This window comes from Tauraco erythrolophus, chromosome 1 (assembly GCF_009769465.1).
Source record: "Tauraco erythrolophus isolate bTauEry1 chromosome 1, bTauEry1.pri, whole genome shotgun sequence".
Taxonomy (NCBI): Eukaryota; Metazoa; Chordata; class Aves; order Musophagiformes; family Musophagidae; genus Tauraco; species Tauraco erythrolophus.
The window spans coordinates 8063526-8135614 of NC_141465.1; the positions used below are offsets into that span (position 1 = coordinate 8063526).

General features: G+C 43.9%; 1 protein-coding gene across 1 annotated transcript; it reads left to right on the top strand.

Annotated features, from left to right (window-relative positions):
- The first annotated feature begins 32908 nt into the window (after positions 1-32908).
- Positions 32909-60185, top strand: DPT (dermatopontin). Its single transcript, XM_086622524.1, has 4 exons — positions 32909-33207; positions 42758-42883; positions 53798-53905; positions 60119-60185. Exons 1-4 carry the CDS (start codon positions 32909-32911, stop codon positions 60183-60185), a joined length of 600 nt encoding a protein of 199 aa, XP_086478650.1.
- The last annotated feature ends 11904 nt before the right edge of the window (positions 60186-72089 follow it).

Here is a 72089-nt window from a genome sequence, read left to right on the forward strand (position 1 = left end):
ACCAAAAAAAATCACATTAAAAAAAAAAAGTTGTAAGTCCAAACATGAATGAAAAGATTTTCAAGACTGAACAAAAGGGAGATTTGGATTTTACTCTGAATTTCACTAGTTCCTCACTACGTGGCCATGCTCCTGATTTCAGTGCCGTGAGTAAGAGGCGTTACATAACTATGCAAAATGCCAGGGATGTGGGGGCAAGAATCCTGTCGGGGCTCAGGTATTAGACTGGGACTCTGAAAATATTGCCGTGATTTCCATCACAAATCCACTGAGTCACAGAAACGTCAGGGATTATTCACACTGTGGAAGGAGCCAAGGGAACACATATCTGGAAGGAGACCCTTCGTACGAGCCAGCTTCTGCTTCAGGCATGCAGAGAGCGCTTTCTGGTCTATCTGCAAACAGCCTACATGTCCTTTCAACTATAGCACACCACAAACAAATGTTTTCACACACACACACTCCCCATCCCAGATACCTGTGTACAAGGATTTCTTTGGAATCACCCCAAAATATTAAATTAGTTTGGCTCTCCTAGAGCTTTTTTATACTACACTGATGCAAAGAATTGGCAGCAGACTTATCCTTACGTTGGCCAACCAGACTGGAACTTCTTGAAAGTAGGCCCAGAGCTGAGGACACAGAGAGATGAGAGAGGAGGATCTCCATACATGGGGGGACCGCCACACAGGCTTGAACAAGCAGTCCTTTGCTGTGATTTCAGAGGGATAAAAATCTTCTCTTCAGAATGACAGCTTAGGGCTCAGCTGCTGCAACATTGTTTTTGGAATCAAATTACTAGAAAGGTCAAAATTATTAACATGTGCTTTAGGAAGAGGGAAAATACCAGGCAAAACCTTTAAGCTTCCACTGCTGAAAGATGCCCCCCGGACTAGCAGATGCTATTATTTGCTTCATGTCACTGTAGACAGAAGGGTGTCCTCTCACCAAGGGAGCAGAGAAGGAAGTCATTCTGCTTGGAGGTCTTTCAAAAATATGCATAGCCTCTTGTGACTTTGTAGAATTTAAAAGGCACAAAACAGTGCTAGAGTGAGTGAATGAACAGATTATGTCCCTTTTACCTGGCTAAGGGTTCTGCACTGTTGGGGATGGCTGTTCCAGTGTTGAAAACATACAGACTTATTCTTGCTCCCACAGCCAGCAGGAGAGAGCAAATACAGAGTTGGTGCTACACCCAAAGGACAAGACCTAAGAAGAGAATTCTGCTCAGGCCTCAATTACATAGTTTGGGCCATAAGCATAGCAATAATTACATTACACTTCTTCAACAAGAAGTGTTAATAAGTAAGAGAAAAAGAGCAGACAAAGGCTTCCACAATGTTTGAGCTCAGCTTTGTCTTTCCTGTTCACCTGTTCCTGTGCCCTTTTTAGAGCATTCAAATGAAAAGTTAAAACACCTATCAAGAAATAGTGTAGAGTTGTCGTCAGGAGCCTTATTCTGGATGCTTCACGCACCATTTGCTTTGAGCCGGGCCTCACTAAGCAAAAGCCCACCCTACATTCTCGAAAATATATCTAAGACAACACTGAATACAAGACAGGAACAATCTCTGCCCTAAACTTTTACAGGTTAACACGACAAACAGTGAACCTACAGGCTTCTCTTCCACTGATGCATTTAGCCATGTCCTCCCATGTAAGTAAGCTGCCTCTACATTTCACACCCCAGTGGTGCTCCCATATTTGTCATGTGTACTTCTGGATGGCTAATAGGATTCACCTTGCTATGACAGCGCCAATGTCTCTAAAGTAACCCAGCCCATGAAAAATCATCTTTCTAATGCTTGAGAATGTCATGTGTATTAGCTGCAGCCTTTCTGGTATGGATCCTCTAGAGTGGATTCAATTTCAAACATAGTCCTAGCAAGACGGACCATCCTAGGCTAGGAATTCATACCCCCTACAGTCTCTGCTCTTCAGAGAGGCAAACAACCACTGCTTTCCCCATAGGGTCCACCTTTAAGTCTATACATAATTTCTCCTTCCCAGAGCAGGGAGGTTCAATCTGGGAATTTGGAGGAAAAATGCTTTGGGCTGTCTCGCCTTGTATTTCCCTTTTGTATTTGTAGACCTTTTTGTGCTGCACTGCATGTTCACACCCAGTGTTCACCTTCACCTGCAACATTAAGTTCAGCTTTTCCACAGCATTTTTCCTTATCCATTTCCCCTTGACCCACAAAAACCTATCGCCTGAGTTTAATGAGCCATTCGTGTTGGCTCAGGCTCAGGCTGTTAGCCACTGTGTTCAAAACTGGTAGTCTTCCAGTGCTTTTCCATAACTTCCCTTGGGCTGCATATTCTTGGTCAGCTACTTACTCACTGCTTCTTCATCAGAAATAACACCTCACTAAGACAGTATATACCAGGTTTAAATCCACCTGCAATGCAGTCCAAAGAACAGGCCATATTTCTAGTATTTCCATGGAGACACCCAGACCAGCTTCCAGCTACCCAGAAGAAAATGTATTCCCAGGGTACTGCAGGGCTGAGGACCTGGGAGGTGATTGCAGAAGTCCTACAGCCTCACCTGAGTGAGCGCACCTTTTCAAAGGACACGCTCCGGTACAGCTTGGCACACTTGTGTTTTCCTGGCCCAGCTCAATCTGAGCCAAGGTCGCGCAACAGCAAAAACGTACCCGTGATGCGGTGCACTCTTGCGAGTGTTCGCCTTCGCCGCACGCTTGGCAGGCTCCTTCCTGCAGTTGCCACGTGATTGTTCTCGCCTTCATCGCAGACCACTGTGGCACAATCCGACTTCTTTTCCGTGTAGATTTGCTTGGCTTTTATTACTGCTTTGCATTGCACTGTGTTGGCTACAATACTGTCACTGCAATCAAGTATTTCGGTTCACAGCAGAATAAATGTTCAAAGGTATGAATAATTACCCTAATTTACCCTATTAACCCTCTTTATTAACCCTTTGTTAAAGGCTCTTGCAAGCAACCCCACTGGAGAACAGATGTCAGAAACAGAAAATATTAGGGAAGATGTTGCTCTGTGCTCAGGAAAGGCAATTCAGGAAGGTTGTCTAGAGGTCACATTTAGTTTGCCTTTAATGTTTTAGAAGGGGAGAGTGTTTTAAACTTCCAGAAGTGCCTCAGGACAGTGCCTCCTTGACTTCACTCTCTCCAGTGGAGACCCCTCACTCTTTAGACCTGGCCAGTTGTTTGGGCCAGAGAGAAATAGCTGCAGTCATGACCTTGCTCTCACCTTTCCCTGTTACCATAGATTTCTTTGACAGGTAGTACTTTTGGGGCGTGATGGCAGTGGAAGGATTGTGGTCACCTGACGATGAGGTTAGGACTTGTCTTTGTGCAGGAATATAACAGATATAGAGAAAACACGAGTCTTCTGCTCCTCTTTTCTCTCTGGGGACTCTGGCATCCAGCACCTCCATGCAGAATTTCCTCAAGGGATGGGAAGGGCTCAAAAATGAAAGAACTGGCTCCAGGCCAGCACTTGGTCCTTCACTTGTGCAGACAAACTCCTGAGATGCCCTATATGTGAAATGAACTGCAGACCTCTGCCTCCGAGGGAATTAGAGTTAATAGCTTAATGTTCTCACAGAAAAGAAAAAAAAAAAAAAAAGCCATGCAGGCATTTTGAGCAGCCTCACTGCTGGGCTGTGTATTTCTTTAATGCAGTTTCAGGAGAGATGGTTGTTAGGGAGAGGGAGTAGGATCCCATTTTGTACGCAGATTTCAGTGCTGAATTGAAGGTCTTACAGTCTCCTGACGCCGGGGTGACAGCAGCAGTATCTGGCCATTCCTTTTGCAGTGATCATCAGATGACCTTGAGATTTACCCAACTGGGGCAGTACAGTTTCTATAAATATCCCATTTTCCAGGATCGTGTTTTCAGCTGTATCAGAGACAATCCTAGTGAAGAATCAATTCAGTTGGGCTCACCCTCCCTTCCCTCTCACCCTTCCCCTCCCCCCCAGCCCTCCCTTACTCTGGGTTGTAAAAAAAGCCTCCGAGATTTCTCTTTCAGCACTGACCTTCCGAGCTATCTAATGATGAAGATAGGAAGAGGCTGCAACCAGACAGTGAAAAAAGAAAAGCCTTTTGCTAGCAAGGCAATGTGTGAGTAACACACACATTGTTGGACAGTGGCCAAATCACTCTAGTAACGGCTGTTAGTTCCCCTTACCAAGAAAATGATCAAATGAGAAAGAGAAGCTGCAGTCGTGTGTCAGAAATGCTGAGTCGCAACAGGAGAGTGCCGCAACCGATGGAAATTTACCCAGGAGCCAGTGACCTTCACATGCTCGGGATGAGGACCAAGGGCTTGCAGGGATATCCTGCCCTCACTCACGCGCTGCTGTACTACCTCCATGTCACCGCCCAGGCAGAGCACACCCTGAGAAAGGAGGCCAGGAGTTGAGCTCAGGAGCTGTGCAAGCTTCAGGACAGCGCGGGCTGTCAGGACAGCCTCCACGGCACGGAACAGGGTACCGCTTACACGGCATGCAAGGATGGCTGGCCCCACAGCACTGCTGAGACTATGGTGATTACTTGCCTCAGGTAGCTACTTGCTGCTCATCTGGCCCTGGCTCTGCCCCTGCTGCTTTGGACACACGGTCTTGAAATGAGATAGTTGTGTCCAGCTGACCATGCCTGGGGCTACCTCACCTGGAGACGGTGGGTAGCAAAGGTGACTTCACAGCTCCCTGCTTTTAGGGTTGATGGACTGTGCCTTGCGTCAAACTAGAGCTTTCCCAGGGGCTGCTTCAACATATGCCCTGTAGCCATTTTCACAATGTTTTGCATGCTTACTGTAAGCAGAGTGCAGGAATACTCTGGCTTCACCCTTGTCAGAGGGTCTGAGGTTTGGGATATCACCAGAACACCTCCTTTCCTCCTCAATGCCAAGTACCGGGACACAGTCGATGGCTTTGCCTGCAAGTTTGCAGCCTTTTCCTGAGAGATGATGGGGAGTGGGGGACGTTGTGCAATAATGCCAAAGACAAAGGATATAAGGCAGTAAATAAGAGTTGTAGCTGAAACCAGAGGACAACTACTTCCATTGAGCTGAAAGATTGAAAAAAAGGGAGAAAGAGGTAGCTGGTGATGCAATGACGGGGATGCTGGCTAGATGGTGCTAGCACATACTCCTGTGCTTTTGTCAGAGACTAATACAACATTATTACTGCTTTTCCTTTAGACAGAGGATTCATTTCCATTGCAAGAGCCAGAGAAACCTCTGTCTGTTGACGGTACTGCTAATAGAGAACTGGTAGTCCCCAGTGAAGTTCTCGTCCCTTTCAAAGATAAAGGGCTTCTGGAATATAAGAAAGATAATGCTCTCTTTGCAGAGAGGGGAATGATAAGCAGCCGACTGTCTCAATCCAGTACTGGATTGAGATTTGTGTTGGCAAAACGTGACATAAAATACAGTATCTGCCTCACATCATCCTTGAAATGATCCCTTCTCGCGCTGTGCTGCAGGGGCTCGTTCTTAATCCTCCAGACTCTACTGGCTTAGGCTCTCCTGGCTGTGCTAACAGAGCCGGCTCCAGTCTCCAAGGTGAACAGCAGGGCCCTTCGCCCTGAGAGGAGCCACATAGTGAGGTGGAGATCATGGCTCAAGCACGCTCGGTCTCATGATCCACACACTTTCCTTTTGTACGCTGTGCTTTTAGTTTGGCTGTGTCCTGCTTACGGCACAGCATCCACGCTGCCCTTCAGAAGATCCAAGTCCAGGTATGAGACATCCTGGGACTACTGTGGTGGGAAACCAAGGGGCTTCTGGGACACCTGCTGGTGGGCTGGTGCTTGACTTTGTCTGAAGTTCAGGCCTGCAGAAGGATTATACCCAAACCCCAGAGCTTGGATTAAACGTCTCCTAGCCCTCTTAGTGAACATCTGTGGTGAACGATACAACTTGAGGGTAAATTAGATCTTGAAAGTGGCTAAAACGTAAAACAAACTCCCTACGTAGCCAGGGCTTACAGAAAGCCCAGCTACCACTAGAGGGAACAGAAGGCCACAATGAATGACAAAATTATAAGATTGCTTTCTAAAATGAATGCCATCAACCAGAAAATGCTAGCAGACATTTTTCATTAAAACTGGAAAAATATACCTGAAATACAGATGTTTCCTAATCTGGTAAGAGGAGGAAGTGGAGACTGGAAATGGAGAGCAAGTAGGAATTTCGTATCTTCGCCTGTCCTCCAAGCCCCATCACCAACTACTCCTACAGGCAGAGGAATAAAAGGAGACACCTTACATCCAAGTCTCCCTGAAGCTCTTGACAGGAGGCCAGAGTCAGCAGAGAACTAGGCCAATGAAGGCTAATCAGTGTCGTGGAGCGGCACAATACCACAGTGCCAATGGGTTCCCACCAAGGTCTGGGCTCCCAGGAAATTAGGCAAAGCTACAGCCTACGACAGTGTATATTTGGAGGAGGAGAAGATACAATCTTTGTCACCTGTATCAAAAAGATCCCACAAGCATCCCAAACCCTGTCCTTGCAGTGGGCATAACATGTTGCACACGGAAGCAGAACCAGCTTTGTTTGCTGTCCTGGGCTCGCTCCTGGGTCCTCTGTGGACATGTAGCTCTGTTCTAGGCTGTGCTGTCCAGCCAGCCTTGCCATGCACAACAGTGGGAAAAGAGTCAATGTGACCAGCTAGAAAGCTGAAGTAAAATTTTGCTCAAGAGGTTAGAAATAACCTCAGCTTCAGCAGCCAGTTATCCAGCACTGAGAGAAACGGGAGCAAACACTGAGACTACACAGTACAAATCCCTCTGAGTCCTTGTCCATCCTTGGCATTAGCAAGGAAAGAGCTTCACCAGTTGCCGCTACTAACTGCTCCTTCACGCTGCCACAGGTACCCTTCCTCCTGTGCTGGGACAAGAGCAGGGTGCCTTGCTGGGTACTCTGATGCCAGGCACTTCACACCAGCCTTCCTGCTAGCTGATGGCGCAGAGCAGCCAGGACCCAAAACGGGTATGGGGGCAGAGCAGTCCTCACATAGTAGTTCTCTAAAGGTCAAGGTTGGCTGAACAGTGCTGTGAGGAGAAATTGTGCTCTTACTACCTCTAGTGTCAGTCATTTCAGCATATCTGTAAGTCTTCAGGGCTGTCTCTTTCCTGACTGGTGGGTTTATGGGTCTTTATTCTCCATTTCACTATGTCAAGATAACCGCACTGACTTCAACAGGTTCACTCCTGATTCACACTGCGATAATCACAAGGATTGTTATTGTTCCCGGGAATGAATGCTGAAGGTCTCTTTTGATCTGTGCAACAGCTACTGGAAAATCTGTAGTAGAAACTGTCCCATTACTGCTCTTCGTCCATATGACTCATCTTGATCCTGTTGTTATCTGCTACTAACGTAATTCTTAAGAAATACACTTTTTGGGCTTTAGACTGCCAGTTTTAGTTCCACCTCCTTCTTATGCGCAAGTTTTCCTCTAATTCCTGTTGGTGCTACCCTGCCTGGCACAGAGTGAACCACTTCCCCTCTCTCACGCAAGCAAATCCCATGCAGCCCTGTGCAGCGGGTACTGAACACCCGCTGGTCATACTGCAGTGAGAAACTCAGTTCAGATGCCCCCAACTGAACAAGACCTACAGCACAGCTTCAAAGCTAGCTAATGTATGTGGTTCTTTTGTGGTCCCTCTCTTCCCCTGGAGGAAAAGAAAAACCTTGGGTTAAATGTGGCTGTGGTCACCGTTGCTGCACAGCACAGAAGTTGATGGAATAGCACAGTGTCAATCCAGTCCAGTCCCCATGATGTCATTTTTCAAGTATGAGCTTGCCTTTACCCTTTCCTCCCGCTCTCGGAGCCGGTCCAGCTAGCCCTGTTGCCCACCGAGCACAGCAACAGTTCTGCTTTCAGCTTCTTACCCACAGATTCATTCACACATGTACACGCACACATGTATCGACATCTGCACTCATAGCCTTTCTTTCCTTCTCTCTCTTCATCTTTCATTGTCAGTCTCACAGAGGTACTGAGGCTGACTCACTCCAAAATCATATGGTTTGGCCTCCCCATGACCTACACGTCTGAGCAATCCTCCTAGGCCAACTTTATCTCATAGCTTGGCTGTGGGCAGGAATGATGTGTCAGGGAAGAAAGTAAAACTCCTTTATTATTGACAGGGAGGCCTTTGGGTCTCCTTTGACTCAATGCTGCTGGCGAGATGGGCTGATGCCACAAAACACAGTACGAGATGCAACTCAGAGATCGGAGAAATGTCAGCTTGCAATTTCAGGTCTTCTGTAAGGAGAGAGTGACCATACACCTCTATCTGGATCTCAAATCAGGCTTGAAATTCGAATCCTGAAAAAACAGCAGGGTAGCTGAATCCAAGATCTGCAGGTAGGCTTCTCCCTAGTCTTTTCAGAGGATTCCATGAGATCCCATGCTGTTCAAAGAAGAGCGTTAGTTATGGCCTCATCCCATACTGCTGTAGAGTCTCTTATCAAGTGTGTAGTTATGATCCCCCCTTGACCTGGTCACACTGGAAGACTGTTTCTAAACCAAAAGGTATTTTCACTGCAAGCTAAGCTAAGAAAAAAAGATCTTCCTATATAGCAGCCTATCAGCAGCTTAGAAAAATCTGGCCCATCCAGACTTCAGCCATTCACCATTTCTAGAGGGTCAAGTTTTGTAAAACTTTGGTCCCAAAGATGTCACTGGGAGCTTTGCTCTTGCATTCTGTGGGGCCAGGGTTTATTTTAAGGGCATTTCAACTCATCAGAAATCAAAAGTACTTTAAATACTCTGCACATAGGCCTTACCTTCTCATTCAGGGAAATGCTATCTCTGTGGGATGATCATGAGCTGACAAGACATCCACGCGCATATAAAATCACCATGTCAAGGCACTAATTTTCTGAAAATCTTTCCTTCCAAGAGCTACGCAAATTAAGCAGTTCACCTTCCCTTCCCTCTGGTAGGGCCGAATCAAGAGAGAAATTGCAAATGGGACTTGACAGTGTGTAATTCTTCAGAACAATTAGGTCCACAGCATGGGACAGGAGATGTGCACTTCACTCTTCCACACATTCACATCTTAACATCCACTTGAAAAGTTTGCCACTGCCCTACAAACAAGAAATGGTTGAAGCATTTAAAGTATGCAAAAGCCAAAAGGAAAATTAATCGTCTCATAAGCCAGCGCTGTAGCTCTTAAGCCAACCCTCTTTCCATGGAGCCAGTCTGATGCCAAGATGATATCGCCATACCTTTGGCAGGAAGTCACACTCGAAGAAAGGAGAAGTGAAACAGTGAAGCCACACATTACCTTAGCATAACCATACTTACGCAGGCAAGCCTGAGGGATGTGAGGAGCCTATGCCTTGCGGTATGGAGAGAAACTTGCCATATGCCCAAATCAAAATGAGTCACATCAAAATGGTCCACTTTAGTATCTGCACTGCAGATATTCATAGAATTTCATAGAATTTCATAGAATTTCTGGGTTGGAAAAGACCTTAGAGATCATCCAGTCCAACCATCCCTAATACCCCATTAAACCATGTCCCTAAGCAGTTTATCCACCCTTTTCTTAAACATATCCAGGGATCCCCATCTCAACCACCTCCCTGGGCAGCCTATTCCAGTGGCTGACAACCCTTTCAGAGAAGAAATTCTTTCTAACATCCAACCTGAACCTCCCCTGACTAAGCTTATACCCAAGCTTATTCATTGATAGTCCTTAATTTTGAAGGGGGAGATATATATATATAGGGAGTGAGATATATAAATAGTGAGATATATGAATAGCAGATATTCATTGATAGTCCTTAATTTCAAAGGGGGATATATATATAGGGAGTGAGATACATAAATAGGGAGAGATATATAAATATATATGGTATTTTACTAAATAAATAACTTTCTGCACTCCTATTACCTCATAAGTATACCTTTACCTACAATGAGATAAGAGTTGGGGCAAGTGTCTGAAAGCTCCAGTAAGGAGTGTTTCTGTTAGACAGCTTTCTTCTCATTTTGATGTTACAAAAACAAGGCTGGTGTGGGCTGCATGGTGACAGTCAGTGGACCTCAACGGGCTGTGAGATAGCTCAAGCATTGCTGACTGGTGATTAAGCATTAACAGATATCAGTCAAAAGTACAGCAATAGAGAATATCAGAGAGCAGCAAAACAAGATCCTGCTGCAAAGCTCCAGTGAGGTACAGAAACTGTTAGATCTACATGGTGAGCCCCTGTCCCTTCCTGCTCTTGGCAAACCCTGCCACCTCTGCAAAAGAGTTATTTTTTGCCAAAAAAAAAAAAACAACAACAGGAGCGAGGTTTAGACAAGGGGAAAAACAAATTGCCTTCTTGAGCCCAAAATGCACAATGCAAAAGACAACATCAGCCGGAAGAGTCCAGCAATCCATTACCATAAGCTTACATGAGCCACATTTTCCATGTTTCTAAAACACAACCGAAGTAGCTAACATCTCTTACGTGGCGGGAATCCAGAGAAAGAGGCAAGCCAAAGCAAGACTGGGCAGTTCTCCAGCAGAGTGGTTCAGCTTCAAAAGCTGAAGTGCACTTAAATCTTTAAGGGGGAACAAGAGGCCAACTTCAGATGCTGTTTCACCAACTGTACATGGATTTTCCCTCCAACCTGACAAGAAGTTTCTCTCTCCAGATTCATACTCCATCCTTAGACCATAGTTTAATACATATGAATGACTCCATTTAAGCAACTGGGATGAGTTTCATCATTCCATTAATTAGCAAGCTGACACTAGCCATTTCCAGTATATTCTCTGCTCCATATACAGGGCAAATTTCCCCCAACACAGTAACACACCTATTATTTAGCAGCATTCCAGGGCAGAAAGTAGGGAGAAGGCTGGATGGCCGGGCCCAAAGAGTGGTGGTAAATGGGGCTAAATCCGGCTGGAGGCCGGTCACCAGTGGGGTTCCCCAGGGCTCAGTGCTGGGTCCAGTTCTGTTCAACATCTTTGTCAATGACCTGGACGAGGGGATTGAATGTACCCTCAGTAAGTTTGCGGACAACACCAAGCTGGGAGGCTGTGTCGATCTGCTCGAGGGTAGGGAGGCCCTTCAGAGGGATTTGAACAGACTGGATCGTTGGGCTGAGGCCAATGGCATGAGCTTTAATAAGGCCAAGTGCAGAGTCCTTCACTTGGGGTATAAAAACCTCAAGCATCGCTATAGGCTCGGGGAAGAGTGGCTGGAGAGCTGCCTGGCGGAGAAGGACCTGGGGGTGTTGGTTGACTACCGGCTTGATGTGAGCCAGCAGTGTGCCCAGGTGGCCAAAAAGGCCAATGGGATACTGGCGTGTATCAAGAATAGTGTAACCAGCAGGAATAGGGAAGTGATCCTGCCCCTGTACTCGGCACTGGTGAGGCCGCACCTGGAATATTGTGTCCAGTTTTGGGCCCCTCGCTTTAAGAGAGATATTGAGCTCCTGGAGCGAGTCCAAAGAAGGGCGACTAAACTGGTCAAGGGGCTGGAAAATAAAACTTATGGGGAGCGGCTGAGGGAGTTGGGGCTGTTCAGCCTGGAGAAGAGGAGGCTGAGGGGAGACCTAATTACAGCCTACAAATACTTGAGAAGGGATGGTGGGGAGGTGGGGGAAGGGCTCTTTACATTAGTGATGGGTGATAGAACAAGAGGAAATGGGTATAAGCTTAGTCAGGGGAGATTCAGGTTGGATGTTAGAAAGTATTTCTTCTCTGAAAGGGTTGTCAGCCACTGGAATAGGCTGCCCAGGGAGGTGGTTGAGTCCCCATCCCTGGATGTGTTTAAGAATAGGGTGGATGATCTACTTAGGGATATGGTTTAATGGGGATTAGGGATGGTTGGACTCGATGATCTCTAAGGTCTTTTCCAACCTAGAAATCTATGAAATCTATGAAATCTATGAAATCTATGAGAATCGATTTTACAAATGAAGAGTGTTTTGGAAATTCTCAGTAAGGCAGAATGTGACCAGGATCTAGAAAGAAGTGTCACAGACATGTATGAATGAATAATTGCATGTCTACAATGAGGCTGTGACAGCCTCTACTCTGGTGGAAAATAGCACAGCAGAGAGGTCATTTCTTGTCCCACCTAAAAATTACCATTTCCACCAGCACCAGAGAATCTAACATGAGGCTGCTGATCCACTTGTACTTGTGGTGCAATGCTCTTGGTGTTGGCTAAATACCTTGCAAATCTCCCATCCATATTGTTACTCCAAACACTGATGCTTTTCTTGGGTAGAGTGAATTGAAACATGCTGCGATGTCGGATCAGCTGGTAGCCAGCTTATCACCATGGAGCTACTCCTTCTTATGGCTGTTTTACTTTGCCTTGTTCATATGGATAACTGGTGATGTAAAACAAGTGAGAAGAAAAACAGATCTTCAAAATGAAGAATTTTTCCTCTGAGCACACTCAGACAAAAGACATGGTTTCAGAGATGTTCTAGTGCTTTTAGGAGAGAGACACGGGTAGAAGTCATTTTAGGGAATATATATACAGCCAAGTAATCTCAGCTTTACTGATCTGTGCTGTGCATGTTGCATCGAGCAGGCTAAAGGGGAAATGGGTTATAAGCCTGCTTATATCAGCCCAGCAGCTACCCACAACACAGAACCACTGCCATGACTCTGCTCTGCTGGCAGCCTTAGTGAAGGGAGCAAGAACTGATTCAGCTTGGAGACTGAACTCCTACTTCTATCTAGGAGAGAATGCGAAGGAGTGGAAGCACTGGAAATGAGTAGAGGAGTGGAAAGGAAAAAAAAAATGTTCTTCTCTTACTGAAATTGGCAGACAGCTTCTCTGGTGTCCTCACATCGGCAAAGAGCCTCCCCTCCTCCTTAGCAGCTGCCCCTTGTTTCAGTGTATTAAAAACAAGATAACAAATCTATCCAGAAAAGGCATTTACAGAGTGCCTAAAATACAAAGAGTGCCCACACCAATAGAAATCAGAATTTTGAATTGGCTGTTCTTACTTCACAGAGTACATTGCCCAGAGCTTTTTGAAATAACCACATGCAGAAGTTATGTTATTTTTTGGAAAGAGTGAAAGCAACAAAAAAAACCCTCAAACTCTAAACAATTCCCTTTATCCAGCTGCACCATATGTGGTTGATTGTCTTTTTGGGGTACACTGCAGGGCAAACACTGAAGATGTCATCCAGGAAGCATTTGTTGTTTTTTTTTTTCAATGTAGGAATAACAGAAAGCAAATTTGTGTTAGGAATCTCTGTTGAAATACAGACCGGGCAAAGACAGCCCTCATCCCCACATATTACTGCAGATAGTCATACAACAGGTACTGAGTCCAGAAGGGCCCAGGGAACACCATTCTCCAAGTCTACACACACTGCAGGCTCCACAATATTCCCGAATGACCTATCTATACAGCTGTCATGGTTTGATGTGGAGGGGGTGGGGGTTCTGGTGGCAGGAGAGGGGTTTTGCTCCCTATGACCTCCTTGGTTTTGGAACCGGGTTAGGCTTAGTTCTGGCCACCGGATCAGACTGCCATCCCCCTCGGGGTTGAGCCAATAGGGCGCCTCTGCGAATTGCCCTATTTAAGTCAGGACAAAGGAACCAGAAAAGGTGCTTTGCCCAGGATCGAGCAGAGAAGGGAGGAGGGCACTGCCCCCGCTCCATGGCTCCTGGCCGGACGGCTGCCTGCGTCGGGCCGGCGCCGCCCACAGACAATGGCGGCGGCGGAGCCAGCCGGGGAACTCAGGGGCACCCCACTCCCGGGGTGCCCACTGGGCTGAGTTCACCTGGAGAGGACTGAGATCTGAGAGAAACAGCCGCATCGACAGCAGGTCAGTGAGGATGGAGCGGGAGGAGGTGTGCCGGAGCCGAGTTTCCCCTGCGGCTGATGGTGAGATAGCAGGCGGCCCCTCTGCAACCAGGACGGCCTCGGTGGAGCAGAGACCCACTCGCAGCCCGTGGGGAGAAGATGCCTGAGCCTGAGGATGGTCGTGTTGGGGTGCACGACAAGGCAGAGAGGCATCTGGAGTCTGCGTGACGACCCATGCTGGAGCGAGTGGCTACAGCTCCCTAAGTACCCGAGACTGTGGTAAAGCCCACACTGGAGCAATCTGTGGGGAGGATTGTTTCCAGTGGGCTGGACTCACGCTGGAGAAGTTTGTGGATTTTTCCTCGTGGGTAGGGGATCCATTGGAGCAGGGGAAAAGGGTGTAAGGACTCCTCCTCCTTTAAGAAAGAAGCAGCAGTAACAGCACGGAATGAACTGACCTGCACTCCCCCAGTCCCTGCCCCCTGTGCTGCTGGGGGGAGGAGGTAGAGCCAGGAGGAAAAGGAAAGGGGGGGGGGAAGGTGTGGATTTTAAGATCTGGTTTTGTTTCTTTCTGTCCTCTCAAGTAATCGGTTCTGTTTCCCTTTGTCCTTCTAAGTAATCATTAATAAACTGTTTTGCTTTGAGAAAGCCCTGTCTGTTTTGCCCAGGACCATGGTTGGTGGGTCCTCCCTCTGTTCTTGTCTCAATCCTCAGGCCCTTTGTTTTTTTTTTTTTTCTCTCCTCTCTACTTTACTGGAGAAGGAGAGACTGTGTGAGTTTTAGTTGCTGGATCAGCCTAAAACCACGACAACAGCAAAATACTAATGGCCTGTAACACAAAGTTAAATGCCAGCACTATAACAGGCCACAGGAAAAAAAGCAGGAGAGATGAGAGTTATTGCCAGTGTCCAAGGTCCTTGAAATAGCTGGGAGTTTGCTATGGAAGTTCCTAGCTCTTAAAGCATAAAAGAGAAGCAGGACTGGCAGTGTGAGTGCTGTACGGCATATGCACTCATGAAAGGAGTGGCTGGGGATCAGATCCAGATTCACAAATCTGGAACACAAACCCCACTTTTAAGGATAAGACCTGCTGAAAGAGAGGATAAGACAGTAGCAAAATGGTAGAAGGAAAAGAAGACAGGAGGAAGATGAGGCACAAAGGAAGGGAATGGCTAAAAACGGGAAGAAATGGTGGTGACCTGTTTTTTTTCACTTGCCAGTTTTGCTATAAACGCAGTGCATGGCTTTGATGACAAGCATACCTTACCAGGCTTTTCCTCAGTTTCCCACATCTGTAAAATAGACGCAACATTTCTGTATCTCATAGATACAAATGCCTCAAGAGCCTTAAATGGAAAGTGCTAGAAAGCTATAAAATATTACAGCGTAAAAAAGCATCAAATAGGCATAAAAAAGCCAACTCAGAAAATAATCATTGATATCTGTGGAAAAACGTCGTTCTGGGTGCCATAAAGAGCTAAGCTATCTATATGCTTAAAAGGTGACATGGCTGAGAAAAGCAGTGCCCTATCCTTATTACCACCGTGGTTCCCAGCAGAGCTTCCTACGGAAAGAACAGACAGTGAAAAAATAAAAGCTGATGTGATGGTGACAGTGATTGAGGAAGGAAGATCAGGATCCCCTTGTGTTGAGCACTGTGAACACCTAATGATACCTACTCGAGAGTCTCATATTTAGACTGTAATCAAGAGACAACAATGGACAGAGTGAGACGTACACACTGCAATGAAACTGCTTTTTCTAATTGGGTTTCATCTTGGTGGAACGATAAGTGATCCCATCATCCCAGCCTCATGTTTATGTGAATCTGGATCTGCCCGTTGCGTACGAACGCAGCCAGCAATTCTCTGCTGCAGAGGGCAGAGACTGTATCAGGCAATTCGTAGAGTAGGAACAACATGCAAATTATTTTCTCTGCAGTGGATGACAGCAAAGAAGGAATTTTTGGCAACATCCTTTCCAGGTTTTTCACTGTTCCCCAGGGAATCTCTGCTTAAGTGAAGGGCACTTACGAGGTACGCTATTTCCTTATTCCTGCAGCTTGGGCATTTTTTTGCCTGCAGCGCTGTTGGGATCTCAGCACGCAGCTTCAGACTTTGCCAGTCAGCTCACCGGAGTGCTGAGGAAAAGCGACGAAGACGATGCAGCAAAAATGCTGATTGTACTACGGTCCGGGAGAAGCGCTATTCATATTCAGCCCACAGCAAAGCCTGTTACAACGTCACGAGTCCTCCAGAGCAGCAAAAGCTGGACAGGGGAGAGAAGCCGCTCTCTCTGCTTTCCTTGCACAGCGTATTCTTGCGCCGTGCGTCACGCTCTCCTTCATCATCCTCCCCTTCATCACCCTCCGTCACTTCAGCACAGCTCGGGCAGGCTTTGAGATGTAGGTTTGCAGGGTTAGGAGCTAGCAAAGGCCTTTTCCAACATGATCCCAAGGCCACAAAAGCCAAGGAGTTTTCTGCTGTCAATTCACATGTTTGTGCTCTGAGTAAATTTGACATAAGAAATATGGGGTCCCCCGTGGTGTCAATATTAACAACAATTTTCAGAGTACAATAGCATTTTAAGTGGGGAAAAAAGAGATAAGGCTCTTGGAAGAAATAAAAGCAGCTGTAAATGTCAAATTCATTTAATATCAGGAAATCATCTGTCTAGAGAGACAGGCTCATAGTAGTTATTATAACTGCTGGGTAAGAAACAATTTTTCATTTTCTGCTGAACAGCTGGAAGCTTTTTTACCCATCTTCTTCCACAATAGGACAAGACAGAGACTCTGTGAAAAGATAGAGAGCAAGAAGCAAGGAACAGCTAGTTAATAGCTGGGGAATATGGGCGTTTGCTTGGGGTTGCAAGACACTGGTTGTCAAATCCATAGTAAGAGACAGTAACCTAAAGACTGAGCTTACAGCATCTGGCCAGAAAGGCCAAAAATGAGCAGAAGCCTAAACGGGAACATGAGGAGGCAAAGCAATTTGCTACAGGATACAGAACAGTCCAGTGGCAGAGCCAACCTGAGCTGTGACTTAACCCAGTGTGTCAGGATTCAACCCAGGAATCCAGGACTTACTAAACCAGCGCCACCCCCTGAACTGCTGATACGCTGAAGCTTAGGTTTAAATATAACAAAATATTGTTGAGAGGAAGATACTAAAAAGGTTTCAAGCAACTAGCTCAGTTCTTTTATTGGGTGCAAGGTTGCCAGGGCATCTGGAGAGTTGCAGCGCTACTGAGTTAGGGACAATGACAGTTCCCCAGGCAACTGGTCTAACCCATTGCTGACTCAAAAGAACACTGATGGCACTCTTTTTTGCTGCTGGGTTTTGCATCTTTCATAGAAAGAACCAGGTGGGAGCTGGCAAATGTGCCTAACACAGGCTGAGAAACAGTCTTTGACTTCCACTGCATGTGTGGCATGCATCTGCATCTGCGCTGCTAAGTATTCTGAGGGCACAGAGGCAGGATACTCCTAAACTGAAAAACAGACTGTTTTCAATATATCTCTTTGAAGGGGATAGTGATGAAGACAACTACAGAGCAGTCGAGTGCAGAAGTAGCAGAGTAACAGGAGCTTCAATTCCGTTATCAAGTTCCTTTGGTCACAAAGATACTACATTGCCATGCACTGTAACTTGTACTTCCTGTTTGCAGGAGGTGGTGCGTTCTCCATCCTTGGAGGCTTTCAAGACCAGACAAAGCTGTGAGCAGACTGCTCTGATCTTCAGCAAACCCTGGTTTGAACAAGAGCTTGAATCAGAAACCTGATTGGTTTCTGAATTGGTGCCTTCCAACCTGAACTATTCAGTGCTCATCGCCACATGAGGAAGGCAAGGTGTTGCTGCCCAGGGCTAGTAGAACAGTGACTTCTGGCCCTTATTCCCTTCAGCTGGTGCTGAAAATTTGATGGCTACAGAAGATAAACTCTTCCATTTCCCATGCTTCACCAGAAAGTGTCACTGGCTACAGCTACAGACGCAGCTTAACCTAGCGTGCAAAACTTAGCCACACATATCTCTAGTTAGCTTAAATCATCAGCTCCAGAACCAATGGGCGCTGACACTTTGCATTGTGCTTCATGGACACAAAATCTAGCCAGGCATTCAAGTAATGAGCAGAAATTTCTCTTAATCATGTCATATTCCCTTGAAGGCAGTCACAAAATACAAGCACAAACTATTCCACTACTGCCTGTCATGCCTGGTTTTCTAATGTCTCACACATAACTTTGCTTCCAGAAGTTTTTTCCAAGTTCTGCTGATTCTGTTTCATTTTTCCATGTCTATCTTTACATTTACTGGCAACTATTTTCTTGTCATTTATCTGTATAAAGCAAATAATAACACCAAAGTTATGCACTCTCAAGGCTACTCTTCCATAGACAGAACCACAGTGTTTTCTAATGATAGAACAGTTTGGGTTGGAACGGACCTTTAAAAGTCATCTAGCCCAACCCCCCTGCAATGACCAGGGACATCTTCATAGAATCATAGAATCACAGAATCATAGAATCATAGAATGGCATAGGCTGGAAGGGACCTCAGAGATCATCTAATCCAACCTCCCTGTCATGGGCAGCGACGCCTCTCAACTAGATCAGGCTACTCAAGGCTCCGTCCAACCTGGCCTTGAACACCTCCAGGGAGGGGGCATCCACAACGTCTCTGGGCAATTTATTGCAAAGTCTTACCACCCTGGTACTGAAGAATTTCTTCCTAAGATCTAATCTAAATCTGTTCTCCTTCAATTTAAACCCATTTCCCCTTGTCCTCAGTGGACACTCTTGTAAAAAGTCCCTCCCCAGCCTTCCTGTAGGTTCCCTTCAGGTATTGGAAGGCAGCTATTAGGTCCCCCTGAAGTCTTCTCTTTTCAAGGCTGAACAATCCCAGCTCCCGCAACCTGTCCTCGTAGCAGAGGTGCTCCAGCCCCTGGATCATCTTTGTGGCCCTCCTCTGAACACGCTCCAACAGATCTATGTCTCTCTTATGGTGGGGACACCAGAACTGGACGCAGTATTCAAGGTGGGGTCTCACAAGAGCAGAGTAAAGGGGGAGAATCACCTCTCTTGACCTGCTGACCACGCTTCTCTTGATACATCCCAGGATGCGGTTGGCCTTCTGGGCCGCATGAGCGCACTGCCGGCTCATGTTGAGCTTCTCATCTATAAACACCCCCAAATCCTTCTCTTCAGGGCTACTCTCAACCCACTCTGTGCCCAGTTTGTATTTGTGCCTAGGATAGGTCCGACCCAGGTGAAGGACCTTGCGTTTTGACTTGTTGAAGCTCATGCAGTTTGCACTGGCCCATTTCTCAAGCCTATCAAGGTCCCTCTGGATGGCATCTCTTCCCTCAAGTGAGTCCATGGCACCACACAACTTGGTGTCATCGGCATACTTACTGAGGGTGCACTCAGTGCCGTCATCCATGTCGCTGACAAAGATGTTGAACAGCACTGGACCCAGAACAGACCCCTGAGGGACACCACTTGACACTGGTCTCCATTTAGACATCACACCATTGACCACAACTCTTTGAATGTGATCATCCAGCCAGTTCTTTATCCACCAAGTGGTCCATCTGTCAAATCCGTGTCTCTCCATTTTAGAGACAAGGATGTCATGTGGGACAGTGTCAAACGCCTTGCACAAGTCCAGGAAAATGACATCTGTTGCTTTACTCACGTCAACCAGCGCTGTAGCTTTGTCATAGAAGGCCACTAAATTAGTCAGGCACGACTTGCCCCTAGTGAAGCCATGTTGGCTGTCACCAACCACGTGGTTATTTTTTATGTGCCTTAGTACAGCTACCAGGAGAATCTGTTCCATGATTTTACCTGGCACAGAGGTAAGGCTGACTGGTCTGTAGTTTCCCGGGTTGTCCTTGGTCCGTTTTTAAAGATGGGGATTATGTTTGCCCTTTTTCAATCTGTAGGAACCTCACCAGACTGCCAGGACCTCTCAAATATGATGGCTAGTGGCCTAGCAACTTCAGCAGCCAGTTCCTTCAGGACCCGTGGATGTATCTCATCAGGTCCCATGGACTTGTGCACTTTCAGGTTCTCTAGGTGTTCCCGGACCTGATCTACTCCTACCCTGGGTGGTTCTTCACTCTTCCAGACCCAGCCAACATCCTCTGTGATTTGGGTGGTGTGGTTCGAGTGGTTGCCAGTGAAGACTGAGGAAAAAAAGTTGTTGAATATTTCAGCCTTCTCCACGTCCTCAGTAACCAGGTCACCCTTATACTTCCGGAGAGGCCCTACATTTTCTCTCGTTTTTCTTTTTTCTCTCACATACCTACAAAATCCTTTTCTGTTATTTCTAATATCGCTGGCCAGATTTGTCTCTGTCAGGGCCTTAGCTTTTCTAACCTGGTCTCTGAGTACACAAGCAACTTTCTTCTACTCATCCCAGGTTACCAGTCGCTCCTTCCATGTTTTGTGCAATCCCCTTTTGTATTTGATTTTAGCCAGGAGTTCTTTGTTTATTCATTATAGGTCTCCTGGTGTTTTTGCCTGATTTCTTCCTTTTAAGGATGCAATACCTTTGAACTTGGAGGAGACGATCCTTGAAAGTCAACCAGCAATCTTGGGCTCCCAGTCCCTCCAGGGCTTTATCCCATAGCACACTACCAAGGAGGCTCCTGAAGTGGCGAAAGTCAGCTCTTCTGAAATCGAGGGTTTCAAGCTTGCTGAGCTTCCCCCTCTTAGCTGCCCTTAGGATCTCAAACTCCACCATCTCATGGTCACTGCAGCCAAGGCTACCCACGAGTTCAACATTACCTACCAGCCCTTCCCTATTGATGAGAATGAGGTCTAACATGGCACCTCTCCTCGTTGGTTCCTCTATCACTTGGATAAGGAAGTTATCGTTAATGCATTCCAGGAATCCCCTGGATTGCTTGTTCCCCACCATTTTGTTTTTCCAACTGATGTCGGGATGGTTAAAATCCCCCATGAGGACCAGGGCTTGTGAACGAGCAGCAACTCCTATCTGCCTGTGTAGGGCCTCATCCACTTGGTCCTCCTGATTGGGTGGTCTGTAGCACACTCCCACTGTAAAGTCTCCTTCCCTTCCTTTCACCCTGGCCCATAGGCACTCAGTTCCTTTTGTCATCACTTGCCAGGTGGAGCTCCATGCATTCTAGCTGTTCGTTGACACAGAGGGCAACACCTCCTCCTTGTTTCCCCTGCCTGTCCTTCCTGAACAGTTTATACCCCTCTAGTCTGACACACCAATTGCAGGAGTCATTCCACCATGTCTCTGTGATGCCGATCAGGTCATAGCCCTGCAGGCTCACAAGCATCTCCAGCTCCACTTGTTTACTGCCCAAGCTGCGGGCATTCATATGGAGACATTTGAGTTGGGTCCCTGATGAGGTACCTGGAGCCCCCTGAAGATGCTCAGATGTTTCCACAGTAACCAACCCCTCAACAACCCCTGTGCTCCATCTGCAACCTGGCATGACACCTTGATCCCTTGCTAATTCACAAGACTGCACGATCTTGCTAGTGCATTCCTCCCCCACAAGCACTGGCATGCTGCATTCTGGCTCCCTTCCAGTGATCCTGATTTCACCCCACCCCCTTTCATACCTAGTTTAAAGCTCTGTCTATGAGCCCTGCCAACTCCCTTCCCAAAACCCTTCTCCCTCTGTGGGACAGGCTATTACCATGCCTTTCTAACAGACCTGGCCTCTTGTAGATCCAGCCACTGTCAAAAACCCAAACCCCTGCCAGACACACCAGGCTTGGAGCCAGGTATTAATGTGCTGGTACTTCCTGCCTAATCCCTCATCATTGCCCACAGCTGGAGGGATAGAAGAGAATACGACCTGCGCTCCTGAGGGCCGTCTGAGGGATCTTCAACTAGATCGGATTGTACAGAGCCCCAACCAACCTGGCCTTCAATGTTTCCAGGGATGGGGCATCTACCACCTCTCTGGGGAACCTGTTCCAGTGTTTCACCACCCTCATCGTAAAAAAGTCCTTCCTCATAGGGTTAGGGTTAGGGTTAGGGATAGGGTTAGAGTTAGGGTTAGGGTTAGGGATAAGGTTAGGGTTAGGGTTAGTTTTTGGTTTAGGGGGTAGGGTTAGGGCTTAGGGTTAGGGCTTAGGGTTAGGGTTCGGGTTAGGGTTAGGGGTTAGGGTTAGGATTCGGGTTAGGGTTAGGGTTACGTCTGAATCTACCCTCTCTTAGTTTAAAACCATTACTTTTTATCTTATCACAATAGGCCCTACTAAAAATTTTGTCTTCATCCTTCTTATAAGCCCTCTTTAATCATTACAAGTCTTCTAGAAGGTCTCCCTGGAGTCTTCTTTTCCCCAGGCTGAAGAACTCCCATCTCTCTCAGCCTTTCCTCATAGAAGAGGCATCCCACTAATTTTTTTTGCCTCCTCTGGACCTACTCCAACAGGTCCATGTCATTCTTATGACGGGAACCTTAAAGCTGAACGTAGTACTGGAGATGGGGTATCACAAGAGCAGAGCAGAGGGGCAGAATCACTTCCCTCGACCTGCTGGCCACACTTCTTTTGATGCAGCCCAGGACACTGTTGGCTTTCTGGACTGTAAGTCATTGCCAGCTCATGTTCAGCTTTTCATCTATCAGTACCCCCAAGTCCTTCTCCGTAGGGCTGCTCTCAATCCCTTCATCCCTCAGCCTGTGTTGATACTGGAGATTGCCCCAACCCATGTGCAGGACCTTGCATTTGGCCTTAATAAACCTCATGAGTTTCACAGGGGCCCATGTCTCAAGATTTTCCAGGTCCCTTTGGATGGCATCCCATCCCTCAGGTGTGTCAACCACACCACTCATCTTGGTGTCATCTGTAAATTTGCTGAGGGTGCACTCAATCTCACCGTTTATGTCACTGATGAAGACACTAAACAGTATTTGTCCCAATATGGACCCCTGAGGGACACCAGTTGCCACCGATCTCCATGTGGACTTAAGAGTCTTTCACCACTACCCTTTGGATATGACTACACAACCAATTCTTCATCCACAGAACATTCCATCCATCAAATCCATATCTTTCCAGTTTAGAAAGAAGGACGTTGTGAGGGACCATGTCAAAGGCCTTACAGAAGTCCAGATAGATGACATCTGTAGATCTTCCCTTGTCCACTGATGTAGTCACTCCATCATGGAAGGCCGCTAGGTTGGTCAGGCAAGACTCAGCCTTGCTGAAACCATACTAGCTGTCTCCAATCATTTCCCTGTTCTCCACGTGCCTTAGCATAGCTTTTAGGAGGATCTGTTCCATGATCTTCCCCGACACAGAAGTAAGGCTGACAGGTCTACCCTTTTTAAAAATGAGTGCCATGTTTCCCTTTTCCAGTCACTTCACCTGACTGTCATGACATTTCAAATATCATGGAGAGTGCCTTGGCAACTACATCAGTCAATTCCCTTAAGACTGTGACGCATCTTATCAGGTCCCATAGACACATATATGTTCAGGCTCCTCAGGTGGACACAAATCTGATCTTCTCTGCTGATGATGAGCAGTTGTTGTAAACATGCTAAATGTGAGAAAAGAAACAGAGAGTCTGCTGCCCTGATAAAGCTGTTGGGAGCTCTCAATGTATTAAAATAACCTAGAACATAGCACAAATAAAAGAAAAGGATGCGTTATTCTGTGGATGTAGTTGACAAGTCATTAGAATTCAATGCTATTAGAAAAGGTAAAGGCATTAATAGCTATGTAGGCATTCTCCTGCTTCTTGGTGAACACAGCTACTTCTGGGATGTAGCACAGTGTCAGGCACACCAACAAAATACAAGAATGCATTTACAAAGACGGCCTGCCATGTGGATGGGCATAAGGCATGATAAGCTGTGTGGTGCAAAGCCAAATGTGCATGTTTGAAAACTGAGAGCAGGCTCAGGAACTACATAGTTTGAGCATGCAAAGACCAGATAACTGAAATCAAGTTTGAGGGGCTCTCAGTTACGCTTGTTCTGGTGATGGTGAGAAGCTACCTGCCCCAGCCCCACAGAGAAGCTCAACTAAGAAATGGGTAATTTGTAGCAATAGTGATTGTTGTAACCATGTGTAAGAATAAGGGGGGTGGGGAGGAAACACATCATGGATCAGAAATAATTATGGCAGCTGGAACTACCGCAAAAAAGTGCATGACTTTATTCTAAAGGACTAGAAGTACCAGCTTTTATGAACTTGGGAGTAAAAAACCTGTACAAAGATAGGAGGGTGCAGAATAGGTCAAGCAAATATAATTTTGGTTTTGTGCAAACTCAAGCAGAATGGTATCTGAGCCAGGGCAGTGTCAAACCTACCTGTCACATACATTGCAATAGTTCATCACTCAGTTGAACTGGAGGACTATCAGGATCTTTGTCATCTGACTACACTCTATTCATTTGAACAGACACAATGACTAGAGAGACTGGGTGTCAGACATTGTTGCACTCTCCATATTCCCATTTTTTGTCTGAAACGCAAGGTATTTCCCAGAGGAAGGCAACTTTCCTTTGAGCTGTCACTGTGCTGTCACCTCTGCACAGCAGGTGAGCAGGAGCTGCTCCTAATTAGCCAGAGTAGCTGCAAGGATGACCTCCAGCCACCCCCTGCTTACAAGATAATGAAGCGAGATTTGTAAATGCCATGTAACAAGGGCCTTGACAACAGCAGTTGCCAGGGACACTTGGAGAAAGTCTATAATCCCTTGACAAAGGTGAGGAACTTGTAGCATGAGGAGGCAGATCTGACCTAACTTTCATCTACGGGGCCGAGGTATCCCCAGCAGCAAAGATGATGAGTCTTAGACAGCAGCATGATCCAGGGGCCGCGTAAATGGGCCGGGACTCAGGTGGTTTTGTACTCTGTGGTGCTCACATAGCGGGAGGAGGAGTCTCAGGCAGAGGGAAAGGAGGAGAGAGACTGGGTAGCTGGATCTCATTTGGCACAGCCACAGAAAGCCACGTTTATTTTCCACCCCCGCAGATGCTGGGACTATCGGCTTGAGGGCTCTCTTTCTCACAGCCAGCAAAAACGGGGTGGCACGTGGGCAGGAAGGAGAGTGACGCAGCCCTGGGAGCTGGGAGGACACAAGGAGAACAAAGCGGCGTGAGACAAGAGAGCTGGATTACAACAGCAGGAGCGTGGGATTGTCTCAGTGTGAACGCTGAGGATCTACTGCTGGAGCAGGGCAATCTGTCCTGCAGTGACAGAGTTAATTTTAAATTGGCAGAGAGCTTCTCAGACTTTTTCACTTCCACCATCAAATCCCTGGGGCTGGCAGTTGCTAATTACAATAATGCGAGGTGACAGTCACGTGAGGAGCGGTGGATGGCTGAGCCAGGCTGAAAATCCAGAAGGTCAGATCGGAATGAATTATAGTGACAGGATGCAGAAGCCCCTTCCTCAAATTCTCTCTTTCTCTCCCCCTTTCTTCCTCCCACCATCTGCAGCACCGCAAAAGCAAAAAGTAAAGAAAAGATAAATCATTCTCATGACTAGAATGCAAATGGATGGAGGGTACCAGGAGCTGGGCCGGGAGCTGGGATTCAATGGCTATGCTGTCACTACAGCTATCCATGTTCACAAACCATATGGCCAAAAGGGACCAGCTAAGCATCTCTTTTCATTTCCCACATAACATGGGCTGGCAGACAGACAGCACCCCGTTTTAGTGACTGATAAAGCAAGATCATTCTGAACTCTTACGATTTTGACACAAAGAAGCCTGCACAAAGAAAGTACAAAACCAGTATAAAATACCATGAGCTCTGAGTGTTGCTACTCAGCATCCACGCTGGCCTGAACAATCATGCAGAGATAGAGTTCCTTTGCATGTAAAACTGAGGCACTCCTAAGTCACAGTCTCACCCCTTCTCCCCGTTATCTAGCTCAGAGAAAACTGGTTTTGGCTCAGTCCCATTCCCATGACCAGCAAGTGAATTACAGCTGCTGCCATTCTCACATCAAAGACCAATCCAGCCCTGACCTCAGATTTACCTCGTGGGACTCTGCAGAGTTATTACAAGTGATTAGTTCAGATTTTCCCCTCCAGCATTTCACAGCAATGTTATGATCTGTAGGTCACAGTATGCTAGAGAAAGCCACGTGAGAACTCTAACGATACCAAAATTCTGTGAAGGAGAAACCTGCTCACCATCCACAGCGGATGGTTTTCATGACAAGGATCACAGTTGACTGACCTCTTAATGCTGTTCAGTCGGATGGCTACAGTCACATCCCTGGGAAAGGGTGGCCCATATTAAGTCTCAGATCAGTAGTCCATGGATTTTTAAAATGCTACAGATGGCTGCTGTGGCCTTTTCTAAAAGGTCTCTCATGGATTAAACTGAAAGAAAAGGTAACTGCCATACGTGGAAAAAAGCTTTGTGTGAGACTTACAAAACAAACAAAATAGGACTTGCACTTCTTTTGTATCTCTTCTCATATTATTAAGAATACCTCAAAAATACTTTGATTGCTTTTTGTAACTTCTACTGCATTAGAATTTAACATTTTTCCTACCCACTTTATCACAACAGACTTTCTCAATGCTTCAAGAATCAGCTGAAGCTACACATTTTGAGGTCAAACTTAAAACAAGTTGAGAGAGAGAGAAGGTAATTTTTCATAGATCTTTTCAAAACTCCTTATGTGTTAGCTTTAGAACCAATTTCACTCAATCGTCCAACAAGCCCACTGGAGAAGAAATCTCTTTCTGAAGGAGTCATATAAAGTTTTAGAACATTTCTGCTCTCCAGCTATATCACATAGGAGCCACCAACTTCTAGACAGCACAGAGATAGCCAAACTTGAATTTAGACTAAATACGAAGCTATTACATTAAAAAATAAGAGGACATCTTCGATGAAAAGGAGGATTCAGTTACTCAGCTCATGTACAAAAAAGTCCTGGTAAAATGCTGCCTGCTAAATCTGTGAGGAGGTTCAGCACTGACTCAGCCTGAAGCACCTGGCTCACTCCTGAATCAATGCCACCTGAATTTCCTGTAGCCTCGAGGCTTTTTTCTTTTCTTTTGGCAGCTTCACCTTCAAACACTGCACCCTGCCTGACCAGGCTTAATACAGGACAGTAGCTAGAGACCTGTTACAGATTTAAGCATACCTGCTAAAAGAAATAGTGATAGCAACACCACCACCACCAGCAACAGTAAGAAAAGACCTTTTCAGCAGAGAGTACTGGGAAAACAACACCTAGCTTTTAGCAGTGACATGTAATTGGAAAAATACTATGACCTGTCCTGACATTTGAAACTGTAATTGCAAACACTCATCAAATTGGCTTTTCCTCATTGTAATGATCCTGGAAGAGTCACTGTAATTGCAACAGCTCTGTAATTTGCAACAACTTTAGGGGATGAATTTATTAGCACAAATGGTAAGAGTTACTAGAACAGGGCAACTTTTACAGCCTGATGTGCAGAGTGGGGAGGAGCAGCTATATCACTGCTCTGACAAAAGGCTGTATTACTATGATTAAACTATGCAGGAGGTGAAAGAGCAGGAATCATCCCACTTCTTCACTCCTAGTGGACCTGAGCAAAAAATGCATCATTTTCTGTTCATAAGCTGTACATGACTTCTTACTGTATGTATGTAATAGTCAAGTTACACAGTTCCTCATGCCCAGATTTGAGGAATGGCTGTATCAGAACTGGTCGAATATCCCCTAGTAAATCTATTGGAAATTATTTCTGGGGAGAGATCTGTGAAAGGCAGTAATGATGGCAACAGGCTCCTGGGTTATTTAACAGCAGAATATTCTGTGTAGACATTCCAGGATGTCTGCACAAACCCTGCAGTTGATAAGGATGTCTGCCCTTGCACAATTTAGCTCTTCTCCTCTCTCCAACTTTTGCCTGCTCAAAGCTTTGTGTGAGCAGGGCAAAGTTTGTCACAAAGGTTTGTGACTGTCACTTTTGTACCCAGTTTTTGGGGGTAATCTGATCTAGGAATAATGATCAATCTATGAAACAGTTGTTCACTGATTACTTGAAAACTACATTTTCAAAATGTTAGATTTCAGAGTTGCAGATGGAAAAGATTTAGCATGGCATCTAGCCAATTTCCCAGACCAGGAAAAATTGTTTTACTTATTTCTTTACTAGTGTTTCAGTGCAGCTTCCTTACCCTTTCCTCAGAGACTTTATGACTTAAGTTTTGCATTTCCTGTTTGCTTCTATTACTTAACCCACGATTTAATACTACACATGCGAGCAGGAAGCTATTATAAAAGCAATCAAAAGGCTACAATAACCTTGGAAAAATAGCACTGCAGCTAACGCTTTTTTCTCCTCAGCAATATTTCAGGTAGTATCGTATCCAAATTTTCTATAGCTACTTCCAAAGAGAAAACAGCTCTGCAATATCTTCTAGTATCACAGGATCTTAAGTAGTAGCTTCCCTTTTACAAACAAAGAGCTACGCAAATTAGAAGTAGAACGAGCGTCTCTGTAGGGAAGTGGCAGGAAGAAGGGGTTGGGAAAAGGTGTGCTTTCCCAGGGCTAGAGTCTGATGCTGACAGTCTAGATGCCTGAGTTTAAAATGTGTTTCCAGCCCTGAGGTACTGGTGGACATTGGGCAGATCACTGGACCTATCAAGTAAAATAAGGGGGTTTTAACATTTTTTACTTTTCAAGAAAGTGATTGAACTTGATCAAAGTACTTTGGGAACATCAAGTGAAAGATGCTAGAAAAAATACCATTAACAGTAGGGAGCCTTGACAAATGAACTTCAGCCTTTTACATTAGTTTGAAAGAACGTAATAACTTTTGAGCTAAAAAGTTGACAAGGATATATATTTGCCCCTTGTGAAGCCTGGCTTTCTAGCAGCTTCATCCTTCTCCACGTTACCAAGGCTTTTGTAAACTCATTTCAAAAACATAATAAAAGCACCCCAAATCCTCACACTTTTATAAAAACTGACAGTGCAGGAAGCTTACGAAAAAAAAAAAGTCATGCTGCAAAGATGGCACGGAAAAGTAATCACTAACTGAATTCAATTTACAGCTCCCAGATGATGCAGCCTCCCTGACTCATCCAAGCCACTCGACTTTATCAGAACTGCCAGCATCACTCTGAGACAGTGTGTAATAAAACATGGAAAATGAGTTCAAAATGTGTGACCTCACTGATGCAATGAGCTGACATGAAAAACGCTTTCTTCTCACTGTGAAATGCCATGATGTGGTTGCATTAGCTTGGAAGCAGATACATTGCTGCTGCTACTGTCACCCCTTCTGCCATATCCATTTTGTGTACAGAGGACTTCAGGGCTCAGGGGATACACACTGTCTCCTTCACTAGCACAAAACGCAAAGCTTCACTTCTGGGTATAGTCCTGAGTAATATGGGATGGAATCACTCTTGTGCATCTAAAGGATGAAGTGCTGTGGGATAACACCCTTATATGCCCCTTCTGCCCTCATAGTAGGATAAAAAACTGGTTGCCCACGAGTCAGACCTTTGCAAACGCAGGAATTTCAGCAGCACAGCTACCCCAATAAAATCAGACGACACTATTTTCATACAACCTAGTTTTGTAGACACAGGTTGTCTAGTTGTACCTGTCACTGACCAAGTCTGAACCCTTGCTATTCTCATGGCAGCTCTAGTGTCTCTGTGTTTGCCAAATAATGAATAAAGCTCTTCTGTTCTTTCTCATATTTTAGTACAGAGTTTGCGTGCTAAAATAAAACCCATTAAGCTGACTACCGTTATTCAGTCAAATAGTAGTACCGCATCTGTGATTTGAGTGGAAAGCACTGCAATCTCGCTGTATTTCATGGCTGTAACGTGGTAAGAGAATACTGCAGCATTTCTCCGAATGGCTCCAGAGCACTAGTAACACCTGCAGCACTAAGTAATGCTGCACCTAGTGTCTGCAGCAGGAGAGAAACACTGAACAATCTGGTTGCAAAGGACATTGAGTTAACTTCCAACTTAGGCCAGGGAGGGGGAGTATCAAGAAAAATCACTTACATCCAGCATCACTGGGCAAGACAGAAATTAAATTCTTGTTTGGGGATTAAATGCAGCATTTCTAAGAACTGATAGGGAATAAAATTACCAGCCAATATAGATTCCACAGCAAGGAACTGATAACAAAAGGCTGGTCTTAGCACCTCGTATTTACTACTTCATTGACACTTTCTGCTTTTCCAAAGATTGCATGTGTGAGGCAGGCAGCTGACATTTTAAAAGTCAAATTAAAGGGTAATTTCAGAGAAGGATTGATTTTTAAATATCATTAAGTTTTCTCCTAGTGCAAACTCTAGCCGAAGACAAGCAAAGTCACCAAGCTGCAGACTAGATTGCAGCTTTTCTAGACAGTGACTTTTGCACTACTACGTTTGACTTAGTGGCCAGAACAGAATAAGGCATAGCAGTTAACATGCCAGTGACTCAGTGGAAACACAGCTAAAATTGTGACTCTCAGCACTGGCAACATCAGTGGAATTATCTGGGTTGGAGCAATGGTGAGAAATGTTTGCAAAGCAAGTCGCATGGAGCCTCAGCTTTGCTCCACGAACTAAGCAGCTGTGAACTGCAGAGCTGAACAAGCATAACTCAGAAACGAAATTCATGTATGCACACTATTCTCTTTTTTTAACCCCTACAGGAATTTTAAAATCACAGTTTCTCCCACTCACAAATATCACCCTTCTCCAAGGTGACTAAAAGCCATCATGTCCCTCCTGTAAGAAATTCTGCTCTCTTCTATTTTTATTCAGTATCAGAATGAAGCATGACATTTAATATTAAAAGTTCCCAGAATGCATTAGATCCAGAAACACAGAACTGTAGATTTTCAGGCAGTCCCTGCTCAGGACATCTGCTCTGCCATGACTGCTCCAGAGAATTGTAGTTCCACATCTCTCATGTTCACTATCTTCCCTGCACAGCTCTTTCCCCAAGCCAAACCACTTCTTGATCACAGTGCAGCATGGAAGTGACACCCTGTCCACCAACTGGGATCAGGAAGGGTTGACTGTGTGTAGGAAGTGTCAACAGACACCTCAAAGCTTCACACGCATGTCAAAGGTAGGCAAAGGAAGACTGTCCCCTACTCTCCATAGAGCCCTCCTTCTCCTTCTCATCCCCTCTTGCCCCTGATTTTGTGTGGGTTATGTGAGGATTTCCTTCCAAGGAATGATGCTTATAAAGGGTTATGTGAGGTGAGGATCATATACACATAAGAATGTGATGCTTCCTACTAAAACATTATCCAGAATGCCTCTCAGGCATACACAGCAGTGTGCAGTGCTCCCAGATGTTGACTATGTGTTTAAGGAAGTAAGAGGGAAAAAAACATTATTGAGTTAGCTGAAAATCTCATTTGAGATCATGCAGTTCAAGTCTGCACTCTGGTGCCCACTGGATAACTATGGGGGTTTTAATTTTAAATTTCCTCTCTCTTTAGACTTTGGCTACCAGTGTCCCCTACTGTTACCTAAGATCTAGAGGAGGACAGCTCCATAGCCTTCTTCCCATGGCATCTGAGGCTGCTACAGCTGGAGGTGAGGCACTGAGCTAGACCAGCAACTCTCAGCTGCCAGGTTCATGTGGATCTGCACTGACTGTGACCATGGACAACTGAGATATTGCTGCACTGTGCTCCTAGCAAGGACCTCAATCCCCGCTTGCAGTTTTGTCAAACAACGCTCTGCTACAAAAAAAAAAAAAAAAAAAAAGCCATTAGCTAAAGACACAAAAGCGCCTGGTTAATGAGGCTGAAGGCAGCTTTTGAGATCTGGGTCTAGTTAGTAAAGGCACCCACCTCCTGGGATGCTTATGGTCCTGCAAAACAATGACCAGGCATGTTGGGTTTGGAGATCCCTAGAGAAGAGCAAGTCCACTGTTACCCATCACAGATGTTCTTTATAACAGTATTAGCAACAGAATAAAAGCTCATACACTTTCTTCTTTTTTTTTTTTTTTTTTGAGGAGAGACTTGCAGCAAGAAACAGTCTCTGATTCTTTTGCAGTGATTTCACTGGAAGACAGAGGATCTGAACCAGGAGCTGTTCCAAGGGTCACACATTTCACTAGTAACATAGCATAGGCAACATACACATACGCAGTCTACGTTAGATTAACTTTGGACTGTCTTACTAAAACATGCTCAAGTCCCACAGTTTTCTACGGATCAAGTACAGTTAAGTAAAGAACACCATTCCACACTCTCCTGAATAGAGTGGGCTCCTGATAAAGAAATTACCTGAGGATGCAGCATATAAACACGTTTCCAAATGGCAAGTCAGGTTTTGAACTTACGTCACAGCAGTTCCTCAGCAGTAGCCTCACGTTTCTAGCACGATAAATGCAAGGTAGCTTAAAGGGCCTTGCTTAAAGATTTCAATAGGCTATGGTGACACATGAAGCTTATCTCACTGTAACTTGCTTATGTGCTTTATCCTCACTTTAAAACATCTGCCAAGCCCACAGTTTTACAGTCATAGCAAAATTAGTTCTGCACGGAAGAAGCCAATGCCCTGCTTCTCAGGGTGGGCTGTTTCCATGCCAAGCCAGAGTCTCAGTCATTCAGACTCCACCTCCCTTCCAACCAAACCAACCCAAAATGTCTAAAGGATTTTTTACAACAGGAGCAGTGAATTCCCCCACCTCACCCAATTTCCTTCTTTCTAGGGACTGGCAGAATCATGTCACACATATTTAGGGAATAGAGGGTGGGGAGACACAGACATGATCACATTTTGTTGTATGTTACTAATTATGGAAAACGGTAACTTCAAATAGAGTTTTACTTTCAAAGAAAGTAGTTTTCAAACTTAACTGCTGTCTTGAGGATAAAAGCGTGATGTCTATGACAGCTGCTCTATACAGTAGCTCTGCAGCAAGGGATCACAGATGGTTTGTGGCAGCGGGAAGACCCTACACTTAGGGCTTGCAGACTTAACTGTACTTGCAGAATTCCACCTTAAAAGTAATTGGACGTGTCTTTAACTCAGAGAAGGTTTGCTAAGCAATGACACATTGCACTTGGATCTGGAAGCATAACATCTGGAAGCCAAATGTTAGAGGCGATATAAAACGGCCAGCCCAACAAACCAGTGGGGCATTTCTAAGCCAGGATCATCCTCAGGATGGACCTCATCCTTCTCTGTGTATTCCTGCCTCTGGTGACCGTGGCATGGGGCCAGTACGGTGACTATTACTACGGCCCCTATAACTACGGAGATAATGATGAATGGGTCAACGTGTACCGCCAGGGTTTCAACTTCCAGTGCCCGCACGGGCAGGTGATCGTGGCTGTCAGGAGTGTTTTCAGCAAGAAGGAAGGCTCCGACAGACTGTGGAACTATGCCTGCATGCCGGCAGCCCAGAGCCTCGGTGAGCCGACAGAGTGCTGGTGGGAAGAGATCAACAGGGCAGGAACCGAATGGTAGGAGAACCCCAACCATCCCTGGAGGGCACAGCCCTGATACCCTCTGTGGAACGCGGGTGCTAATACTGCAGTCAGAGCGATGCAAACGCGTATTAATGCCATCATAACCAGCGGCCTCAGTGCCCTGAACAACTGCCCGAGACATTAATCACGATGCATGCCTGTGAGGTGATCAGCACCACGTTTGCCTTCTCTGTAGCAATTTCTTGCTGGAGGGTCTCTATGGGCTTTAGAAATGCTGTGTCGTGCGGTCACTCACTGGTAGTGAGTGACTGCAACGTGGTTTGGTCTCGCTATTGTTGCTTCACAGATGAGGAAATCGAGGCATGAACCTGCAGTGAGCAGAGGATAAAGTCCCTCTTGAAAGGCCACACACTGAATCGGTGACTAGACTGGGGAACAAATTGTAAAACTCCTCACTCCGACCTCCTGCTCTTACCACTAGAAAAAGAAATCCTCTCTGTATAGCACTGCCTTTTCTCTTTGTGTTTTTGTTGCTAAGCTTTTTGGCTTAGGCCCAGTCAAAGGCTGTTTTCTAGTCATGCTGATATTACAGGAGCCAAAAATCCACACTAACGAGCAATGATGGTGGCATATATATGCATGATAATTATAGCAGAAGATCATGTTAATTCCCTGATACTGTCAGTTTTGGTTAACTAAATGTTACATTTTCCATCAATCTTAGAGGCAAAGGTGATCACATTTTATAGCCTCAATAATTTCTGGAAATATGTATGGTGTTTCACGTTTAGGCAGCACATACACAGTATTTAAGTATCTTCTGATTTTTTCCTGAAACGTGAAACGCAGTTTTGGAAAACTCTTGAGTTTGAAATATTCTTTGGATAGAATGGAATGAATGCAAGAATATTTTCAAATACTTGAAATAGTTTTGCTCCAGAAATTGCAACATGTTTTTTGTAGATTCCATGTTATATGGGAACAGGTTAACAATGAAATGTGAAGCTTCTGCTTTTTAAATGATTCAAAATTTTGTTCTGAATTATTCATACTCTTTCACCATGTGATGCATTCCTATGGCTGATGCAACTGCTAAGGAAAAAAAGATTGACCCTATACTTAATTTGGAACAAGAACTGAAAAGAAAGGGGGAGGGCTGCAAAACAGGCAGAAGGAAGACACTGTGATAATACTGGATGGCTTCTTAATTTTTCATACATTGATGCAATTTCTACTTATTGCACAGTGATTTTGAATTAGACTTTGCTATTGTTCAAAAGAAAATTATTCTCTTTCTAAAAATCCCTGGCAGCAATTGCTCAAGTTCACTTCTCTCAAACAGGATACTGTGTAAGTCTATACAGAACATTTTCTTCTGCTATCTAACTATAGGGCCACATTCATCATCATGCTCCGAATGCTTAGCATGACTACCTCCACAGTGTATTATCTGACTCTCATTTCCTTCACATCTTAAAAAATATTTTCACTTTTTCCTCTTTCTTGCCTACCTTTTTTCCTATTGCCAACCCTATCTTTTCTCCAAATGTTTTTCTTTTCCAATCTCTCTTTAATGTGTTTAACTGTTTCACTCTCTTTCCTAGCTTTTCAAGTTATTTTAGTTATTTCTTCCCTAGCTCACCTTTCCAGTCCAACAGCCTTACATCTATTTGTGTTCTCTGCATAGACCTTCCTTCTTTCTTCTATATATTTTTTGGGGGCGGGGAGAATATACCAAAGTGATTAGGGAGCACATACTCCTTTGCCAAAGTGAACTTGTGCTCCTAATTACTTGGGCTATTTCCATACATCTTAGCTAGCTGTGCCTGGTTGTGGTTTACAGCTTTCTGCACCTAGGGCTGAGCAGTTGTGTCTACAGTGCTTCATGGAGAGAGGCTTGCTGTAAGCCAGCACGTCCCTCACTGTGCCCAGACGCTGCTGCCCAAGAATCCAGCAGGCTCATCCCAGACTGACGCGGAAGTGCGGGCCAGCAGGCAGACAGCCTGGAGTGTCTGAGTGCAAACTCAAACCTCAAATTAATGTCGTGGCACAGATGTAGCCTGTGGGGCCTTTGACAATCCTACATCTTCTCCCTTGGCAGCCTTACTTCTCATAGCTGCCTCTCTTTTCTACCCCTCTTCTGTGCCCAGCTCTGTGCTATTTGGAGCCATCCCCAGTTCTAAAGAGATTCACTCAGTAATCAAGTGGGACCACAAATATGAGTCATAATGTGTACCATTAGTCCCTGTTTGGCCACCTCTGTGTCCCTGCTGATCTCCTGATGAACCGATCTGTTGGTGAGCCATGCATCATCCTCACAGCACTCTGCTGAACTCACTAGTCCATTCCCCATCCTGGTAGGATGGACTGCAATATTCCTTTTTCAGCTCTGCCTCACAGGGTATTTTCTCTCATGTTGCACATCACATCTAGGGACATTCAATAACTTGTAACACCAATAACTACAAAGCTGCCAAGTTTTTCCTAAAATTTAAGCTCCATTCCCCCTGCTGTAATTGAGGCTTTTTATACTTTGCTCTACCTTCACTGAGTAATGAGAACAAGCACACCGCATTCTTTGTAAAATCTCTTTAACTTACTAAGAGGTAGCAGCTATGCCTTTCCCTCACCCACGCACTTTCACCCATGCTTTTCCTTTCAGGCTGAACACGTTTCTGTTCTTTTAGTTCTCCTTTGGAAGTTTTATATTTCCATACTCCTAAGCAAGCGCTGACCATACATACAGCTCTCCTCTGAATTCCCTCCAGTTTCTGTGCCATGTCCCAGAAACTCTAGTCTGGCAGAAACACCAAAAAATGACTTCTGACAAATGATGTTTATCAAATCACCATTCCTGACTCTTATGCAGCTGTACAACAGAGACAAACCCAAGAGAGGTTTCTTTAGAAAAGACAAAAAAAAAAACCCTACAAGAAAAGCTTTAGAGAGAAAATGAAGTGGAAATACAAAGCAGAGAGAAGAAATGGTCTCTAATTCATTATTTTCTTTGGCCGTTAGCACAGGAGGGGAAATGGCAGAAATGAATGTGAGGAACATAGGGATGAGAGAGTTGGGAGGGACTGGAGGGCAGGAGGGAACCACTGGCAGAGCTGGTTTAGGTAAGTTTGCTTCCTACACTAGCACTGGGTATTATAAGGACTTCTAGGATTAAACCCATAAGACTGCATCTTATAGATATGAAACAATTATTCAAGAGAAAGAGGGCGACGATACAGATCCACATGAGGCATCTAATCATGATGTCTAATTTATGACCTTTGCACCCTTCCAGAGTCAATGGAGAGAAATGGGTACTCTAAAAACTGCCCTCTGGGGCACCCCATCTCTCTCCAGAAGCAGTCTCATGAAGATCAACCACCTCTGACTGTTGCCTAGCATTACCCACAGGCATTTCAGAATTCACCCATCTACAAGTGCTTCACTTAATAAACACATCCCTGAAGTTAAGCATAAGTGTACGGGCACTTCTGAAGAGAGCATGTTCTTTTATTTTTTGCTCAATGGACATGAGAAACGTGCAAACATGTTATAAGACTCAGAGAAAATTTTGGCAAGACATTGGATAAGATGATCAGTGATGCCTTCTCAGCTTCATTAACCTGTGTATACATTTAAAGTTAAGTACCCGTACAAAGGCTCTGTTGAATCCGTCCCAACACCTTACTCCTGGCCCTACTGCCTCTGCAGAGGCTATCTGCTAACCAAGATGCTATTCAATACTGAGAGCAGAATTTGTTCCTGGATAATTTGGAAATACTCATGTCTGGAGCAGGGATAAGTCTTCAGGACATCCCCTGATCCTACACACTCCTCCTAATTATTATATGCTGTGACGTCTCAAGGAATTCTGCCTTTTCAGAGAGAATAAAGCTCTTGTTTTTAGCTCCATTTGTACTGGAGGAAGTTTGACCTTGGGTAAATATTTCACCACCTAAGAAAAGGTAAGGTCTGAGTGATTGCAAGTGAGGCTGTTCTTCACTGCTTCACTGAATACTTCAGAGTTGTCTCTACAGACCAGTCGTTGAACAAGGTACTTAAGAAAAACTACTTCTCTAGCCTAAAAGTGATTGTACCAAAGGACAGGGATCACACAAACAAAAGAACAAAAGCTTGCAAGTGAAAGACAAGCAACTCTTCCTTCCAGGAGAAAATGTTTGTTTTACACCACGTAGTACAGATGGAACCATGCCATATCCCCAGTATACTCCCAGTTACCCATAAGGCACAAGGCAGAAACATTTTGAGCAAAGTCGTATTTAATGCATGTTTGTTGCCTCTTTTCTTTGTTTAGACTTCTGAGAAAGTGTTTGGATGCAACTTGGAAAAAACAGATATCTAGATTCTTACTTGCTGCTCCCATTCTCACTCTCCTTTGCCTTCTCTTAAGTGCACAAACACACAGACACAAGCAGATCCTTCAAGCAGGCACACAACCCTACTTCCCACAAACTGGCTGCAAAGACAGACTCATGAGCAAAGGAAGTGTCTGCAGGAACCTCCTGTTCAGGCGCTGGCAGCACACCACGGTACATCTGCGAGGAACTGTTTTTGTTCTCAGTCTCTGACCAATCCCAAGTCTGAAATCTGAGGCCAAATTACCCAAACTCAATAATCAAGCTGCCCTTTCAAAATGTTCCCATTTGTGCTATCTACGCAAACAAGTTAATTTTCTTCAAAGCCCTAGGTTTATGCTAAAGGGATGGTGCTACAAGCTCTTAGCACAGCTGCAATGGACTGAGGCCAGTGGGAGCATCTGAGGAGAAGATGGGTGTTTCTGTAGATAGGGAGGCCTCATCAGCATGTCAGGAAGAAATCACAGAATCAACAAGAAGAAATCAATCAAATAACAGGGTGATTAGGGCCTTGCCTTCCACTTGGGTGAGGTGGAGAAAGTCAGTCATCTATGATCCCCAAATGAAAGAAAAAAAGAGCTGAAGATGACAGTGAGGTTGTCTTTGCTGTGTGGAAGCCCCAACAACACATCTCACCACTCAGCAACAGATAGTGGAGACTCCTTGTAGAAGTGGCTGTTGGAGACTGGTGCGGCCTAATCAAACATGGAAAAGTCGTTCTGTTCATCTGAGCGCCAGTGTTTCAAGTGTCCTGAGCCTGCCCTCAGCCACTTATCTCTCCGCACTCCTCTGTCACAGACTGGCCATTAAATTAGCTTTCATCATCTAACTAACCAACCTACACAGAGGAGGACACTCCACAAAAATAACTCAGGAAAGCAGGACAGGGCCTCCCCTCCACAGCCGTATCAGAAAGAAATTCAGTTTTGGATACCGAAAGTAGCAGGTTTCGGTGAAACAGCACTCGAGGAAAACAGTCTACCTAAGGTCTCATAAAAAAACACAGCTCCCACACTCTAACCACGGTCTTACTGGCTGCGTGAGGTTAGGCCATCTGTCTCCATACGCACTCCAGGGAGGACTGCAGATGAAAGGACGTGGCGTTACTTCTGTTGGGTCAGTTTGCCATGTCTGACATATCTCCATAGCAAACAGACGCATTTTGCTGTGACAGGCTCTAGAGAGATAGCTTTAAAGCAATTAACAATACAGGTTTTACAGCAGCCATCTGCTCTACAGCAAAACGGCAGGATTTTTTTGAAGTATGACACTATCAGGTTACCCTGTTATAGGACAAATGGCCCTTAACACAGCATGACTCAGTGACTACTGAGTCTGACACAGCACATTTCCAGAGAGCTTCAGGGAGAACTACCTGGTCAGTGTGGCAGGGGCTCAATGCAGGCTCTGACAGCACCACTTACTGCATCTTGACTTGGGCCTCCCTGAGCAGATTTGTAGTCAACGTGCTTCTCTTTGGGTTGTCATTCTCAAGACGGCATGCTGCTGAGGCTAATTCCTGATGGATCTGAGGGATAGAGCACCTCAGAGACAGGTTTACAACAGAGCAACAGCATTAGATGGGGCACAACACTCTGGGGCTTTGTCTAGCAAAGAGCAGAAATAAGACGCAGGCATAATTACGAAGTGTCACCACAATTGGTGTCATTGCTTGAAACAATTCTACTACTGCAAGAAATATTTGTCTTTAGTCTGGGAGGCAAATGTTGAGTTAATGAGTTTCACAGTTGGTCACTGAGACTATATCAATGTTTGCAAATTATGTGGCACAGCTGTGGATCTGTAGGGTGAAACAGTTCATGCCTGGGCTCAAAATCCACATATGCATTTTGAATGGGTTTGTTTCAAACCAGCTCTAGTTTGGTCTCACAGATAAATGCTCACTGGTGAACAGGAAAGCAGTCCTGACCAATAACATGGATGCACACTTTGGTTGCTTGTCATGACACAACTCAGCTGCACATCACTCATTAACGAGATCAGAAGAAGGTTCAGCAAAGGAGAGGCTTGCCACAACAACTGCAGCAGGACATAGAAAGTCTTAGCTAGCGTAACCCTGTTACTACACAAAACTCCACCTAAAATAAGGCTGTACAGTTTACTTCCTATGCAACACCGCAGTCATTTCCGACACATGTAAAAGAGGGAAGGGAAGGGCAACTTCCATTCAACAGCACCTGACCCTCACCACCACCAATCTTCCCACTCCTCCATCTACCAGACAGCTCATCTCCTCTTCTCCCAGTACCAGATTAAAAAGGCAAATCTTCATGTATCGCAACTCGAGCCAACTAGAAAAACAAAACAACCTATCCATTGCCAAGTTTAATCCCACACAGTCCCAGCTGGTTTCTCACGCTCTTCTGCATTCACCTAAGAGGTATCTTCCTCTCTTATTAGCAATGTCAGGATTTCATGAGAGAGAAGAACCCAGTGACAGTAATTCTGAATACTAAAGTGCTACTGAGTGGGTCTAGTGAAAAAGGCTTTCTTTTTACTTGGCCATAAATCAAAGCTTTGATTCACCATACTGGTTTGCAGGATTTGCTGTGACATGAGTAGTGAATTCAATAGAGAAGGAAGAAATCCTCACATATTAAGTGTTTTCGGATTAGTGCACAGAACATTTGACTAAAAAGGTGTGTGGGGAGGGGTTGTTTGCTTCTTTTCACTGAACCCAATATTGAGTGTGAATAACAGATTGCAGGACTTTGTGCATATGAGAGAGAAGTAGAGAGGGAGAAGTGAACATGAGCTTAAAAGTATATTTCAAATCTTACTTCAAATGTTTTTAAAATAAAATGGCAATTTAATTATAAGATATGACTTAGGTTCAGTTACACTCTCCATCTAAGAAATTATTCAGGCAACTCCAAATATATTTTTTTTAAAAATAAGCTTTTCATGAGAAGATCAACAATAACCAAATCTTCCTGAAGTTTGGTGCCCAAATACATATGTATGTAAACATGAAGGTGTTACATTAGCTAGATTTTTTTCAATCCACTAGAGAGAGAAGGCTCCATCAGTGACATCTCTCTCAAGATGAATCTTTCCACCAAAACTGGAGCGTATTAGTAGAAGCGTCAAGAAAATAAAAACTATTATAGGGGAAAGAACGAGAGAGAGGGCAGGACTTCTCAGACTGACTGTAAGCAGGTAAGGAGAGAAAAGGAGAAGGGAGAACCTTCTGCAAAGATAAGTATGGGCAGGAATATCAGATCCTGATCGGTGAGGATGGGAAATTGCAGGGAAATGCGAAGCCTCTGAGAGAAAATGCAAAGGAAAAGAAGGAACTAAATGCTCCTGTTATTGCACCTACGCAGAAGAGCTAGAAAATCTCCCAGGGGCACAAGGACCCTTCAGTGCAGTGGAAAGGCATGTAACTGGGAAGGGGTAGAAGAAGATGAAGAGGCACAGGTTTGGTTCTACTTTACACAGATTAATGCCGAAAAGTGTTCATCTTGCAACAGGTACAACCATTCCCTATACTTCTCTGTATCAACCTTTCTTCCATCAGGATAACACCAATCATCTGCAGCTATCCAATATGTTTACATAGCATCTTAGCCATATGTTCCCATGGCCTATGTGCCAAAAAACAGAGCAACTTCCTATCAAAGTCCTGCTGAAATCCTCTGAGTGTGAGCCAAACTGCCTTACTTGGTGTGGTACCATAGCAACTCAGAGTCCTCATCATTACTTAACTCTGAAGGTCCTTGGAAGAGTCTCACAAGACACAGCAAGTACATGTGGCCCCAGCAACGTGGGAGATGCGGGGATACAAACAAATGTAAATAATCTTGTCTGAACAACAGAAGATGGTGGAAGGGACATACAGAAGAGACCCCTGCTTCAAAGGAGAAAGCTGATAGTTAGGCAGAGGAATTCATCCCTGCACTGGTCAAATTTGATCTTTTTTTCAGCTTTTGCATACAAACACTAGAACCTCACGCTTTGCAAGCACTAACACCCGTACGCGAAAGTGAATGACTTTCCAAATACCAAACTCTGTTAGACAATGTGTTTCCCCTTCTGGGAACTCTAGGCTCATTAAAATAAACTATGAGGTCATTGAATGAAATTAGGGGAATTTTTTGGTATGTGTTAATCATAAAGTTACTTCTGAAAGTGTCTTTTGGATATATCTATGTATTTGATCTTATGGTATCACAAGGAAGGTTTGCTACAGCTCTAGGCTGCCATGTTTCCTTGATGAAGGAAAAAGAAAAGGAAATGGAAGAAACTGAATTCTTCTAATTTTCTCCAGTAGGGAAACAAGGAGGCTAGGAGGGTGCTTGAGAGAATGAGTGCTGAGTTAATAAGCTGTCAGTTTTCACGCTCCCCTTATCTTTAGTCTCCAAGAAGTAAGCTATTCAAACCGACTATCACTTGATTTACTTTGGGTATCAGTGTCCAGATGCTTGTAAGGTGTGAAGAAAGAGAAGCATATACTTGCAGGCTTAGATCATGTCTATTCTACCGGAAGGCAGTTTACATGTATGACAGCATTCCCGAGAACACAGAAAGCATGAAGCAGCAGATTTTTCTTTTGAAACTCCAGTCATAAAATTTATGCGAGTCTTACAGTTTCAGAACATCTGAGTCTGTTTTCCTCATGTGGTTATCAAATCATTTCATCACAAGCCTATAATGTTTTGAACTTAGAGTGCCTTCTTCTGAAGACAGGTAATTAAGAAAGAAATAAAATGAATTGCTGAACTCTTATAAAAGAGTTTCTAAGGCTTCTTTTTCTTAGAGAAGCAGTTGAAAAAATTACTCCAGTGAACTCCAAATGCTCAAATACCAACAGCCAAATACAAAAGTACTAACAGACTATTTTGAAGTCAGTCTTATGATTTGTAAACAGTTGGGAATGTCAACATCAGAACAATCTTCTTGCCTGATTAGCATACCGGAATGATTAAACACTTTAAAACAGTTTAAACAGTTTTAAGTGCAACACAAATGTTAAGATATTATTAGTTAACTACTGCTGCTTTCTTATACAAAATGGTTACTCAACACACAGCAAGTGTATACAATGCTTCTTAATACAAAGCCAAATGTTCAGCTTCTACCCTGAATCAAAACCTTTAATGCCGTTTTCAGAAATGCTTTAAACTATTTACCAGGGAATCTAATATCATGTTTTCCTTATGTGTTCTCCTCTTTCTCCTCTTTCTCAGGTACCAAACCTGCTCAAACAATGGGCTGGTGGCTGGTTTCCAGAGTCAGTATTTTCCATCTGTGCTTGACCGTGAATGGCAATTCTACTGCTGCCGCTACAGCCGGAGATGCCCATATTCGTGCTGGTGAGTTCAAGCACAAAGCCTCTTTCCCCCAACAGTCTCTATAAATGTCTTCGGCTACTTGGCCTGTCAAAAATTTTGCCTGAGAAAAAGTTAACTGTGGTTTATGGGGCTAAGGAAGTTATTTCCAGTCTGGTAACAGGATTCTTGAGGATCTATGACTAAAGGAAGAGAATGAGGGCACAGCTACGCTGAACAGCGTACTGGGTACCAGCAGCAGCCTAGCTAAGCTGGAAACCATAACAGAAGTCTCTGAAGTGGAACAACATTTCAAAGATGGTGACACAGCTCCCAGTATAAATCCTGCACATTTACAGAAGCAGGAGCATCTCTATGCTATGCAATTGTGCCACAATGACTTATGGGAGTGAACTTACCGCCAGTTACCTCAGAAAAAAAATCCTCTGGCCGACAACTTGCAATTTGTGCATTTGTAGTGCATACAACTTACTCCTTCTCTCAAGGCTGCTTGAAGATCAAAGTAAAAATTAGCTACTGATCATAGTCCAAACCTAAAAACAGGTGGCCTCACCTCAACACAGTATCACAACTGCTGCTGGCAACCTCACAGAGGCTATGGAAAAATGAGCCACACATCCTGAGTTTCCCTGTGTCCCCTAGGTGTGGCTTCTCTAAATTGAGACTGTGCAGAGAAAGCTCATATTGCTCCTGTCCGGTCTGTGTAACAGAACTCACGATTTTATGCTCCAGGTCTACGAATCCAGCTGTTCTCACTGATACAAAGAATAACCCGTTTGCACTTAAAAAAAAAAAAAAAAAAAAAGAAAAGAAAGAAGAAAATAGGGGTAAAAAGTCTGTGCTTGAATCTTTGTTTCCAGAACTCAGCTTTGAAGTGAACTGCCCGTTGAGATGAATACAAACTGTTTACACACCCTTTGGTCTTCCTTGTCTAGCTGGCTACTGGCCAAATACAACAGCAGTGCCTTGCTTTGCATCCTTCAGTCTCCTTGCAGCCAGGAGGAAAAGAAATGGGTTTTTTATTATTATTTTTAAATATTTTAAATTACAGGAACTCTGTAACAAACTCTTTGAACGTTCTCCTGCCTCCTTTCCAGCCTACACTGCCCACGGATGTTCACTGCTTGGGGGTTTATTTACATATCTGCCCAGGCTCTTCCCTCTGAGGGAAACTCTCTCTAACTTTTAAGCAGTTCTTCCAATTTCCTTTACTCCTCTAATATTGCTTGTATTTTGGGAGAGACAACAGAAATCTTCTCTGACCTCTTTTGTTGTTGACAGTTATGCTTCCCTCAGACATCGTCTTGACAACAGGGAACAGCTTTGGCTCTGCCTTGCAGATTGGCATTTAGATCAATGCAGATCCTAATGTAAATGTTTGGGGTTACTGATGTCTTGCGTTTCCATCCCAGCTGCACACAGTCCTATACTGCCCTTATATTTCCAACAGTGACAACACTCCATTTTTCATGCTTGGAAAAGAATGCCTTATGCAGTTCAGCTGCTACTGTTTTTCCATGCAGAAAAGGCAGCACTTCAAAGGCAGGTAAAGCATTTCTCCCTCTAAGATGGGTAGAAATCTCATGTGCTCATGTTCTTCTAGGAGAGGAGAGCTGCAAACCCTCTGGGAAGACCTGTCACCTGGCTTGTGAAAAATTTTTGGTGGATAGTTTGTGATTATGAGTTCATTATAAAACTTGTATACCAGGCCCAGTTATTCCATCTGGAGTCCAGTTTTTTCTGCTCAAGCGACCGGCCTATCTTGACACTTCTACATTCACTCTCACCCTGCACTCTTTGAAGTGTCTCTTTACAATATATTTCTTCAATTTCTTTCAAGCTCTCATGCTGCCTTTGGAGTTAGCAAGGTAGATACAAGCTCTTTCTACATACAGTTATCCAAATTAGGATGTTATGGTCTGGATGGACAGACAACTAGATGGGTAAAAAACTGGTGGTTTAACAGGCTCACTACAGGGGTTGAAGGTTGCCCAGGTGTCCATTATGATCAGAGCACTGTAACGAATGGCCCACCCTGGGACTCGTCCTGCTTAACATCTTTACCGATGACTTCAAGGAGGCAACAGAGCACACTCTTACCAAGTTTGCATATGACGCCAAACTGGGGGGAACAGCTGATACGCCTGAGCATAGGTGTACAGGACTGCTGTTCAGAGGGTTATAAAGAAAACCTTTTCCACTATGAGGACAGTGAGGCACTAGCGCAGGTTGCCTGGTGAGGCTATGCAGGCTCCATCCTTCAAGGTTCTCAAGACTTGACTAACAAAGCCCTGAGCAGCCTGGTCTGACCTCACGGCTGACCCTGCTTTGAGCAGAGGGCTGTACTAGAGACCTCTTGAGGTCCCTTTCCACCAGAGTTATCCTGTGATCCCAAATAGGAGGACTCTTCTGCTGCAGGACCCGCACCATGCAGCTAAACTCTCTCTCCTCACCAAACAGTGGTCTCCTGCCCATTGTCTGCTGGGAATGGTTTCTTTTCTGTTTTATTCTCTTTACCCTGCCTAGACAGCATCTGGGAGAGCGCTAGTTGTTATGCTAAGATATAAACAACATGAACTGCAATGTGGTAGCATGAAACTTCGTGCCTTTGACCCACTTTTACTACTACAGATGTGACTTGTCTGAATTGTCACACTTCAATGTACAGCCACTAAACTTCCCATTCCCTAAGCCCCGGAGATCTCACTCACAACTTTATTTCCATCGGCATTTCCAAGCTATTGTCACAAAACCTTATTCACACATCACACTTCTGGTCTGTATCTTGCACCCTGTTTGAGATGCATTTGACAGAGAGACTCTGTTTTCCAAACAAGCTGCAGTTGGAAGATTTCTGGGCTACCACAGGTAGGACCTCAAAATGTATATGCATATAAGACCCAATAAAAATATGTGTGCATATACTCTGTGATTATTTATTACAATTTCAGCCCCAAGCTATAATGGTATTTATTCTGTTCCAGAAACTAGCTGTTAATAAACTATCTGTGGAGAAATGGCTATTAACGTGCTGCTGCCTCCTATTTCTTGGTCGAAGCAGCTTAATTTCATGCAAAGGCATCTATTAGTATATGACTATGTGGAAAAGTAATACCAGGAAAATATGTAATGACTGTGGTGCCTCATGGATCATGCGTGACACACAGGAAAATTCATATTCAAAGACAGTCCACATTGTGGAATTTCTCAGCAGCCTTGAATTTTAATGTGCAATGAATCCTTCACTAGGAAATCAAACATGGGCAGAAAGGCATTTTTAAGAAAACTGACAATACTGAGGCATAACAAAACTCTTTGCCTTAAATTAACTCTCACTTGGCTATTTGATCCCTTCCTCTTCCAGTTGTGTCTCTACAGGGCTCTCTGGCAAATATAAAAGCAGTGAGACAGCTGATACTTATGCATGGATTCTCTTGGCTCTTCCTCTTCAGTACTACATTCCTCCCAAAGTGACCTGGTCTTCCCTACGATGAATAAAGACAGGTTTTCCCCCGTATATGACCCATGCAAACGGTTAGAATTTGACCTGGTTTTTACAGCTGGAACATTCCTTTGATTTTTGAGTCTTGCTCAAAAAACTTGCTGAAATACTAATACAATACTTGTTGAAATACTAATTTACGCCACCATCATGCTGACTGAAACTCACACTTAAACACTTTGCTTAACGTAAGAACATGGTTAAAGCCATATACATGTATAAGGACCTTGCTTGGTAGCATCCATATCCTTTCTCTTAGAGCCCAGCAGTTCTGTTTCACAGCTCGTTTTCTTACCATTAATCCCCAGTTTACCTGTACAGTAAGCCCACAGTGCAAATAAATATACTAATCTTTTACAGTTTCATAGTTCTGCACTTGCTATTTTTAATTTTTTTTTTACAAGTACTTCATTTCCTTCTTCAGCATGCCAAGTCTTCTCATGATTCTGCACATTTTTACCATACTGAAAATAATTAACATTCCTCACAGGAGGCAGAAAAGGTCCCATTATTTTACCTGGCTAGGGAATGCTACCACAGTAAAATAAACTGTGTGCCGATTCGAAGCACAAAGGAAGCAAATCCATCACAGATGCAGAGACAATGTTATTAAGTTGTCCCATTAGAGCTCAGATTTTTCTCTTTGCCAGGAAATTGAAAGCTTGACTCCATCCTCTCAAAAGCAAACACATGTCACAGAGCAGCCCCAAGTCTGCACAGACTGTTTATGGCTGTTTCCCCTCTCCAAACAACCAGCAGTGCACAACTGCCAGAAGGTCTGTCTGGAGCCGTGGCTGTTCTCTGTCACCGTGACATTGTCCAGGCAACAATTACATTTTCCAAGAGTTATGAGGCTTAAAGAACTTACTTGTTTTCTTGACTCAACCTGCCACCAATTTCATATTGAAACTGACGAGATCCTATCCAGGTTCTCAGAGATTATCAACAGCAGAGATATAAATCCAGGAGGTGAAGTCAGAATAGATGTGGTGGAAACATGCACGTCTGGGGAACTCAATTCCTCTCCCCCCTTTCCTTCTGGGGAAAAAAAAAAAAAAAAAAAAGGTATTTAACTGTGGGGTTTTTTATATCCCAGCAAATATAACCTTTCAGTTCAATCTCCAGGACCATCTTCCAGAGACGTTTTAGAAGAAACACATTTGCTTAACATTGGAAAGCTGGCTAATGTAATTTCAGACATGCCTTTCTTGAGGAACAGGCATAAGGTGCCCTGAGCTCTCTGCTGCTGGTGGTTTCTGTATTGCACTAGCTCATGCAGCCCTCCAAGAAGAACTGTGGTCCCACTGTGTCAGCCTCATGGATCCTCAGCCCTTTGAGAGTTTGTGGTTTTCACTACAACAGAGTGGAAATAGAAGAGCAGTGATGCGTCTAGATGAATCTACAATCTCAGAGCCTGGAGCCTGAACTCAATCCTGAAACACACACGACAAGGTCACATGAGAGAATGGCTCATCTCTAGAGCAGCTCCAGGACACCTCTAGTTCCCTGGCAGCCCAGCAATCTGGGATCTACACTGGGAGCATTGGCAGGAATTTCTGTAGGCAGTTTACTAAGACCTTCTTTGGCTTTTCAGCACAGTACGCGTTTTAAAAGGGGATGCCTGCTGTTTCCAGCTGGAGGAAGAATTGAAACTGATTAAAGAGCATACAGTTCCAATGTTCACTGAATGGAACATGCAGGCTCATGTCTCTTGAAACAAAATTCTCCTTTAGGAGAGCCATATTCCTGAAGCACTTGTAAATAACATCTGAAACAGTAAGTCTATTCAGAGGACACTCCTTGTCTTCTAAGGCCAGAAAGTTAATGTCAAAGCTTATGTTTTCCTCTTGAAATGGAACAGCTCCTTCTTTTGGCTGCGGCATTGTTAGAAGAATTCAGCAGCAAAGAGAAAAATGAAGGTTAAAGAGGAGCCATTCATCTTGTTAGCACTGTAGTTGCACACGAAGCGAAAAATGTAAGGTACTCCAAAACAATGTACTTCACTAGCAGGGAATAAGTATATTCAACAGTTGGAGCAGGAAACCATAAGCTCTATCACTGACTGTCTTTGATATTTTAAGAGACTCATTTCTTTTATCTGCTTGATATCTGAAGGCAAGGCATACCCACAGTCCCCATTCACTTCTCTAAGGGGCGGGCTGTGCAATACTAATCAGGCCATTGGTTTGACTCCATCTTCTTATCGGTAAAAAATTGATTCATGATAACTATTTCTGAAGTCAATTGTTAAAAGAGTGCTAGGGATCACTGTAGATTAATACAAAACATTCTTCTCATTGCTAAATGAGTAACTCTGTGTTTTCTATTAATCTCTAACATAGTAATTCTTCACCATGGAAAATAAACAACATTACTACTTTTAGACTAAAATAATAACAAGAGTAATCCTGTTAAAGATTTAATGCCTTTATTCAATATGTCTCTTGCCCTGAGCAAGATTTACAGGATTTCAGTAAAGTATATTAGAAAAATGTGGGGATGGGTGGGGTGATGCAAACCAGTCAGAAGATAAACCATCCCACATCAATTCTATTCCAGCTAAAAACCCCATTATGAAAACACCTTTTTCTGTCAGGTTTTCCTGCTCTCCCCTACACATGCCAAACCACTTACATTCCTTCTCACGAGCTTTTCTTCCTCAGTCTTTAGCACAGAATTACCTGATTTCTCCACTCTTGACAACGTCACTAGTGCTCCAAGCCTCTTGAGTCCAAACATACACCTGATACTAACCTGAAGTGGAATTGCAAACCCGAAGCAGAATTCCTCTGTTTTCTGTATTAACTCTTGCAAATAGATCATGTGGACTGAAAAGACTACCACTTGCGTATGGTCTCACATTACTATTTTCTCCCCTGTGAGTCCTTCCCCAAACTTAACACCTATGTGCACATCTATGGTCCCAGTAAGAGCACTCTGCTAGCCCCTACACAGACCCTCTGCCTCCTCAAGGTTCATTTGGCACCAAATTACTTAGTGCCTAGGTCCCACAATCTGTGTAACACAGGTCTTCTCATAGCTGCTTCGCAAGCCTCTCTTCTAGGGCTTTCCCTCATGTGACTTCTCAGGCACCACAAGCACCACAGCTTGGTCCTGGAGGCCTTAGATCACTTCAAACAGCAGCAGCAACTTTGTCCCAGCACTTGGCAATTCTCAGCTTCCCACTGTTCTCCTAGCCCAGCCTTCTTTGCTAAGAGGTCAGCGCCAGAAGCACTTAGAGGGCCCTCATGCAGGTTACTGTGGATGACTCATCCCTTGGGCATGGACTCCTTGGAAGTCCAGACTTCCGTGGGCAGGTGAACCCTCACCAACCAGGGCAAAAAGCATCTCTCACTTCTTTCATGACTCCTCTTGGGTATAAACCATACACCACCACACAAGGCTCACAAATGCTACCACGTTTGTAAATAAATTACCTGTCTGTAGGGCCCTGGTAGGTGGTTCACAGCTGATACGCTGTTGATATGTACTAGACAGTAAAACAATTAATATTTTCTGTTAAGCACTTGATAATAAGATTACACACCAAGCTACAATAAATGCTAAGGGAACCACTGTCCTGTGCCAGGCAGATCACTTTGAGAAGACCCCTAATGGCTGAGTTAAATGGCCTTTCTCCCCTCCAAGATGAGAAAACCAAGTGTTGACTATCATCTCTCAGTGCAGATACATTTTGTGTGACTTATCCCCAAGATTCCGAAAACTGGGATAACAGAGGAGGGCTGAGTAACACCAGAGAGCCCTGCTATACAGACAACCAATTGCATTTCCTTCTAAAGGATACAGCTCAATCCAGACAACCTTGAGATGCATGGACTTAAGGGAACAGTTTCATAAATGAGTACAGTAAACTTCAAAGAGAACTGAATTAGACAGACCACACAGATCCAAGTGAACTTGAGCATTACTGTCATAGCATTATTTATAATTTTTCTCTGCAGAACAAAAGGAGTCAGCAGGCATCTGTCTATGTAACAATGCAAACGTCAGCGCAGCTCAAGTAACCATATCATTTACTTTCAGTAATTGCATATATTTGCTTTTCGAACACTTCTTAGCAGAGGAGCCTTAAGAGGCTCAACGATAATGTGGAGAATTTAGTAGGGAGGGAGTGGGATATGACAGCAGGCAGAAAGAAAAGAGAGGGAAGCTAAACAAAGGCTCCCTACTGCATCCATTGACTTCAGAATAACACTGCCTGCTTCTGTGAAAGGTATGTGAGACCCTTCACAGTAATTCAGGACCCTGTCATCAGATTTAATTTTCAACTGAAAGGCTCATGAAACAAGTTCAAAGAACTGACTCTCAGTTCTGTCTCTGAGTAGAGCTGAAAGCAGCTTTTTAACCTTGCGTTTTGCACAGTCTTGTCTGCCCAGCGCATAGTGCTGGTCAAGATTACAGAACATTTTCCTTCCTGAATGCCAAACAGATGTTATGAAACACACTTGGTGGAACATATATAAACACACGCCTTAGTGTTTTCTCATAATAATAGCCCAAAAAAGCCCCAAAACCTTGAGTCGATGGGAGAATGCAAAATGAAATCCCAGTCCATAGCTGGTCTTCATGCCACATGTTTTAAAAACCTGCTGTGACTCAGGAATCTTTGAAGATGTGCTATCAGACACTCAGGCTATAAATTAGTAAACTAAGTATGGGATTCTCCTCTACCAGAGGAAGCAGCCACACTATTAAAACTTTCTTACCCTCTAAAACAGGGTGTCCACATTGTGCCTGTTAGGAATGGTACCTACCATGTGCTAACCCACAAATTGTATCTTTGAAGTATCTGCTGAGATTGTGCTAGATGGTCTGGGCTAAAACTGCTCCAGATTTTTCCACCAATTTATGCATCTAGACAATGGAGTTATAGTGTCCAGAAACATTCCCCGGTGTTGTTTAATTTACTAGCATAGATGTAGCCCCAGTTTCTCTTAGCCTCTGGCTACAGATCCAGAAATGCTCTACAGTTCCCAGATTCAGATCTATGGCTTCACTGATGGGAGAATCAGGCATGCAAAAAAGTCCTCCTCAAGGTCTTGATTTCTGTGTAAAGAAAATGGATAAAATACATACTAGATAGCAGAGGTCAGGCTTTGTGAAGTATACTCTAGCTCCCATTACAGCTCTGGGCATGGAGTGCAGGGCCCTGAAAGCAGCTTTTTCCAAACTGGAGGGCTTTCAGCAAGTTGGCTATACCGAGGGACCAGCTTATGCTCAGGCTAAGATTCTTTTATGGGGTCATAAAGATGTATTAGAGATTCAAGTCATAGACTGTCTAGGTAAAAAAGTATTCAAATCTGAGCTGTAAACTGACTGACACTGACAAATAAATATATATTTGGGAGCACAAGAGGAGATGTCCTGAAAGCAAAAACGATAACATCAGCCTTCAGTCAATGTAACAGGTAAATTGGGTTTGCCGTGGTTTGACACAAACATATTCAAGCGGTAATCTTTTTTCTAGGAAAAACCACCAGCTAACTGGTGAGCAGCCATGAGAAACAGCTTTTTGTAATATTTGTATTTATTCTCTTTGTCTGGGTCAAAGCCAGTTCCCTTAAAATCCACAGTGGTCTTGTTTTGGTCTTTGATGGGAGCTGGACTGAAAACTGTGGCTCTAATTTTCCCACTTGCAGGGCTTACTGATGACTCTACCTATTTATCCATCTTAACAACTGCCAGGGTACATGGTTTCTTCTATTTTTCCTAGTCTGCAGCAGCTGTCTGCATGACCTGTGAAATACTGCTCTTCATTTCTTATCAACAGCACAGCACTGTGAAGGCTCTGCAAATCCATGGGGCCTTGGTCAGAGCTCTGACAACAGACATGATGACCAGGACTGATCTTCTGCCTTCCAAAACCACTTGGGCACAGGTGTTCTGGTACTACAACTAGTAATTCACTTGATGATTGCCATAGCCAAAGGAAGTACGAAAACAACATATGTTCAAAGTTGACCGTTGAGACTTCAGGATCTTTTTAAGGCCATGCTTGAGTTTCACATACAGTCTCATTTTACATCTGTCAAGGAATAATGGTTTGTTGGGAATGATATTTCAACTGAATTATGTTTTTCTTTCATTTTCAAAAGCTGAAAATGACCTGGAATTAAGTCACATCTGCTTTACAAAGAAGATGTAAACAGCATAAGAATAGAGTAAACCAAGTGATCAAAAATACATTTAATATGGAGAGAGAGTGGTGGCAATTTCAGAGGATTTTTTGTTATAACAAATGGCTCTAGGAGAAAGCAGTCTAATATTCCAGAGTCCCTCAGTTTTCGGGTAAATTTCAGTTTCTGAGTACTCCAACAGTTACTGGTTTGGGCTGCAAATACTCCCAGAGCATTTCATTTTAAAAACTTAAAACCATCCCAATAATTATATTCCTAGTAAGTAAAATATTTAAGCTTGTGCTCAAATCTCAGTGATGTAAGAAGATGCAAACATGAAGATGAGACGTCAGCTGGGATGTGCTAGGATCACCTTCAAGCATCATCCAAGCACTGTTGCTGGGCTGAATGAAGTCAGAAAAATGGTTGTCAGGATTTCTGTAAAGGCATTTTAACCCTCTTAGCCTCACTAGCAGTTGAGCATTTCCACAGGGACAGCATCTCCCTTACAAGGAACCTGATTCTTCCCTGGGCCACTTCAGAGCAAAGCTGACACAACTCCACTAGCAACTCCCACATAAAATGCTGTAATACAGGGTGCCAGTTTTCCATTCCTGACTTCTAACATAATGTTTACACAAAGCACTGCTCAAAGTCCCAGCCCCTTCCTGCATCTGTTCAGTATCTGCAAAACCAAACACAGTATTACTTGCCTATTTCCCAGGGAAGCCGTAACCATAATTTGATTAATAAATGCAGAAGCACTTTGATATTCTTAGACAAAATACACTGTCCAGGCCAATATTTTTACATTCTAAACTAGGCAGAAAGTGGAAAGAACACAGAGGCATGGATTAATTGCTGCATTAGTTTAACATAACTCATAAATGGATAAATGTTTGTAGCTATTTGACTTGGCAACACTTAGAGCACTTCACAGCGGCCAACCAAACTGACTGACAAGAGGCCAGGGCAAATCCCTGCAATAAAGATATAAGTAGTAGACAAGCTTTACACTGTTGTTCCAGCTGCTTTTATCCCAGAGCTGCAGATGTATATACATACAATACTCCAACCTGCTCTTAACAGTTCTAAACTTACCAAAATTAATGCAAATAGCAACAGTAATTAGTTGTGTAGAACAGAAATGCAGTTTTTAGGTCAGACTGCATCTTGTGGTGCTGTTAAGAAACAAGAACTTTCAAAGAAACAAGAAAAATCTATTTGTGTTGCATTCAGTCAACTGGACTTTTCTGTAAGATGGTAAACTATTTTATCCTCTTTTTCCTTAATGTGAAGGTTAACAACAGAATATCCGGGACACTATGGAGAAGATATGGACATGATGATGTACACTTATGACCATTACATCCGTGGGGCAACCACAACTTTCTCTGCTGTGGACAGGTTTGCTTTTCATCTGTTTCACTAGCAATTGAAAAAAAAAAAAAAGTTTTCCTTTTCTATTTCCCCCAAACAGTGCATGGCTACCCATCATGTGCTGTGGTACTCAGCACCAGGCCAGTGCTTCTGAGGACCAAAGTTCCCTGTGCATATGGCTAACTGTCCAGGGTGGTGTATCAGCAAAGGGGCATCATCATGCATAAGGGGATCATCTGCCATGTCCATCCGAGTAGTTGAAAATATAGCAATGGTAGGCTTGGCTAAATCTGAACTCCACAAAGCTTAACAAATCCTCAGTATTGTTTCTAACCTACCTCTAGTCAGAGGACCTTTTATCTAAGTGAGTAAAAACTCAGCCTGGAACACCTTTGTCCTTTCAGGAGATGAAGCACTTATCCTGGCCCACTTTTCTTTGCAGAGAAGCAGGGAATCTGCCAGCAGGCAAAGATAAGATCATACAAACTGCAATCTAAATGCTGTAAACTGCTGAGTCTTTTGCAACACAATTCTAACAGATTTGAGGCCACATCAGGAATTAAGACAATGCAGTGATCCCTTCCCAGAAAATGAGTTTGCTACTTCTTCTCGATCAGTCCTGGTCATTACTTGATCAGGCCCCATGAGGTCCTACAGCTAATGAAGTTGTAGTTGGATCTTGATTCTTTCCTCTCAAGCTGACCTCTAAAACATGAACCATGATTTCTTTCCTGATGTGTTTTGTCACACTCCTCAGCCCAGTATATCAAAGCATTTGTTATCAAACAGCACAGACAGCAAGGCAAGGTGCACTGCACTGGCCCGTCATTGCCAAAACTGGCTACAAGAGAAGGGGGGAGAGGAGAGAGAAGGAGGAGTTTAAACACACCAACATTTCAAGCTGTCTCTAATTAAACACTCAAAGGAGCTGAGGTGTTTTTGTCACTACAACGCTCTCAGTTTGCTGGACTTCACTAGGGATCCCCTCAGCCAAAAGATTACCTAAAATAAGAAGACCTTTGCAGAAATGATAACACACTGTCAGATTGCTGCAGGTCCATAACTGTTATTTTCTGGCTAAAATTCATTACCCTGTTTATTAACAAATGGAAATCATGTCTGCAAATTATTCCTACAAGCAGAAGAGTAACTTTCACAGTTAATTCACTCAAAGGTATCTATCGCTTTGGAAAAAGAATTTACAAGGTTGCAAGGGACATCCCTGTTCTGGGTTTTTTCTCTTAAATATTCCCCAGTGCCAGTCTTAATCCTTGCTCCTCATGGCCATGGCAGAGAGTAGGGGAGATAATGCAGAGCGTGCTCCCTTGCAGCTGGATTCCAGCCTCCATTGAATGTAGACCAGGGTGAAGTCAGGAATCACAAGGACGAGCCTGGAAAACAGAGCAGTTGAGGTAACCAATGCCTCTGAGCAGATTTCTGTCTGTGACTGCTAAAGGCTTAACACAGACTTCAGAGCGGGGTGGCAGTGGGGGGACTGGCCAGAAGCAGAGGCAGCATCACGAGGATGTACATTGGGAGTACAGGTCCTCACAGGTTATGAGACCACAGTACCTGGAACAGATAGAAGCCACCAACACCTTTATCCTACCTCTGCTGTGACAGCAGAGATGAACCTGTAACAGTAGCAGGTGAGAACCATAGAGAAAACATTTTATGAATTGCAGTCTAGGAAACTTTTCTGTGCCAATGAACTTTCAGGTCATCAGCTTTCGGAATGACTAAAACCAACTTATGTTGCCCAGTGAAAGAGGTGAAAAAACCTCCTACTACACCAGTTCATAATTCAGATTCATGCAGTAACTCTCCTGAGTGGTATATTCACAAAAGTCAGCAAAGTTTGTCATCCTCAATGGTTCTTTGCAGGTAGATGAGGCAGCATAGGAGCCAAAAAGCTATTCCCAGTCCCAGCCTGCCAGCAGCATCACACCTGCAGCTTGTCTGTGTAAACATGCAGCAGATTTTGAGACTGCTTTTCATTTTCAAGAACATTAAACTTGTGTCCACACCAATTAGCCCATGACAGGCAACGTTCATGAGCTGATGAGAGGCACAAAAAGACCTTTTGAAGGTATTTTAGTTTAAGCTTTCCTAATCGCTTCAAACAGATCAGTATTTTTAGAGTTTTTGAATAAACTTGCAGAAATCATATCTTCCCTTCCTACTCCTTAAGACATTGCATCATTGGGGTCACTGCTGATGCACAGATATTTGAGAGAGCACGTGATGCCTCTGACAAAAGCTGTAGAAAGTTTAGAGAAGTGGTATCCCCACCTCCTCTTCTGTAATCACTCTCTGTGAGTTTCCATTCCTGTATATCAGGAATGAATGAAGGAGCCGCTCTTCGTCATCAGAGTTTTTCAGTGCTCATCTGTGCAGAACAGATTTTAGAAGTGGCTCATATTTACATTTTTCAGTCCCATTTTAAATGAGTCAAAAGGAGAAAACAACTGTCTATAAAGCAAAACAAAAGCAGCTGGAAAGAATTAGCAGAGGCTTGAAGTATCTCTGGGAGCACACTCGGGAGTGAGGTGATAACACTGATGCAGAGAGGATGACCAATGGACATAGGTAAGGGCACATTTCTGGGGAAAGGCAGTATCTTTTGTTAGACAGGCTGATACAGTCAGCTTTCAGAGATGGACATGTGGTATGTGAAGCAGGTTGTAAATAACTGAAATTGCCCACACAGACAAGCACATTGTAAACTTGTGGCAAAATAGCTTCCAAAATGCAAAAGAAAAAAAAATAGTATTTCAAAATAGCTTCAGCCTGAGCTCTGAAACACGCTACGCGATGATGGCATGGCTCCCTTGTGGAGTCTTCTTGCAGGGCTGTGGTCTGGTTGGACTGGTCCCTGGAGTCCAGAGAGCACCAGAGGAGCGTTCACAGCACAACCTGCAGAGAGTAGCTGGGACAGGGAGCTGGGGATTACCAGACGTGCTCAGTAGGTGCCACAGCTTGTCCTTTGCTGCACAGCATAAAAATAGCGCATGCAGACTGTCATAAGCTCATTTCTTTTGCAAAACTGTTCTTGGCTCCATTTATTTGGGTGATCTGAATAGCTGGTAATTTCTTAACTGCTCAGACATCATCACCAAAACATAGATCAACACCCAGACACCCCAGCAGTAAGTACGATACCTGGACAAGGTGGCTATCCACTGAGCTCAGCTGAGCTAAATTATAGGGTATTTTAGGTACCTAATAAGTTTCATATGACCAAAGAAAGAGGATTTTGTCAAACTCAATATGAATAGGAATTCACAAAATTTTCTAATTGAATTGGAAACTGATTATTCAGCAATATTTGGACATAAAAGGTATTTTCCTTGTATCATCAAAAATTCAAATATGACAGCACACAACAGCTGGAGAGTAAAAGTGACAATTAAATATTGACTCCCTAAGCCAAGGAAAATGCTTGAAATTAGTAATGTGGGGGGACCTATAAACTGAGGTTAAGGATATGCAAAGGCAAGTTCATATATATTCCAGAGTATTGCACAGAGGGCAATTCCTGACGGGATTTGCACTCCCACTGGAAAACTTGTAAGGGATCTACAAATTGAAGCAGGCTGATAACTACTGAACTAAACACACAGTACCAGTAGTACAAATTGCATCCTGAAAAGCTGGATGTATATGCTTAACTTCAAACATAAGTAATGCTAAAAAAGTTAAATTAAGACACTAAATGCATTAACCTATTCGCCATCAACCATGTGCACATATGCTAAAGCGTCTGGAAGTTCAAGCATAAATTACAGCTTCAGAAATAATTCTGTTCTAATATTCTGAAGCATTTTATTAATTCAGGTAACTAAAATACATTTATTTTAAAGACTCGACTCGAGTCAAGTTTACAATATCCCCTTTCTAGAAAAATGAGCTCAGCTTTTGAGCTCAAAGTCTCTCTGACAACAGATGCTAGTTTAGCAGACCTTAATTTTGACCCATATAATCCTGTTAATCCACATACAAGCCATCTTTTTTTTTTTTTTCTTTTCGTCTCTCTGGGAAGCTCAGTGACCAAAAGAGTAATAACTGTCTTTGAAGAGCATGCACATAGTCCAAAAGATGACTTCTTAAAATAAACCTACGAATGAATCTTGCATTTCATTAACCTTTGGTAACAGTCTTATGAGGCAATTACAATTAAAAACCATGTAGGAAAGGCCTAAAGAAAACCAAAAATAAATGCTATATAACTAGACACAGACTTGCTGATGAGTATGAGACAGACCCAGTTCCAAATGACAGCATAAACTGGTGAAGTAGTATAGCAAATTTCCAGCTAAAAAAAAACCTCAGATAGTGAAAGCTGAAATGAGACACTTTATACCTACACAGAGTTTAAGAGTCAAATTAATCTTATTCCAGGATAGAGTCACCCAGTCAATGAAACCATATAAGAGCAGTTAATACCAAAATCTGTGGTGTTGTGGACACACTGGAGGGAAGGGGTGCCATCCAGACGCACCTTGACAGGCTGGAGAGCTGAGCCTGTGAGAACCTAATGAAGTTCAACAAGGCCAAGTGCAAGGTCCTGCCCATGGGCCAGGGAAATCCCAAGCACAAGTACAGGCTGGGAGGAGAATGGATTGAGAGCAGCCCTGAGGAGAAGGACTTGGGAGTGCTGGTGGATGAGAAGCTCAACATGAGCCGGCAATGTGCGCTGGCAGCCCAGAAAGCCAAACGTATCCTGGGCTGCATCAAAAGAAGCATGGCCAGCAGGTCGAGGGAGGGGATTCTGCCCCTCTACTCTGCTCTCGTGAGACCCCACCTGGAATGCTGCATTCAGCTCTGGAGTCCCCAACACAAGAAGGACATGGAGCTACTGGAATGAGTCCAGAGGAGGGCCACAAAGATGATCCGAGGGCTGGAGCACCTCTGCTATGAAGACAGGCTGAGAGAGTTGGGGCTGTTCAGCCTGGAGAAGAGAAGGCTCCAGGGTGATCTGATTGCAGCTTTTCAGTACCTAAAGGGGGCCTACAGGAAAGCTGGAGAGGGACTTTTTACAAGGGCGTGTAGTGATAGGACAAGGGGCAATGGATTTAAACTGAAAGAGGGCAGATTTAGGTTAGATCTAAGAAAGAAATTCTTTACATTGAGGGTGGTGAGGTACTGGAACAGGTTGCCCAGAGAAGTTGTGGATGCCCCATCCCTGGAGGTGTTCAAGGCCAGGTTGGATGAGGCTTTGGGCAACCTGGTGTAGTGGAGGGTTTCCCTGCCCATGGCAGGGGGGTTGGAACTAGATGATCTTTGAGGTGCCTTCCAACCCTAACCATTCTATGATTCTATGATTCTATGACAATACTTCAGATCTAAACTCTTATTAGCCAGAATCAAACAGCATAAATTGAACACGTGCTCCACAGCAGGACAGTATTTGATTCTCTGAACTCATGCCTTTTTGTCAAGGGTAAATTTAATGCACAATAAGCTAAGGTGGAAATTTGCAGCCTGTTGCAGCTATTGGACACTAAATCATTGGCCTCCACTGTTGAATCCTGCTGCTCCAGCCATGCTTCCTACTAAAAATTGTTAGTAGGTATCACATCACTCTCCTGACAGACAATACAGACATCCAATTACTCACAAACCAGAAACAGCATAAACTTTCCTTACACTCACAAACATTACTCTGCCTCACATGTGACTTGTGAAGATCAAGGATGACAAGTGAATTTAATTCCTCTCACTATTGATTCCTTCACATCTTTAATAAAGGACACTAGTTAGAAGACCTAGTAGTGGAAAGAAGAAAAAAAAAAAAAATGAATTTTGCTCTGGGGATAACTCCCTGCCTAGAAATAGCTTGAAAATCACTCACATATTTCACTTCGTACATATTCCTGAGCAATACATCACATGATGATAACTTTGACAGAACCATCCTTTTCCTCTTGGTCACTGATTTAAAGTCGATTTAGGATTGATCCATCAAGAGTCATTGTCTTTTGAAGGATACTCAGAGACTTAATTATTCAGAGATCTGATTTTCTTACTTTGTAAGGGAGTGTGAAGGAATTACAACTATAAGACATATTTAAGTTCCTTCCAGCCCATAAAAACCCAAAGCACTCAGAGGAAAGCCAGCTAATGGCAGACATGTTTTTAGCACCACAATACCTGGTGTAAAGTTATTCTTACTTGTATAGTCTTATCCTCTGCTGTTCTGGCTCACTAATATCATTCTCTTATCTCTTTTCCATGCAGGGATCGTCAGTGGAAATTCATTGTCTGCAGGATGACAGAGTATGACTGCCCATTTCAAAATGTTTAAAAAGATCGAGTGTAACCAACTTGGAAAGCCTGAGGACGGACAGGGTGGGATGAGGGTCGGTGATTACGGGAGAAGGGCAATTAGGCTCACAAAAAAAAGTGCCAAGACTCATCAGCTGTCTGCTGAAGATACAATTCTTTCCCTCTGGAGCTATTAAATAAATTGCAAGCCCATGTGCTTGCAACAGAGATTTTGGAGGATTCCTTCAAGCTGCACTGGCAGTTGTATCCCTCAACTAAAATTGCTTAAGAGACACACATTTATGATACACAAGCCCATGGCATATGCAATTACCTTTTTTATATATACACATAGCCATTCTGAACACACACAACTCTCTTTCACTTAGCAACTTCGAATAAATTGCTTCCCAGCACAGTCACTCTGAAGGAAGTGGAAACATAATATAAGCCTTTCAACATCCACTAGACTTTCCTGTCTCGACTTTGTACCTGGAAACACCCAGTGATCCCTACCAGCTTCCCAGCATTTAGTAGCTGAAAGTGTGCTGAAAGTAACATCAGGAGGTGTCTGACATACTGCATCTGGCGTTACTTGTTACAGCCCTCAGCGTAACTCCATTGTAACAAAGGTCTGCCTGCATAGAGGAATCCCAGATATTTACAACACTGGAAGACATCAATACCTGATTTAAATGAGAGTAGATTTATCAATAAAAATAGAAGTCTAACCCAGCTTTACCGAGAGTCTCTTTCACAGTGTCTTAAAAATCTCTAATGACATAACTAGCCAGGAGCTCTACTCTGGGCAAACCCAGGAGTAGGTCAGGCCACCCGTGCTCTCAGTAAATATGTATACTGCACTTGTCAGAAGTCTATTTTTCAGGTGGATTGGGTTTCCACTATGAGTGCCTGTATAATATCCATCTGCCCTTGGTAATATATTCATGGCTTAGAACAGACAAATAAAGCTAATGACTTAGGTGACCTCAGTTCCTTCAACTTGCAGATCTCATTCCCTGTAAAGCACAAGCTGGCCATGTTTCAAGACTGCACAGCACTTGTGCAGCTGTAATTCAACAAGAAAGACTATTGATCTCTTCCAGGAAGATCTCAGGTAGGATTTTTGCTCTTGAACAAGACAGAATTTAGGGCTCGGCCTCTCAGCTGATGAAGTCGATGGTAAACTTAGCAGTGGCTTTGGCAGTGCTGGCGCAAGGGCTGTGATGACCCTGTGTACCAGTTTAAGGTTGTAAAGCTTCATAGGAAACAGCGGCGTCAGCCAGTCAGTTTCCATGTTCCAAGCATTTTTAACATATTTACTACCATACCCTCAAGTGTGAGCATTAAAACTATACTTGTCCAATAAAAGAATAATAGGTTTTGCATTGCTGTAGCCTTGTTCTTTCCTCATTTTACTTACATTAGCTCATAAATTTGCACACAAAGAAACTCTCTGTCATTCTCAGAGACCATGGTGGTGATTAGGGAGTTTCTGGGATAGCCAGCTGCTGCGACATGTAAGTAACAGCAGGAAGGAGAAATCAAGAGGCCTAGGGATGCTGGAGAAGCTTGTTAGCTGGCACTGGTAGACAGGCAAAGGAAGCCAAGAGAGCTTCAAATACGAGAGCACCAGAGGAGAAGGGACTCACACTGGGGAGTTGATGGAAAAGGCCAGGCACTAAAATCAGGCACAGAAGGATCACCTCTGGGAACACCTGCTCTAGGTGGACATCCATCTCCTACACAACTTTAGCTTGACTACTTAGGCTGCTCTCAATTCTATATGCACACAATGGGCTCATGGAGGCCTCTAAGGTGACAGTGCAAGATCAGCTTAAACACCACAGAAAGGAGCAGTTTTGCTCTCTTGCCCACTGGAGCTGCAGTGTCATATTGTCTTATATGCCACCCTTATCCCTCATCCCTGTCCCAGTCACGTCCTTACATCCATGCTCTATTCCCAGCTCCACCCTAGCAGTGCATCTGAGTAGGATACATTTCACAGGACTCCTCTTCAGAAAGTTAAGTAATTCTCAGATGAGGAAAGGTGTGGGTGGGAAACAGAATGTATCTTAGGGGAAGGCAGAAATGGGATGTGGACCAAAAAAAATCCAAAAAGCAGAACCAAAGCAGAGAAAGAGTGGTTCCTGTGAAGTCCTAGGACAGCTAGTTAGCAAAGCTAGGAACTGAACTCAGGTTTTATCTAAGTTTTTATCTAAGTTGCAGCATGCACTTCTAATGTTTAGGTAATCTTTGCGTGTGGGAAAACGTTGCTCTGAAGCTGATAATATTCCATCCCCAATTCCTCAGCACAGAGCAAGGCGATGACGAGCCTGCCTTGCGGAAGTTCCCTGGCTTCAAAAGCTGATCAAGCCTGCTTTGACTCTCCTAACGCCATTCTGGAAAAGAGAGTCTTTCAACCTGCTTAGGACACCTTACCAAACCTGAACTACTGTTCACTCGTGCCAACACAAACCAGATGCCATGGCAGGGAAAGGAACAGAGCTGTGCCTATTCAGACCAAGTGCAACTGAGCGCAGATGCCATTCGCTTGCACTTCTTCATTCTCCCATGTTCCGTGGCACAGAAGCATCCCATCTACACTTGTACTATACAGAATAAAAGTCACCCCTGATCTGAGAGCCAACACAGAGCCTACGCATTACTGAAGTCCCATATAGGCCTAACATTTTAAACAAACCCTTATTTTTTAATAAATAAACCAAAAGGAAACAAAGTCTTATTTATTTAATAAATAACAACAGTATGGATTGAATTCAAACATCTGAGAGAAAATCACTCTTCTGTAAATGCTGAGCATTGCCCCAGTCATGCTACAAGGGCTGCAGATGGCATACCGTCAGCGTTGTCAGTGATTTTTCTAGATAAACTAGGGCAGGGTAATCTTTGCGTTCACAAAAGGAAATGCAGCAAACTTCAAAAAACAAGGAGAACCTTTTGAGCTTTTCTAACGCTAAATAAAAAAGGTGAAGAAGAAAATGTGGAGTGGGGTGGGCTGGCTGGGGAAGAGAAATACCAACACTGACTCCCTTTGTGGGTCTCCTTGAACCTGAAACTCAGTGAAGGCTGGTGCTAAGCCAGACCCACATCTTCCATTTGATCCACTCCTCTTGAAGAGAGGTTTGAGTAAGAGAACAGGATAAATGATTGGGGAAAACACAAACAATTCTATCAACCCCAAACAGTCAGAGAGGAGGACTTGACTGCTCTTCCTCCTGAATCTCAAGATTAACTTAAAAACCATGGGACTTCTGTAGGAAAAAAAGAGAGCTCTATTTCTTTCATATATTCTGATTTCTCAGTTTGCAGAGTATATAAGCACTTCCAACATTTTTCAACATTTTTCACTTTCAGTATTTTTTCAAGTGCTTCAAACAGTATTTTTCAATTGCTCCTCAACAACGCTGAGTCTAGAAATGTGTTTTAAAAGTGAAGGCTGAGATTCTTGTTTACTCACTTGACAATGAGAGCTGGAATTAGTTTTACAGGACATCAAATACTATAAGATAAATGATAAATATATCCGATTTAGCAACACAGCACTGATTAAAAAAAGAAATAGCAAACTCATAGCCATGTTGAAATAAAGCATATTTCCTGTAAAATCAAGAGAGATCTTTCAACCTCTTCCAGCCCAGTGTTCTGGATTTTGTAATATGAGATAAACCTGGCAGACAGTCATGGCATCACCTAAGCAGAGAGATGCCAACACAGCTGAAGGTAACCAGCCTATGGATGAAGCAGAAGACCTGGCAGAAGACCAGCTGGGTCTTAGAAAAACTTAAGACTTGACCCTTGACTCACAGCCATTTAATCCTTTCTGGTTTTAAAATTTATTTCAAGCCCATGTTTATTGCACCAGCAACACGTTACTGTACTGGCCTGTATCTTTAAGGCCACAGTACTGTTTGCAAACAGAGAGTATGAACATCACTGGTAGTGGCACTTTGTGACAGACTTGTTGGCGTGAACCGTAGGCAGAAGGAGTTCTGCTAATAACACATTATCAAACATAAAACATTGCTTGTGCATAGATTTACTTTTCAAGACACAGTAGTTACACAGGGGACTGCTACCTTACTCCTCACTATTTCAGGGTACTGGTATGCTCTGCATAGTAATCTGGATCTACGCCTCAAGAAGTTTAGAAAAGGCAGCAGGGCTGCCCACATGCTGAAAATGAAAGACATGCACAAGTGCCTGTGGGTCAGACCCAGCAGGCTTGACTCTGTCTTTCTAAGCTCCATATCTGAACAGCATTGATTTCAGACTTATTCAGCTTGTGAACTTCGGCCAAAATCAATGGAGTTCAGTCTCAAGCAAGAGACAGGCATCTAAATGCTTTTTGGGATCTTAGCTTATCTGGTGCACCTCTACAAGGAAGACTGGACCTCAGTTTAGAGTCAATCGATGAGTATGCCAAGATACACAGGGATGGTCAAGGCACTGCATATTCTGTTCATACTTTCTCAGACATAAAAGCCCTGAATTGGTCAGGCAGTTGGACTAGATGATCGTTGTAGGTCCCTTCCAACTGAAATAGTCTATTATATTCTACTTGAAAAATCTGACAACCTCATGAAGACCAGGACACACTCTGCCTTAGGTTATCTTTAAATCAGTTAAGAAGAATAATGAGAAGTTTTACTGAGCTTAGCATTAAAGCCATGTCAACAGGATAAATCCCAGTATGTTAAAAAAGGCACAGCTACATTTTTGCAGGATGTGAGCTTTAATTTACATGCAGGATCAAATTCTGCAGGCCTTGCCTGAACCCGACAAGTCACCACACTGCAGAACCTGGTCCTAAAAAGAACAGCCCAAATTATAGAGAACACAGATCGTGACACAGGTGCACAAGAGATGTTTGTACCTGAGAAAAAAATGAGGGGAATGACAAGAACTGGAGTGAAAACAGTGAAAGAGAGACATGAAGCCACCTGAAGAATGTGCCATTATGTAATTTCTTAAAATAAATGCATGAGATGAGATGACTAGGATAATTTAATACCAGCAAAATTTCAAGAATTTGGAGAAAGCTCCCCAAATAACTGTGCAAAGAAAAAACCCTGCACAGCATATCAAATATCATCCTTGAAAAGCAGAGGATTTGCCAAGTGAAGCAGAACCAACTGATAATGTTGATCTAATTCTTCTAATCTCTACTGGGAGCTCTTAACCCTTGACCAAAGAAAACAGGGAGATGAGAACAGAAGGAATAAGCTAACAATGGAGTGCAAGTAGAAGGAGGAGGTGTGATCATAGACGAAGAAAGAGGTAAGAAAAAAAAAAAAACAAAAGCAAATAAATTCTCAACGAACTATAGAAAATGGGCCTTTGGCACAACATGTGGCCCCAGAACTGAACTTCTAGCTTTCCAGGGTTGTGTGAGGCTGCATACAAGGTTTTGTTTCAGCTAACATAAACTCATTGCTCAAGCTACTTCAAAATTCGAAGTTACTTAAGACTCTGGCTTGGATTCAGACCCATTTTACAGTGAAAAACTCTGACTTGGAAGTGGACACATTAATTCAGCAAAAACACAGCCATAATTACACACATCATCCAAAATTTAAGTGCTTTTGTCTTCCACTGAAATCTAACAGAAGCCATGGCTATGTCCAGGAGTGAATGTGATTCCTATTCACTGGTTTCCAATCCAGGCAAGCTCACAGGTTTTTTCCTCCTCAACCCTTACTCCTGTTTTCATCTGAGAGGCAGGGAATGTGGCCTTGTAAAGCTTCTAAGATGGCCTTTTGTAGGTCTGACCTTGGTAGCCCCAAGTGAGGGTACTGTAACCTGGGAGGCAAGTAACTAGCTTCTCCTCTGTCACTCTCGTGGTCAAGCTTCCTCTAGTTCCATGTGATTTTGCACTGAAGCTGCCTGTTCCTGTGCTTTCACCATCTCTCTCCTGTTCATGTTGTTCCTACAGCTACTGAAAGACTTCGGGGCAGCCATCTTCTCTGCCTGCCTGGCCTGTCAAGTCACATACAAAGAAACTGCATGCAACACCATAAAAATGATAAGAGACAGCAGCTTAAACCAGTATATGATAGTGTAATTTCAGATATACATCCCCACTGCCCAAAGTCCTGGTGCAAAGCCCACTGATAACGGTACAAACCTCTCCATCAATTTTTATAAGGTTTGCACTGCTCCTTGTGTGAGGAAATGGAGCCATCTCACATGCAGAAAGCTCATGTATCTTTCTCAGTCCTAAGCTAGCAGTAGGCAGGGGATCCTGCTATGAAAAATAAATAAACTCTGATCATGATCTTACACAGAAATTTCCTTTCTTCCTTTATTTATCACTTATTCAAAGTGAGTTTGGCACTGTTGGAAAATTTGAGGCGGCCTTGGAGAAACTCTTACCCACATAACCTACAGAGCACTTTTCTGTCACATATTTCTGACCTCCCCTGGCTGGACTTTTTGGGGTCTACGAGAACATCTGAGTGCCTGTGGCTTACTCACCAGCAGTGGTACTGCTGAGGCAAGCAATACAGGGCGTAAGTAACACTAGCTGCCATCACTTCTCTGCTAGAAACTGACTCCTGACCACAAACTTAATTCAAAATCAGCAATCAAATACTTATTAAATTGTAACAGGCTTGCACTTGTTACAGCTCACAGGCTGAACTGTGGCATCAAGAGGACATTTTTCCAAGGATTTTATTTGCTGCACGCACTGCACTGGGTTGGAAAAAGTCACCTAGTCCAATTTCTTTATCTACAGTCCAGGGAGAGAACTAGATGAGACAAGACTGATGCAAACATCCTTATCTACCACTTAGAAATGCTAAATCTGAATCTTTTTAGTAGTCCAATCTGCAGTTTGCTCTTTTGTTTGTTCAACATTACCTGCTTTCCAGATGCTTCTGACATCCACCTTCACTGCAGGTAGCAACCATGGCATACACATCACAGACTCTGCACTTCACATTGCAGCACAGCAAACACTGAACTCATAGGCCAATAACCTGAACTACCATTTGCAGTTACTCTCTGCATTATTTAACAAAGCAGGCTTTGAGTAATTAAGTACTGTACAGCAGATACAGTAAACACATAGGTCACAATGGCATTAATATGAAATGGTGACTGAGAGAGCATCGCTCTTCTGCACCCACTTCATACAGGCACAGCACATTTGCAGGATTACTAGCAAGAAATGTATGTCATTACTTTGGAACATTACTTGCCTCTGTTAAATTGACTTTGTCTCCTGGTCCCCTGGCTAGTAAAAATGGGCTGGATTCCTCAGCAATAGTAGAACGTCTGCTCAGTATGAGCAGTGGCCATGCTGCTCACTCAGGGACAAGGTGAGTGAGCCAACATCTCCAACCAGCCTCTGTGCTCTGCCCAAACAGTGCTGCATGCCACGAGCCGCTCCACAACGTAACTAGTTTGACCTGACTCCTGTCAAGCCCTCTGAGATGCCCATTTCACCCTCTTCTCCCTCACACCACAGTAACAATTGTAATGACTAAACAACAAAAACCATTAACATCAACTGCAAAATCATTGACACAGTATGGAATTTCAGATATTTAAACACAATCCGGTGAAACCTCCATGTGTTGTTGAAAAAACAAAATAACTTTAACACATTAGGAACCACTATTCTGGTGCCTTTGAACAAACCTTTCTCTACGACCAAGAGCTCTTCTCTAAATTGACATTTAGATTGACTCTACTTCTATCACATCTTTCTTATACTGGCAGCCCTCTGCACTCAGTGGTCAGCTTAATAGGTTGGCAGAGGTTTCTCAGATTTAGCTGAATCAATTCAGGGATGGAGGACAGGATAGGACAGGACAGGATATTTTCAGTTAGAAAGGACCTAAAAGGATCATCTAGTCCAACTGCTTGGCCAATTCAGGGCTGACCAAAAGTTAAAGCAAATTTTTAAGGGCATTGTCCAAATGCCTCTTAAACACTGACAGGCACGGAGCATCAAGTACCTCTCTAGGAAGCCTGTTCCAGTGTTTGACCATCCTCTCGGTGAATAAATGCTTCCCAATGCCTAGTCTGAACCTCCCTGATGGAGCTTGGAGCCATTCCCATTAATCCTATCACTGGATCCCAGGGAGAAGAGATCAGCAGTTTCCTCTCCACTTCCCCTCCTCAGGGAGCTATAGAGAGTGATGAGGTTGCCCCTCAGCCTCCTTCTCTCCAAACCAGACAAGCCCTAAGTCCTTAACCGCTCCTCACAGGACATTCCTTCCAGCCCTGTCACCAGCTTTGTTGCTCTCCTCTGGATGCAGTCAAGGACCTTCACATCCTTCTCGAATTGTGGGGCCCAGAAATGCACACAGGACTCGAGGTGACGCTGCACCAACACTGAATACAGCAGGACAATCACCATTTTTGACCAACTGGTTATGCTTTAGTGTATCCCAAGATGCAGTTTGCCCCCTTGGCTGCCAGCATACACTGCTGACTCATACTGAGGCTGCTGTCAACCAGCACTCACAGATCCCTTTCTGCAGAGCTGCTCTCCAGCCATTCCTCTCCCAGTTTATACTTGCGTCCAGCATTACTCTGTCCTGGGTGCACAATTCCTTATTTTCACTTGTTAAATTTAATCCCCTTAATCATTGCCCAATGCTACAATCTATCTAGATTTCTCTGTAAGGCCTCTTGCCCCTCAAGAGAGTCAATGGCACCTCCTAGTTTCGTATCATCAGCAAACTTGCTAATTGTACATTCAAATCTTGCATCCAGATCATTGATAAATATATTGAGCAGAACTGGCCCTACAATCAAACCCCAAGGAACACTGCAGGCGACTAGTCACCAGCCAGATGTAGCCCCGTTCACTACAGCCCTTTGAGTCCTGCCCTTCAGCCAGTTCTTCACCCAGCGCATCATGAACCCACTTATCCCACTGTTGGACAACTTGTCCAGAAGGATGCTGTGAGGCACAGCATCAAAAACCTTGCTAAAATCCAGAAAAACTACATCTACCACCTTTCCTTCATCCACTAGGCGGGTGATGTTATCGTAGGAGGACATCAGATTACTTAAACAGTGTATGTGTGCACTTGTTCTCCATTTGTTGTGTCTGTTGATCTCATTACTTTTAAACAACTCTGGTTCTGCAAAGTCATACATTCATTTGTACCACAACACTCAAATTCTATATACATATTCGATAAGGCTAATAATGTATTTCCATAACATGCTGTATGAATATCTGCAAAGATAATTAGCTGTTTTTACATCTTTGTGAGCCAAGAGTTTACAGCAGCAATGAATTAACTCTTTGATCAAGCAAAAAGAAAGAGCAAGTGACTAATATATATTAATCTCCTACCTGCTCGATTGAAAAATTGACTCAGCCTTCAGTCTGTTGCTTGGAGGACCATGCCAAATAAACAAAGAGGGTAATGATGTAGTGTGGGCTGAGCAGAACCAAGGAAAATCAAGACCAAACACACTGAGTGAAAAGGATGGGCCATGGAACATATGCCTCAATTTCCATGCTCGTTCTGAATTTTCCTTTGTCTCCCTTCGTCACCAAGGGTCTTGGCCATAACAGAGAGCAGACAGCAGTGTGGTTCTGACACATCGGAGCATCTTGAAATGAACTTACTAGAGCAGTCTAATTCCAGATGGCTAGATCTTGGCATTAAGAATTTTATCATGCTTCTCCTGTTCAGTTAATTAAAAACTATAAAAAATGACTAGTGCTTCAGAGATAACTGTCATCAGAAAACAGACCATTTTCTACCACTGGGTCTTCCTTTCTGCTGAGACCTAGATCTTCCTGATACAAAGCCTAATGCTGTTTGACACTCATAGAGGAGGAAGGTAAATTAGCCCACCATGGCCCATTCCATCATGATTAGATATATTTCTGTAGCCCAGCTAGTTTGCTTAGCATTTGCTTGGATGTTGCTAGGTGGTACTACCCGCAGCGTACAGCACAGAAAAACCCTCAGTGTTCTCCGCCCCTCACCTGTAATGAGATACTGTACTTCCCTGATTTCTGCAGGGACAATGAAAAAAAAAATCCATTAGAAATTGAGATTGATAGAGGATGGGATATGATAAGAAGGTGGTATCTGCCTCTTTATAAGCATCAGCTTGGTACAATGGAAATGGTTCCCCATACCCCATGCCAAGCTCAGCCATAGGTTTGAATGCCAAAGCCAGGCACATGCTTAAAATAGCATAAGCTCTGACAGGGAGAAGGACAGAAGAAATATATGCCCTAAAAACATGTGCAGTCAACCTGACAGTAGGAAGAGAGCTAATGTTTTCTTTAAATGTTACATTGATGAAGTGTGAAAACTCCAATTGAAAACAAATTAAGAAGGAATATTCATCATGAGGCTTTGCTAGTGAAGCAGTCAATTGTCTGAAATCTTAAAAACTGAAGAGTGCTTGTTTGGGCACAGGATAATAAACCTGAAGATAATTCCAGCAAAAATAATTACAACTGCCTGTTTCTTAGGGGGCTCTCAGGTTGAAAGTGCAGTGCAGAAACACCTGTGTCATCTTCCAGGCTTCACCTGGGCAAAGGCCTTTAACTTATTCCTGCCAAGTCCTTCAATTGAGGGAACAAATCCATTATTCTGTTTAGAGGACCATGCTCCAACAAGCTGTTCAAGCTGCAATTTGTGTCTTGAATGCTGTGCAAGGCAAAAAGACATCTCAGTCATGCCAGAGACTGTTTCACAGCGAAAAGAAAGAGAGGAAGGAATGGATGGAAGAAAGAAACCTCCACAAAATAAGGGAGTCCTGGGGAACAAGCATTCACAGCAGGACCAAGCTGTGATCAATCCCATGAAAAACTCTCTTATAAGTCACCGTGAACAATCCCACTGTGAACAGTCTCCACAGAAAGAGTGCCCAGTGGTTAGAGTGCTAGCCAGGGACTTGAGAGGCTCAAGTCCAGTTCCCCCACTTGGCCTTCCACTCTCCATGTGAGCAGAGCAGGTCACTTGGTTTATGCTCCCATGTCACAGTATAGAACAAGGCTAGAGATCACTCTGAGAGATTTGAGTGGGACGATACTCCTAAAAGCCTCTAACAGAGATGCTAACACATTTTCAAAGCAATACTTTCACTGTGCCCAGGCTGCTAATTAATCCAAGCACATACTCCAGCTGAGATGCCTTGCCTGATTCAGAGATAACTTGGTTAACACTAAGACTCTGCTTTGTTTCTTATGTAATCTAGGCAAATGAAACGTGCCCTGTACGTCTTTGCATCTCATCTCTCTCTCTGTAAATCACGGATGGCAATCGTCACCGGCATCACGCACAAATAAATGCAATGACAACAGTGAGGCTTTAAGATACGCTGATGAGGAGAAGGCAGAGAGATACCTCTAAATACAACACATGAGATGAATCACAGTGTGATAGTGCTCACTCCACGTTCTGGCATTTTGTGTTTGCCTAGTGTACTGATGCCAAGAGCATCGTGCCTGGCTCCTCGTGACTCTGCTGTGCCACAGGTCCCTCTCACACAGCAGCGTGGCAGCTTCCCAGTCAGCAGAATCACCGTCATCACAATGCACCAAACAATGCTAAGTTCCCCACCCAGGTGACCATTTCTAACCCATCAAATACGGCTGGCTCTTCTGGGAGTGGCAGGGTTAACAAATCACACGGCCCGTGATGAACACCCTACTGACTTTGCCTTTTGCTGCTAGGCCAGCCACCACGTGCAGATGGTTTCAATGAGCCGGTCATGAATTGGACTTGGCTGTCCACACCCTTCAGGAATCCCTGCTGAAGAGATAAGGTGCACCAGTGGTCTAGGCAGGCATCGTTTTTTTCAGCCATATCAGCTATGTATTTTCTGGGCTAGAGTCGTTCAGGACAGAACTGTGGAGCTATTCTGCTGCCCCTAAGTTACTAGGGCTGGATTTCTCATCCATGGGATACTGACAGTTTAAGTGCTG

Coding starts and splice junctions, on each gene's coding strand:
- DPT (XM_086622524.1), top strand. CDS start 32,909: ATGGACCTCATCCTTCTCTGTGTATTCCTGCCTCTGGTGACCGTGGCA. Junction 33,208..42,757: donor AACAGGGCAGGAACCGAATG/GTAGGAGAACCC, acceptor CCTCTTTCTCAG/GTACCAAACCTGCTCAAACA. Junction 42,884..53,797: donor AGATGCCCATATTCGTGCTG/GTGAGTTCAAGC, acceptor CTTAATGTGAAG/GTTAACAACAGAATATCCGG.